The sequence below is a fragment of the Microcebus murinus genome, chromosome 3 (assembly GCF_040939455.1).
Source record: "Microcebus murinus isolate Inina chromosome 3, M.murinus_Inina_mat1.0, whole genome shotgun sequence".
NCBI lineage: Eukaryota > Metazoa > Chordata > Mammalia > Primates > Cheirogaleidae > Microcebus > Microcebus murinus.
Genome location: NC_134106.1, coordinates 36,638,460 through 36,709,238, shown reverse-complemented (window position 1 = coordinate 36,709,238; position 70,779 = coordinate 36,638,460). Strand labels below are relative to the sequence as shown.

General features: G+C 49.6%; 1 protein-coding gene, 1 long non-coding RNA gene and 1 pseudogene across 2 annotated transcripts; 1 reads left to right on the top strand and 2 right to left on the bottom strand.

Annotated features, from left to right (window-relative positions):
* Window positions 1–11,741: 11,741 nt before the first annotated feature.
* On the bottom strand, window positions 11,742–16,188 carry SIX3 (SIX homeobox 3). The gene is made up of 2 exons (XM_076000714.1): window positions 14,917–16,188; window positions 11,742–13,222 (listed from the first exon to the last, which is right to left on the bottom strand). Exons 1-2 carry the CDS (start codon window positions 15,726–15,728, stop codon window positions 13,030–13,032), a joined length of 1,005 nt encoding a protein of 334 aa, XP_075856829.1. The 5' UTR covers window positions 15,729–16,188; the 3' UTR covers window positions 11,742–13,029.
* Window positions 16,189–18,901: 2,713 nt separating this feature from the next.
* On the top strand, window positions 18,902–31,147 carry LOC142870032 (uncharacterized). The gene is made up of 3 exons (XR_012918550.1): window positions 18,902–18,985; window positions 26,773–26,942; window positions 30,496–31,147. It is a non-coding gene; the product is annotated as an uncharacterized LOC142870032 (long non-coding RNA).
* A 20,509-nt stretch (window positions 31,148–51,656) lies between these two features.
* Window positions 51,657–52,574, bottom strand: LOC105867033 (nudC domain-containing protein 2 pseudogene; annotated as a pseudogene).
* Between the last annotated feature and the right edge of the window lie 18,205 nt (window positions 52,575–70,779).

Genomic DNA, 70,779 nt, shown 5'->3' with positions numbered 1-70,779 from the left:
TACTAAATGCCACTCAATTGTATGCTTTAAAATGGTTTAAATGGTGAATTTTGCTATGTGTATTTTTACTGAAATTAAAATAAAACAAAAATAAAAGCTTCCCAAGCCTTGAGTATTTCCTCCTCCACTTCCATCCTTCTAACTCCTCCCCCATTGAAAAGGAAGAGTTCTAGAGCTCACTCAAGTGAAAAAAGAAATTTCATATTTCTGTTGCTGTGTAGGAGGTAGTGTCCATTGGCCAAAGCTCACTAAGGATGGCCCCAGAGGACCTTGACTGAGGCAGTAAACTGTCATCCTCAGACCTAAGGTGCCTGGACAAAAATAAGAGGAAGAAAGATTCAAACTCTTTCCAGGCCTTCATCACAACTTACCCCCCAACTTACCTCCTTGCCCAGCCTGCTCTATTTTTGCCATCACTGAGCTTCCCAATTGCTCTCTCAGAAAAAGAGGCTTATCCTTCTTGCCCCAAGATACTCCAGCTCCCAGGCACAGAAGGGCAGGCAAGATGGAGCTGATGCTCATGGGTTTGAGAACTGTTTGGAGGTTCACCCCTAAGGCCACATACACAGGGCAGGCAGCTCAGCAGGTCTGAACGTAGCCCAGCCCCCTCTGTGCTGACCAGGAGCATAGTCCTGCAGCTGGAGATAGGCGTGGATGACCACAGGAATCCTAGGCAAGCTCCCAGGATCGCCTCCCCTCTTGGAGATAACCTGGAACTTCATGAGATGCCATTCAGTTTGCGGTAGACTAAACTTGGCCTAGGAGTCAGCCAGCCCAACTGGCCATGAAATGTCCAGTAGAAAGCTACCCTGAGCTTGGAACTGTTGGGAAGGAAAAAAGGTGTTTGGAGACAGAGGTCTGGTTTGACGCAAGTCCTTCAACTACTTGGATGGCAGGAAGATATCCAAAAAGGTGTTTTCCCAGAGGGTGATGATTCCTTCTCTCACCCTAAATGCCAGGATTTATCTGCCTTCTCCAGCTTGTATAGAAATCAAGACCCTAACCCCTGAGGCTCTCCAGGATGCCACCAGCTTTTCTGGGCTAGCTCTGTGACCCTGTCCCACAGCCAGTTTGACCTACCTACCCTTCCTGTGGACTTTACCCTTCATGGTTTATCCAGTTACATTATTTAAATTCCCACTCTCTCCCAACTCCCTCTGCCACCATGAACTTTATCTCCAGACAATACAGGCTGGACCCAATGGACCACAATCCCTTTCCCAAAACCTTTGGGAATTCAGAAGTTCAGAGATTTCAGAAAAGTATATATAGCAGTGCATATATTATATATTACATAATACCACCCTAGTGGGTCTGGAGCAGTACCTGTAACCAAACGCATTAGTATTGCTGCGATGAAACATCTGATAACCATGCCAAATAGGATAAATAAAGACTATAAATAGCTTCCATACAGTTTAGATTAGGTTTTGCTGCCAAATGGTTTTGGCAGCAAACATATCCAAACAAACAAAAACCAAAGCTTTTTGAATTTTGGATTTGTAGAGAAGAGTGAGGATCAGTATTTACGCTGCATAAGAGAACCAGACAAGCAAAATTGTAGTTGAGAAAAGGAAAAGAGCCTGTGATGACTCCTCTTGCCCCCCTCCCCCCCCCTCCAGGCAGCCTGGTGTGGGCGTTGGAACACAGCCTCCCTTAGAAGCCTGTACAGAGCTATGCATGGGGCCACCTGACTCCTGTGTACTTAGGGCCAGAGACTTAGCCATTCTGAGACTCAGTTTCCTTATCTATCTAATGATAATGGAGAAAGAAGGGACTCCAAAGTTCCCTTTTACTGATAACATTTTATGATCCTCCTCAATACATCAGCCAAAGCGGGCTACACTGTGCAGAGCTGCGCTGTCTTCACCAACAGACCATGGAGCACCCCCAAATGCCTTTGCGTACATGAGAGTTTTTGGACATGCCCTTCCCAGTCCCTGATTGTCCTTCCCCAGCCTAGAAAACTCATCCTCAGCCATCAAGATCTGCTTCAAGCCTTCCTGTGGGCCCCCTCTTTGTTCACACTTCCACGTAGCAGCCTCAATTATAATTTGTGTCTTGCACTTCTCGGCTTGCACTGCACTCTGATGGCAGGGGCAGGGTCTGGGTTGCCATTCGCCGTCCGCAATGTGTCACACAGCACCTCAGCAGACGGCTGTGGAGAGCGCGAGTGGGTGCTGGGTCGGCTGGCTTCCGCCCAGACTAGCACGGTGGAAGAGAGTCCCACCACTGCATCTGTCCGAGCCCGGGAGGCACCTGCAGGAGAGGGAGTTGACAGTGCGAGAGAAAGGAAGCCTGACCATGAGACACATATTGCAAGTCCAGCGTGGGCAGCTACGGAATCAAGTAGTGAAGCAAGGGGAAGGAGCTAGAAAGGTGACCCCAAATCCCAGAGGCCAGGGTGGACGGTCCTACAGACACAAAACTGTGGACTTGGGTATAAGACAGGGCATGGCCCATCACAGAACTCTTTAAGAGTAGAAATAAGCTATCTTGGTGGAAGAGGTGCTGCGAAAAAACCAGCAGGAAAGGACGAGGCAGCACCGCAAGGCCCCCCACGCAACCCGTGTGCACAGCCAAAGGCTGCGGCGCAGAGGGCTCGGCTGCTACGCGCCACCGCCGCGTGGTGGCAGCAAAAACCCGCCAATGGCCCCACAGCGCGCCTGCCGCCTACCTCCGACCTGGTTTTGCTTTTCGCCTGGGCGCGCACAGCCGTAGTCCGGGAGCGTCCGGGCCGCGAAACCTCGGGGTTGAAGGCTGAGGTCTCCGACAAGGCTGTCAGGGTCCCCAGAGGCGAAAGAGGGGTCTTTCCTGGGTCTCCAGTTCATGAAAGTTCCCCAACTGATGTCTGGAAACTTCTCGAGGAAGTCATGGAATCCGGCTGCCCGGACGCGCTCCCCTCCCTGGAGGTCCCCCCTACCCCCTCATACCCTAACCTTGGGAAACGGTCTATTTCTCCTGCCTCCCCTCTCGCTCGGCACGCGGGGTCGCGTCCTGGGCTCTCCCGTGGGAACAGAGCCATGGGCAGCCCCATCCTCGCCCACCACCTCCTCCCGCTCCCACTCACCGCTCAGCCAGGACCCGAGAGCGTTTGGAAGCTGCGGCTTCCCCCCGGGCCCTGCTCCCTGGTACCTGTCACCCCCACACACAGATGCGTGAGGGCGCGGAGTCACACGCAGGCCACTCACGCAGACACCCCAGGCACGGACGCGGCCCGGTCGCGCGTACACTGCAGGCTCGCAAGGAGCAGGTGTGAGGGGCCGCGAGGTGCAATGGAAGGATCGCAGGACCAGGGGCTGAGAAACTTGAGTTTGACTTATACTCACTCCATTTCTCTGGGTCTCTAACCCTTGCTTGTCCAGTAACGACGTCGCCAAGCTGCCTGGCGCTCCGAAGCAGACGCCGCCTCCGCGTGGAAGCGCTGCTGCAGCCTGAGTGTCCTAAAGGCTGGGACCAAAGATGCTCGCGCTTGGCTCTCTTGACCCCCGGTGCCCGCGGCGAGGAGGCCGCGCCAGGACGGTTTGCAGGGGACTGCGCGCACTCAAGACGCGCAGAGCCCCCGGCGACCGAAGGCTCATCAGCAGAGCTGAGGGGCCGCGCGTCTGTGGTGCCTGGATCCACCCGGGACACTTCGCGCGGGCCATACTCCTACTCACCACTCAGTGTGCTGGCCTCCTCGGGTCACCCCAACTACTCCCGAGGTACCCGCCAGGACTCTGGGCCTGGGACTCAAGCTTTTGCCATCCTCCTTCACCCCAGCGACCCGGGCAGAAATGGGTGGGTACAGGAGGAGACCCGGCCATTCCGGACTCTCATTCTGGGTAAGGGATGGGTTTTGGAACAAGGGACACGAGTTTGACTGGTTCACCGAGTCCACCGATGGACCCCTCTAAAGCACACGTATGAGCATGTGAGTTGTGAGCCGTGTGTGAAGCTGAAGGTCACCACGCTTCTGGAGAAGCTGGGGTCCAAGGGTGGGATCTAGGGCCAAGTCACAGATCCATGAAAAGGGACAAACACTGAAATTAGGTCGTCAGGGAGCCCATAGGTCTCCAAGGAGTCATCAAGCCCTTGCCATCCCTCCTTGGAAATGTCTTTAACCAGGTCTGTCGCCTCAGCTCAGGCACTCTTCCCTTCTCCCTGCCTATTGGAATAGCCTCCTAAGGGCCTTCCTGTCTACAGCCTCGCCCCCTCCAACCACAGTCCTTATGCAGAGCGCTGGATGTGCCTACTTAAGCTTTCATAAAGTCTTATTTGGCTCCCTAGTGCCCACGGGATCAAGGCCACACAATTTATCTGAACTTGTGACTAACCCCACGCCCCCTTCTCTCAGACCCAATTTCAGCAACTTCTCAACTGCCCATGGGCCCCACACGGCACAGCCACTGCACAGGCAGCAACCGCCACGCCTTTGCCCCTGCCTGGCCTGCCTGGAATCCCTCCCACTCAATCCAATTCATCTTTCTGGGTCAACGCCATTTCCTCAGAGAAGCCTTTTCTGTTCCCACCGCCAAAGTTGTAGTAATGAATAGCTAAGTTGCCACTCCTAGAAACGCTGCAGGCAACTTCATGGGGTTTGTTTTTAAGTGATGATCTTGACTGTCCCTCCCGCTGGACCATGTGAAACTCGAGGGCAGGCTAAATTGTGTTTGTCCCTCTTCCCTTAGTTCTTACAGAGCTTAGTTGGTATTTTTGGAGGAAGTTGGCTGCATCATAACCACAAGGACACTTCACACTCCCCAAGGCCCCAGGCTCATCCAAACGCAGGCATGTCACCTGCAAGAAGTAAATATTTCTCTTGCGCCTCACTTAGCAGCGCCACCGCACACGACGTTCACATGTATCCACACTTCGCACTCACACACCGCTGAGTCCCAGCCCACCGGGAAGTGCTGCTGGTGCAAGCGAGGCCCTTCTACTCTGAGGGGAGCTGCTGAGCCCACGCATTCTCTGGGCTTCCTAGAAACTCCTGCAGGTAGCCCCTTGCTGGGCGCTTCTCTCTGGTCTGCTCCCTGAAGATGGCGCGTGGGAGGCGCGTTCCTGCAAGGTCCCAGTGCGGGAGGCGGGAGGCGTGAGAGACGGCACGCCCCGACAGGCAGAGCCTGGGGCCGCCGCCCTACCCGACTCCCTTCTCTCGCTTTTGCCTCGTCTTGCTCGCCCAGCCAAGGATCTCAGAAAAGTATTTACCCGGCTACCGGGAGCGCACGGAGAGGGAGATCGAAGGGGGCCACCGAATGCACAGGTGCAGCGGTGTGAAGGTAGAGGCTGGCTGTGTGACAGTGGCCAAGTGATGGCCCTCTCTGAGCTTAGGCTCCCCCTTCGCGTGTAATCCGAGCCGCTTCAGCTCAGATACCGGGCCGGCCGGGCCTACATTCCATACGCCCGCGCAAGTTCACGCGCCCGTCCGTCCTCTGTCCGTCCTCCCAGTGCGGCCGCGCCAGGGCGTCCCGGGCCAGGTGCGGGCAGGCGGGAGGCGGCGGCGCGCGTCGGGAGTTGCAGAGCCAGAGGCGCGCACGCCGGTAATTAGCAGCGCACTCAGTCATTAAGGGGCCTTGCTAAGAATTTCTGTTTAATAATGGTCGCAAATTAATTATGATGGTAAATATCTCAAAACCCAATAACCTAAAGCCAGTGTCGGCCTGGAAGGGCTCCAGGTCGGCCCCAGCCGCAGGCCCTGCCCTCGCCGGGGGCGGCCCAGCACTGCGGGGACCCCGCGCGGTCACTGGCGGCACGGCGGCAGGACCAGAGCGTTGGGCCCGGAGAGGCCAGGGCTTCGGCCACAGCGCCTCCCAGCGGCCTGAAAGAAGAAAGACAGAGTCCGGGCAGAGAACGGGGGGACAAAGGCCCAGGACACAGAGCGCCGCGAAGGCCGGGAGGCAGAGCCCAGGTCGAGGGGCGCGACCTCCACAGGGCCGCGTCCGCATCCTCGCAGACCCCTGCCCCGGAGACAGCCTCCCAGACACACCGCCGCGCTCCCCCTTTCCTCTAGACCCTGCCTCGCCCCTCTCCGACCTTCCGTTTGGGCTCCTGGGCCGCACACACTCTTCCTGCTGTCACCTCCAGGGATCTGAGAAGCCCCCATGGAACTCACCCCTCGTCCCAAGCCCCATCTTTGCCAAGAGGAAGATAACAGCCTGTTCTTGCCTGTTCTGGAGGTCCTCCAGCCGCACGGCCTTTCCCATCACCCTGAGCCCACCGTGATGCTGGGGTGCAGGCACAGCCTGAGGAGATGCATGCTCGTGTATATGACTTGCCTGTGCTTTCCTTCCCTGGCAGCACATTCTGTAAAATCTGCAGTGTCTTGAAGGGTTAGACCCCTGCAGGTGAAGGCCCTTTCCTTTTCCAGAGTGTGTATAGGCCGGTTTGAGTCATGGGTTTATTTGTTAGAAGTGAGGAGTCATTGCTAGGAGTGGAGATGTGCTTCTGTCCCCGTTCTGTTGTGGAGCTCATCCTTGTGCAGAAGGGGGTGGCTGCCAGGGCCCACTGTAGGAGGCACAGGGGTGTGTGTGTGTGTGTGTACCGGTGTGCAGGAGGGTGGCTGAGTGTCCTGTGAACGCAGCCATACGGTGAGTGTGCATCTCTGAGTGTGGGGCGTGACGGGAGCGGCTGCTGCTGGATCCAGGGAGGGGTGGCATGTGAAAGTGGGAGCTTTCTTGGGTGGGACTCTTCTGGGCAGGAGCTTTCTTGGGTGGGACTCTTCAGGCAGAGGAAGCTGCCAGAACTCCCAGCCCACAAGGGAAATGTGCAGTTCTGGGCCCCAAGCTGCCTCGAACACTTGCAGCACTTGGTTCATTTCCCAAGTCCAGCGGGCCACAGGCCTGTGTGCTCCCGTAGACACTTTCCTGGAGACTGACTTGTTCTCACCTTACAGTGTCCCCTTCTCCCCAACCAGGCTTGGCCCTCCCCCAGCCTAAGCCTGGGAAGCTGCTCCCCATTTTTTTCAAATCCTTCTGGCTCCTGTCCCCATTCCCTCCTCTCTATCTCTTTCTCTCTTTGCCTCACTTTTTGTTTCAACTCCTTCCTCCTTTCTTTCTCTTCTTTCTCCTTTTGCCTTTCTCCCCACTCTATAATTTCTCTTTCTCTTCTTCACTCTCTTCTTCTTGCTCTGTAAAATAGCATGCCCTGGGCATTTAGGGGTGGATTCTAAAATGGAAGCCTCTGTTCACCTGCTCACTCCTAAGAGTAGGCATGTTTCTCTGAAGGTGCTTATCTAGTTCCCTGCCTGTGTTCTTTGAGGCCCTAGTCTGCACTGTGAGTGTGCGTGCGTGTGTGTGTGTGTGTGTGTGTGTGAGAGAGAGAGAGAGAGAGAGAGAGATGCCTCTGCCAACCTAGGAGTGGGTGAGGTTGGGCAAATGGGTGGCCCCTGAGCCCCTAGAGTCAGGCTATGTGGTTTGGAGGTCAAGGTGCCTCTGAGTGGTATTTCTTTTGTCTTTGGATTGGCTCACAGGTATGTATGTGTGTCTGAAGGTTTCCTCCCCATATCCTCTATGTGTTTGTCTTGGTGAATGTCTAGCGGCTGTGTTCTCTTACTGCATTTATTGCTTATCTGCTCCCTTTCTTGTGTGTGAACTTTTGGTGAGCCCCAGCACACAGTGTACATATAGCAAGCTGTGCACTGAATGTCTATTTGCACTAATGCTGTTTTATGCAGATGTGTATTTCAATTGTGTGGATCTGAGTAGCTCTGTAGCAGAGCGTGATTGTGAGATTAGGCATGTTTGTGTGCAGGTTTGGAGTGCACGCATCCTGGAGAGCGTGCCTGCAGGGGAGGAGGATGAAGGATTCTTGCGTTTGTGTCTGAGGACTGGTATAGAATCTGTAAAGGGAAAATCAGAAAGGCAGGGCTTATGCTGTGTAGCAGAGCAGGTCTATGGGTGCTGGGAGACTGCTCTGGGGGCAGGTGGGTGTGTGAGGGAAAGGGCTCTGCTGTGTTTATATGACATGGCTGGGCGTGAGGTGTGCATATAACATGAGGGGCATTATTCATGTAGATAGATTCAGTGTGTGGGTGGGTGGGTGAGTGGGTGGTGTGTAGCCTCTGTCAGCCTGGCCATGCCTGCCCCCTCCCGCCGAGCTGCTCGGCACAGTGGAGCTCAATCAGCCGCTGCATGAATACACTCGAATGGAAAGTTGTGCTCAGCTGACCGAAGAAATTGGAGCTGGGCTAGTACTGCTCCCCTCCTCCATGGCTCCCTCTCACCCTCCCCCGCCTCCCTTGGGGGCCAGACGGCCACTGTGGCCCAAACACCAGGGCAGGGGAGGCTCAGCTCAGCTGGGGCTGGAAAGGGCCCGGGTGGTGGGCAGCTGTGGGGGCCTATGCACAAGTACCTGGGTACTCCAGCCCCACAGCCCACATGGCATGCCTATGCCCAGGCCTGATCTTCCTAGCACCTCACTGAAGCCAGCCCCATGCCCAGGTCTAGCCACTCCTGGCAGGTCCACTGTCTTCAACCCCAATCCCAGCCTGGACAGGTTCATGTGACTCCAGCCCCTCATCTGTGTCTTGTGCTGTGCAGCTTCCAGGTTACTTCATTTTAATCAGTTGTAGGTTCCACAAGGGGGAATGAACTGCACTGGCATTGGGCAGTCAACTGTAGCATTGGAGGGGGACAAGAAGAGGGGCTGGGTGGGGGCTCAGGGCTGGATCTGGGGGTAGTGATGGAAGAGGGTGAGCAGGCCTGAAGGAGCTGGCTTTTGGCAGGCAGCTTCTAAGGGTCAAAGACTTTGATATAGATTTGCCCACTTTCAGACATCATTCTGCCTATTCAGGTTTTGATGCAAATCCTGGATTGCCTTGTTTTATTTTGAGGGATGCAGGATCAGGAATGAAGAAAAAAATAGCCAAATTCGCTGTTATTCCTCAAGCCTCTCACACCCTAGAAAAGGCAGCCCCAGGTAAGCACATAGGGAGGGCTGCTGGCCCGAGCACAACGACTGGGATGCCAGGTGGAGGTGGGCTGGGCACAGGGCAGTGGCCGTGAACACTCTGGTACACCAGGAGAGGGGCCAGCCCACCAGGTGCAGCACTGCCTGGACAGAGGGGGCTGACAGTTAACACTTAGGCCCACTTGTCCAGCCGGACCCAGGCCCAGGAGGCCCACGAGAGAGCACACACCAATGCACACACTCTCCTGGCCTAGGCGCAACCTGCAACATTCCCAGGAGGTGGGGGCTGTGTACAGCAGCTGAGATGGCTTTTCTGCAAGCAGGGCTTCAGCCAGCCCTGCCCTTGAGCTCTGCCTGAGCAGCCTGTAGGATGTTAACTGCTTTGGCCATGGCTTTGAGGCACCCAGAAAGAGAATCTTGAGGTAAGAGATAACCCAGAAAGAGACCTCTTTCCCCTCACTCCAATGTTTAAAGGGGCCAAAGCCAAATCGACAAATATCCCCAGTTTATTAGATTAAAGGATGGACTGGGAAAGCCAAGGGCCCCACAGCCTCTGCCCTCTAGTCAATGAATCCCCATTGTGACCCCTTATTTCCTAAAGGGACAGGAAGACCTGTTAGGGGTGGCAGTATGGCAGTTATATCTGTGGAGCGACTCAAACAAGGGAACCCACACATGTCCACACCAGAGCCAAGATCCACAAGTCACATGTCTACTACACAGAAAGGCTCTGTACACACAGCATCCTATAGGTGTATTGGAGCCACCCTCATATTCATTCCTTGAGGAATTAGGTACATATATACTGTCCAAGCCACATACAAATACCTATGCCATGCAATATACATGGAAACACATACTGGGCACACACTGATGCACTGTACACACATATTATACCAAACGTCACACACATGTCCTTCTGCATGCGGACTCTGATTGAGTGGTGGAGGCCTAGCATCCAGAAATGCACACATATACACCACCACAACAAGCACACATGTCCCTCCTGCAGGGACCCTGTAAGTAAGGTCAGAAAGTACAAAGAGTGGAGTATTGGTATTTGTGCAGACCTCGGTATAAACATAGGAGATGAGAGAGAGAGAGAGAGTGCTAGATGATAGACAGCAAGGTAGACAACAGGCAGGTGACACCCAGTAGGGCGAGGCCCGTCAAAGCTGAAGGCTGCTGTGGGTTTGATAGCCTGTTCTCTGCAATGCAGAAGGAGTGGGCAGCAGATGTCCCAAACTGCTTTCTTTGTTGGGTATGTTGACAGAAGGAATCATTTTAACTTCCAGGTTTGTCTCCTATCCCCAGACAAACAGGTACCTACTCCCTGGTGTCACTGCCTCGGCCCCTCCTGGAGTCACTCTCCAGCAGTGCCACCTCTCTCCTTTTGCCCATCCATTCTACTTTGTCAGCTGGGCAGGGTCCATCCAGACTCTCCACTCTGAGGCAGGCACTTCTATGGGCTTCCAGGCCCAAGCTCTGGGTCAAGTATGTGACTGGCTATCTAAAAAAAAGAAATGAGGGTAGGTGACAGAGTCCCTCATCCCAGAACAGAGGCTGCAGCTGGGTAGAATCCAAGCAGCTCTTTCCCAAATTCCTACCACCTGGGCCAATATTGCTTGAAAGGTGGCAGCATGAGGAACATTTTCCTGAGCAGTGAACACATGCAGAGACTCTGACAATGTATGCCAGGCCACAGAGCTTGGACGCTTGGGAGGTCGGCTGGGTATCCTGGTTCTAACTAGGGGTGCAAGAGGGAACCTTCCACACAAGGCAAAGGTGCACCCTGGGGGTGCAAGGCCCTACTTACACACCCAGGGCACCTCCAGGCCAGCCCGTCTCTCTGGCCAGCTCAGCCCACATAAACCCCCTGGCGCTGCTGTGGATGGGGAACAAAAGGAAATCGGAAGTCAAAATTAGTTTATAGACTCCCGCGAAATTCCAGGCACGTTTCTCCCTAATCCTCCTCGCTTTGGAAATTGGACTTTCAAGTAAAGGCAAGTTTTCTGAAATTACCTCTTTGGCTCCTCCTTGGGCACAGGCCGCCCTGGCCTAGAGTGGCAGAGGCAAGGCCAGCCACGCCATCCCAGGGAACTGTGGGGGCCCGAGCAGGGCGGCGAGGCCTGGGGCCAGAGGGAACATGGTTAGCAAGAGGCGGTGATTTTTTTGGTTTTCATTTTAAGTGTAAACCAACTCTGAAATACCTTAGGGGCACAAGACACTCAGGCATCCCCAAGGACGGGAAGAAATTTGAGGGAGAAAGATCGAGAGCCATGAGGCAAGTCCCACAGACACCCGCACGGGCGGCGAGGAGGGAAACCCTTCCTGATTCTAGGCCCTAAACTCCGCAAACTACCTCCGCCCTCGCTCCCCCGCCTCCTCCACCCGGGCCACAGTTCCCCCAATTCCCCCAAAAAGAACGAAGACAAAGCCTGTTAGCTCCGCTTGAGATGGATGCTTGGGCTTGGTGACCTTGTGTGTTTCCTCTTTCAAAAACCAAAGCAACAACCCCCGAAAGGCGCCCTACACACCCCAAAGACCCCGATGGCTGCGCCAGGCTACAATTCCAGATGCTCGCGCGCCGCGGTTACGTGGGTCTGGCATCTCGCGGAGAAGAAACCGGCGGTAGCCCTCTCCCCCCCGCGCCCTGTCGGCCTTTTCGCTCAGGGTTCGGCTTCGGTTCTTTTCCGAAGGGCCTGTTCCCATCTTCCCAAAGCCCCCAAAAAGCTCAGACCGGCCACTGAAATCCTGAACTCAGGCGGCCGAGAGTAAGTGGAAGCGAAGGCCCGGCCGCTGCACCCTGGGGCTTCGGGCCAGGGGCGGACAAAAACGCCAGTCTATAGGAGTGATAAGAAAATGGAGAATACTGTATTTGCTTTAGAAAGTTTTTACATATAGATAAACACGCAGTTTAAGATAACAGTAAAAGCGCCCTACGGGGAGTGAGAGATACCTCCAAAGCAGCTAAGAAATACTTGAAATAGCTTTTGCATAAGAATACTACAGTCTCACTCTCCGCTTTCGCTAGCGATGGGTCCCTCTTCCTAACCCGGGCCACCACGCCACGCCTTGACTGCCAAGTCGACGCCAGGAACACCGGGTGGGAGGAGAACCCCAAAAAAGGAAAGAGACAGGTGAGCAGGGGGGAGGAAGAAAGAGGGAGAAGAGAGAAAGAGAGAGGAGAAAAAGCAATATCATATACAGGCAATTTCTACACATATATTACAAACTGGGAAAATGACCGATCATTAAGATATACATAATTCATATAAAATTTTGAAATAAAAATAAAAATCTGTTACAGTCATAACTATTCTTTTTCCACATTTATAACCAGTACCCACACAGGCAGTGACAGAGTGGAGAGAAAAAGGTGCTTACGAAGAAAATGATTGTCTGCTGAACAAAAAACAGAAGATTGCATCTTGTTTGACCAATACTTGGACTTAAAAACAGAGAGAAGAAAGAGAAAGAAAGAGAGCAAGAGAGAAAAAAAAGAGAGAAAGAGCAACAAAAGGCGAGAAACATTTGCTATTTCCCTCTCGAGGAGTTCTTTTTTTTTCCTTTCTTTCTTTTTTTTTTTCTTAACAAATTCGGAACGGAGATCGCGATTTTATTTTTTTCTTTTTGTTTGTTTTGCTTTTGTCGTCTTGTCCTCGTGGTGGTGATTGGTTTTTGTATAGCCGACTCTTTTTAAATCATTTTTAACTAGAGAGAATATTTTCCCAGATACAAATAAATCGTCATGCAGGTGGGGTGCCGGTCCGTGGGAACCGAAAGGAGAAGCCGTGCTTGTCCTAGAAAGTATACAATTGTCACCTCCTTTATGTTTTCTGCCCGCAACATCAGCGTTTGACTGTCTGTTGGCGTCGCGGTCCTTTGGGGTGGCCTTGGTGGTAGATGGTGGTTGGGGTTGTTGATAGTTTGCGGTTAATTTGTTATTTTTCTTGGTTTTTATATATTTTTGGCTGGGGTGGGAGTGTGTGTGGACTTGTGTGTGTATGGTGTGTATCCTGATTTCGGTTTGTTCTGGGGATGGAGGAGGAGGAAGAGGAGTAAGAGGAGGAGGTCTGGGAGGAGGAGGGAAAGGAGGAGGTAGGAGGGGAAGGAGGGGGAGGAGGGCAGCCTTGGCTATCATACATCACATTCCGAGTCGCTGGAGGTTACCGAGAGGATGGAGGTGCCGGTGTCCGCGCGCTCCGTCAGGCTGGACACGCTGGTGGTCGGGCTGGCCGCCGTGGACGGCGACTCTGCCGAGCCGTGCGTGGGGCAGCCGGGCTCGGCCAGCGAGCGCATGCCGCTCGGTCCAATGGCCTGGTGCTGGAGCCTACGGGAGAAAGAGAGCCGCGCCCGCCCTGACACAGCGGCCCGCCACCAGGCTCCCTCGCGCCGCCGCCCCCGACTCAGCTCTGCACTCATCCCCTGCTTCAGGCACCCGGCCGCTCGCTCCTTGAGCGCCACAGAGCCTCCCCAGCCCGAGTCTAGGCTCTCGGCTCTCTTCCCCAGGGCTTTCAGGAGCTTTCCCAGGCTTCCCAGATAAGGGCCGGCCTCGGAGGAATGGTAGAAGCCGAGGCCTCCCGCCTAGGGAAGCCTGGGCGCACGCAGTAAAGGACGCCTAGCCCTGGAAAAGCAGAAGTCAGAGAGGGACAGGACTGCTCAGACTGAGACGGCGGTCCAGGACCTGTCCGGTCCACTCAGTACCTTCTGCCCCTGCTCCCCCAAACACACATCCAAGGGCTGCGGTTTCTCACCCTCCCATCTCCCGTGCAGGACCGGCCAGCTTTGCTTTCCGATCCCTAAGCAGAGCGCAGGGTTGAGAAAAGAGAAAATAGGGAAGCTGAAGTGGAAAAGTGGGGAAAGAGGGAGAAAGAAAGGGAGGGAAGGGGAAAGCAAGGAAGGAGCACAGAGCAGTCTCCCTTTGCCTCCTCGCGGAACTGGCTGCCCGAACCTAGTGTTTCCGAGTTCTCCCCACAAGGAGGTCTTCGCCTGGTCCAGGGTGCTCCCCTCATGGGGGAAAGTGGACTGCACAGGCGGGGGCGAGAGGGCCGTAGGCTCAGACCTGGGCCTCTGAAACCCGAACACACTCCAGGAACTCACACCCAGCTCCCACCTACCGACAGCTGTCAGCAGCTGGGGGCCTGCTCCCTGAGGTATACCGGGGCCTTCGCCTCTCTAGCTGGCCAGAGACTCAGGCTGCTCATCAGGGCTTTCGCCCAACTTCCTCTCTTCCTTTTCCTTTCTCTCCCCACTCCTTTCCCCTTTCCCCTCTTTCCCTCTGGTTCTTTTTCTCCTTCCCTCAGGCCCGGCTATGAGGACAGTCAAGCCTAGTACAACTTTGTGACTTTGTGGCCAACTTGCCGGCAGCGGGGCTGCTCCTGCCCGCTTCCCAACTTAGCGGACCAAAGGGATGCTCCTAGGCCTGGGCAGGAGGGCGAGTACATGCCCGCGCGACACACACAGCCTCTCCGCTCCCAACCAGCTCTCCTGCTCCGGGTCAGGGCAGCCAATGTTGGGAGAAGGAGGCCCGCTGTGCGGTGGCCGCCAGCCTTTTCCCTTTGTGGCAGAGAACCAGGTTCACTTTCCTCTCCCTGACGTTCGTGGATTTCTCTCGGGATTTTGCAATGCATGGAAATAAGAACCAGATGACAAGGAGTGCTTTCCTTCCTTCCCCGTCTCCAGGCTCCAGAGGAGCGCCGCCGAGCTGGCGTCAGGGCTGAGGAGGCGGGCGCGGGTGCAGCGCGCCGCTATAGCTCCCCTGGCCGGGATCAGGGGCTGCGGGCACTCGGGCCGCACACTCACACTCTCGGCCCTGACGAAAGCACCTCTCGGGCAAAGCAATCATAAACCCACAGCCCACCCCCTCTTCCGCGCGCCAGGCAAGCGGGAACTTTCTCCAACTGGCCGGGGAGTCGCGGCTTCTCCTGCGCTCCGCGGCCGCCTCTACCAAGCCCGGCTCGTCCCCGTTTCCACCCCTTCCCCGGCCCCAGAGGCTGCAGCCCGGCTGCGGGCCCTGACACTAACCTGTTCTTGGCCGCTGCGGCGCGGTCACGCTGCCGCCGGTTCTTAAACCAGTTGCCTACTTGTGTGGGAGTGAGGCCGGTGGCCTGCGCCAGTTCGCGTTTCTTGCTGGGGTTGGGGTAGGGGTCCTGCAGGTACCACTCCCGCAGCAGGCTCCGAGTCCGCTCCTTGAAGCAATGCGTCTTCTGCTCGCCGTCCCAGATGGTGCGCGGCAGCGGGAACTTCTTGCGCACGCGGTACTTGTCCACCGGGCCTAGTGGGCGGCCGCGCAGCTTCTCGGCCTCCTGGTAGTGCGCCTCGAGCCACATGGCCTGCAGCTTGCCGTGAGACTCCTTAGTGAACTTGTGGTTCTCCAGAATGTGGTAGAGGTCGCGGAAGTTGCCCGTGTGGAAGGCGACCACGGCGCGCGCGCGCAGGATCGACTCGTGTTTGTTGATGGCCTCGCACGCCCCGGGGGCCACGGGCAGCGACCAGAGGAAGCGGCCCAGCCGCTCGATGTCGCCCGTCTCCTCCAGCGTCTCGCAGACGCTGGCCACCTGCTCCGGCGAGAAGTTGAGGGTGGGCAGCTGGAACATGGACAACTCTTCCGGGGGGGCCCTGGAGCCGCCGCCGCCGCCGCCGCCGCCGCCTGCTCCGCCAGCACCGCCGCCTCCCGCACCGTTCCCGCCGCCGCTGCCGCCTCCCGCGCCGCCGCCGCCTCCCGCACCGTTCCCGCCGCCGCTACTCGCCAGAAGTAGGGAGCGGTGGTGAGAATCGGAGAAGTTTGGCAACAAGAAGTGGGAGGAATAGAGGTCTAGGGGGGAGCGGAATACCATGGACTGACCTGAGAGGAGAGGAGAAAATTCAGGGAGAGGAAGAGAGAGGGGAGGAAGAGGAGGAGAGGGGCGATGAGGACCAGGAGGAGGGAGAGGAGAGGGGGGAGGAGGAGAAGGAAAGGAGGGGGGAGCAGGAGGAGGAGGAGGGGGAGGAGGAAGGGCGTAAGGGACACCCACACCCCACACACATCCACACACACACACACCCGCGCAGCCACATAGAGAGGGAGGAAGGAGAGCGGCCCGGTGCGCGCGCGCAGAGAACCCGAGACAGAGAGGGAGAGGGAGAGAAGAGAGCGAGAGCCAACCACCGCCGAGTCAAGATTCAGCGATTCCACAGCAATCGCCCTAATGACAACAGCCTCATAATATCTCCCCTAAATCCACAGTGAGTGCAGCATTGAAACATTTTGTTTCGCTTTTCTATTGGTCTGTGGCGTGTCGTTGTGGCGTTGCCACGGCAACCACTGCCAATCACTGTCAGCCCTGCCAATCAATACCGAGAACGTAAGGACGGTTTTACCACTTAGCCAGAGGGGGGAGGGGGAGAGCAGGGAAGGAGGGAAAAGGGGGAGAAGGAGAATTTTTTTAATCTTTGCAACTCTTAATCTCACCACTTCCCCCTCCTTTCTCTCTCCTCTCCTCTGCTCTCTTCTCTTCCCTTTTCTCTATTGCTGTCTCTGAGCCTCCTTCTTCCCTCTTCCCCAAAGAAGTTGATCCAGAAATTCGAAAAGCCATGGGCTCAGAGTAGTTGAATGGGATGAGCAATGAGAGGGGAGGATTTTGTTGGGAAGCAAGAGGCTCCCCCACACTTCAGGAAAGCTGGCGGGCCGGCCCGCAAGGAGAGGCGGCGGGCCAGCCGAGCGGGCATGGTTTGCACAGGGTGTGCACGTCGGGGGCCGCCTCTTTCTGCCTATGTGAGCACTAATAGTGGCAAGGAAGAAAAGAGGGATGAGATCATGGGGCCCACCAAGCATCGACCCTGGCCCGGCAGGCCTTGGCGCCCGCCAGGGATCCCAGATTCTGGGGGCATCTGGCGCCAGTAGCCCGAGCCCTGGACACACGGCGCTAGAGGCCGCTCTGGCCTCCCCCGTCTGTGCCCAGTGGCGCGTCATTCACCCCAACTCCCTCTGCATGGGTAGGGTTTCTCTTTACTCTTCCCCCAGCCAAAAAGCCTTTATTCCTCCCATCCTCGTGTATTTTAAAATAACAATCTAAACAACAGTACATTTTTTTCCATTTAAAAAGCAAACCAACTCTTTGTTTCCTCCCAGAATTCAGCCGCCTCCCTAAGTAAGGAGTTGTGGAGGAGCTGTGGCAGAAGAGAAGCCTGGGAGCCCTCCTGACCCCAGGAAGCCCTGAGGATGCCCACCTGCCCACACACACACTAGGAGCTCTGGGCCTGCCCACCAGCTCCAGAAGGGCACTCAAACTTTGGAGGCCAGCCACTTGGATGAAGTGGATAAGGCCTGAAAATTACTTGTTTGCTCATATTGGAAGATAATTATTTTAAAAACTATCTAATTTCTGGAGGGAAAGTATCCTTGCAAGCCTAAAACAGACTCCAAAAGTCCATAGAAAGCACAGGGTCCTCTCTCCCTCTGGCCACCACAGCCCCCAGGCCAGGCATGGGTATTTATTCTTAGGTATGTTGCTTTTAAGAAGATGTAATCAGCATCTTGAGCCAGGCCTCCCTTTGTGAGGCTTCTGTAACTATGGAAGTGTGATTTACGCAGATTTGTCGGGGTCAGAGACGTCGTTCCCCACGCACTGTGTATATTTAGACAGGACTTGGTTTGGTGTTAAAAAGTGTATATGTTGAATGGATTCACACACAGTAGCCAACAATGCCCACATTGTCGGCCCGTGTACAACGCGTATTGAAACGCAGCGCCCAGACTTCAACTAATCTGCCCTCAATAAAGCTGAAATAATTATCCTAAGCTGCCTTTCCAGAAGAAAAATCATTGAGGAATTCAAAACTTGTTTTTTAAAAAAAAGATCTTTTCTGCATTCCGATGCAGATCTGGGGGCGAGGCGCCGGGTCCACACCACTTTGGAGATCTCAATGAGGGAAGAGAGAAAGAGAGATTGGGAGAGAATTTAAATGGGAAACCTAACGTGACTGGGGCTGTGAGTGTCCCAGCCCCTAAACCCAGAGCTCGGGCCCTGCTCAGGCCTTGACTCCCGCAGCGCCAGGCCTCCGAGGGCGGGCCGAGAAGTGTAAGCCGCCTTGCAAGCTCCGGGCTGAAGGGAGGCTCTGGGTGGGGCGAGGGGCCCACACTGGCTCACTGGGCCGGAGGCTAGCGGGGTTGTTGGTGGGGGTGGAAGGGAGGGTAGCGCGTCCTAAATCTGATGACTGGGGCAGAAAAATATCCCCCCAAAGGTAAGACCTGCAAGCCCATTTCAGTGTTCTCTCCCCCCATACATCTTCCTCCCGGCAGTGAATCCTTTTCCGCTCAGCTGCGAAGCTCTGGGCGGTCGTTCACTGCGGGCCCAGAAAGGGCCCAAAGGTTGGGACACAAAAACAGACACTTCATCTTTTCTTCCCGATCCTTTTCTCTCGTAGGGGAAGGATTATAGGCTGAAGGGTGGGAGGGGGAAGGGGCAGGAGGAGGAAGCGGGGGAGGAAGGAATGAAAAAGGGGAGGGGAGTGGGTATTGTGCCGCGTGTGGGGGGAGAATTCCTACGGGTGGGTTTCCGAATATTGTGTTCAACTTTTTGAAAGCAGCTCGTGACCCCGAAACTGCATCCCCTGGAGCCGGGGACCCAGGCGCCGGGCGGGCGGATGAACCCGGCCAGTCCCCTCCCCGTCCCCGCAACCCCCGCCTCCTGGTGGGGGCGACCTGGCCTCTCCCCGCCGCTGCTGGGCCAGCCCCGGAGGGAGGCTGGGAAGGTGCCGCGAGCCTTGCCGAAAGCTGAAATCGAAAACCGTCCTCACTCAGGGAGAATTGAGGCAAGTGGGGCTGAGGCACCGCTCGGCGACACCCCCGCCACCCAGCCTCTGCCCTGGTGTCTGCCTACCCGCCGAACCCCGCCTGCTCCGGTGCCAGCCGCGGAAACCGGGCAGAGGGCTGCTGCAAGGCGCGCAGCTTTGTGCGCGGGGACCTGGCGGGGCGGACGGCAGCCCTGAGCTGTCCGCGCCTCCCTGCAAAGCGGAGCTCCATGCCGCCCGCCCACCCAGCCCACCTCGCGGTCCTGCCGTCGCCAGAGCCTCTTGTCTCTGGCCGAAGCACCACGCCCGCCGCCTGGAGCCGGTAAGTTGAGAGTCCCGGGAGCTAGGCAGGGAGGCGGGGCAGTTGGTCCTCAGCACGGATGGCCGGACTGGCTCCTGGCGGGGCTGGGGGCGCAGGCTCCTCAGGGTCTCAGTCTAGAGGTTTTGTGTGTGGGTGGGTGGGAAGGGGGGCTGTGGAGCACCAGAGCTTCCCCTCCCACATTCCCAGGCTCTAAGGCATTGGGGAGAGGGGGGATAGGAGAAGAGGGACCTTGGGTTCCAGGGCCCAAGCCGTCTTTCTCGCTGCTCTGGGGACCAAGCTTTCGAGCAGCGCGAAGGCTGGGACGTGAGCCTGGGGGACTCCTGGCGGGGGTGGGGCGGAGGGCATCTGCACCCTGGGTCACTCAGAGCGGCGAGCCCCGGGTGGATAGGTCAGCCCGCGGAGCGTCTAGGTCTCCCCTCTGCCCTCCGGCTGCTCAGACTGCGGGGTCTGGTACTTGCCGCCCATACAGGCCGAGTCACCTGTGCAGAACAAAATTGCCGCCATCATCCCCGCTTCAATCCTGGCCCGGGGAATCTGAAGGACAGCATCCAGGTGGTGCAGGGAGAAAAGAGGGCGTTTGGGCTGGAGAGTGTTCTCCTTGTACCAGGACCTACTGGGCATTTACTTACAAATAGCGCCAACCCCAGCACTGGGGAAGTCTCAACTCCATCAGGAGAATTGCCTGAGAGACATCCCACTCTCTCCTTGTTTCGGGTTACGGGGAGAGCCAGTGGGTCTTCCGGTCTCTGGGAAAGAAGGATCCGGAGAGCTGGGGCAGCTGCACCCAATCAGCCCAGCTCAGCTCTAAATCGCAGACCCAGTCGGCCCGGGAAGGTTTGTCCTGTGGGGGGGGAGCAACGCCCCTTCCGGCTCCCAGGATGTCTGTAGGCGAGACCTGGCCGGGTGGCCCGCAATCTGGGCCTCCCCGCAAGCTGCAAACTGAGGCGCTTGGCGCGGGCGGCCAGGGAGGGCGCAGGGGAGCGCAGCACGCAGGCGGGGAGGCGGCGAAGCCCTTCAAGGACCCCATTACTTTCCTTTGAAAAACAACAACAACAACAACAACTACACCCTCCCTGCGCCCCCGCCCCACCGCCCCCCTGTCTTAGCCTCCGGGGACCGGCGCTCCTAGCAATTGTCGCCCAGGACCGTAAACACAGCTCAGTTGCCTCAACTTTCTCCATGCATAAAAGTTCCTGGCGTGCGGGGGAAATTTGAATATTTGATCAGCCCCTTTGAGTGACCCTCATTAGCCCGGCGCCCTGCTAAGGCCCCAGCATTGCAAGAAAGCTGCTGGGCCTGGCATTTGTACGCCTTGTTAGCGCCGCTTAATGAAGCCTCCCCGGCCGCTCAAAGGCGGCCTCAGGGGCCGGCAGCGCGCACCTCTCGGCACCCCGCTCTGCCTAATGAGCTCCGCTGCCCGCTAAAGGCCCCTCCGCCCCCCACATCCTCTACAAGGGAAGTTTGGCTCTGTCTGGAACCACAGCACCTCCCACTGTCAGACCCAGGAGGGTGGGCACAAACCCAGCCTAGCCGGCTGTGGTGACCCAACCCCAAGAGAGAGGGCCCGGAAGCTTGGGGGATGTGAGACATATTGCGGCCTGGGGATCTAGCCCAGGGAGTACACTGCCTACCTCTCCTAAGAGAGCCAATTGCAAATCAATTAGTCACCCCAGTTCCTTAAAGGTGCATCTGGACTAAAATTGGGTGCCAGAGGACAGATGCCCAGGGGAGGGTCAGTCTTCCATCCTCCTCTCTCCTCAAATTATTTTGGCCTTCACAGCTATGCACTTCCCAAAGCTCTTTTTTGACACCCAGAACTGGTGTGCTAGGGCTTGAATTTGAGAATGGACAAGCAGCACAGCTCCATCATTGCCTCCTCCATGTGCAGAGCTCAGTCAAATGTTATAATACTTGCCAGTAGGGAAGGTGGGGTACCACGGCTTACCCTGCACCCCCTACTCAAGAGAACCATCCCTTCTCTGGTCTCTCTTTAATCATGTTTCTAGTCCTGGGGAGGCCGGGAAGAAAGTACCCTATGCATAGCCACCCTGGACAGGGGTCAGCTGGCTGCTAGGGTGAGAGTAGGCTGGATGCAGGCCTGGGAGAAAGGCAGAGAGGCACAGCTCTGGAAGGAAGGGGAACCAAAGCAATCATCTACTTCCTCTTTTCTTGATGGGACAGGTGACATGGTTGGCCAGTAAATATAAGAAACTCTATTAGGAATTTGTGCTTCAGTATTCAAAAAGTAGACTTCCTTCCCTTTCTGTCTGCTGTCTCCTCTGACACCCTTTTCCCTGGACAGCTGTACCTCAAGGTCCCCTCTCCTTCCTTGCATGTCCAGCTCTTGGGTCCTTAAAGATTACTTTTGGGTGAATTAATGCTCTGGGTTTGGGAAGCACTCTGCTCCCAGATCCATATGCAGGGCCTTCTGGAGTCCCCCACCCCCACCCCCATACCTACCCCACGACCCTCAGATATACAGTGGGCCTGGGCAGGTTGGTAACCTCAGGACCCCATTCCACTATAGCATCTCTAGGAAGGATTGGAAGGGGGCAGCCCTTACCCTCTGCCAAAAGACCAGGTAGGCCCTGGGATAGCAGAGTCCTCTAAACCCATCGTGTCCCTTCCTCTTTCTCCCTCCCTAGCTCCACTGGCATGCCCTGCCGCATTTCCCATCCCATAACCTCCCTAATTCAAGCCTAAACTGACAATCTTTAGGGATCATCTCTGAGCTAGGCAAAGGCGGTGTCCAGTCTTTGATCCACCCAAAGGGCAAAAGTAGGGGCGTGGAGGCGAGGGGTGGAAGCTGTTGGTGAGAAATGGGACCTGAGGCAGAGGGGAGAACTCAGCCCTGTGGCCTCGAGGCCAGGCCCACCGGCTGCTCAGGGGAGGAGGTGAGGGGAGGGGGCTGGGAGTCCGCAGGCATCTGTCGGGGCAGCAGGGACCTCAGGCGTCGGCGTGGGGGGCTAGATCAGGAGGAGAGGGGCGGGGAGGCGGGGGTCAAGGGAGCGCGCCGGGCGGAGGGGGGGGTGCGGCTCTTTAAGAGCCACACGGCTGGCAGGAGAGGCGCGCGCCCCGGTGCTGGTAGCTCACTGACCCCGAAGGGGATTTAGCCGGAAGGGAGCGGCCGGGCTCTGGGGGTTTTGTCCGAGGGCGCCCGGAGAGGCCGAGGCGCAAGAATAAGGAGAGTCGAAGGCATGAAAGGCCGCGCAGAGCGGCAGCGCTGCTGCTCTTGACTTCTGAGCAGGGCTTAGAAAGCCTGCCCGGGTTTAAGCCGAGCTTTCAGTGCCGGGCCCTGAGAACCGAGTCCGCGGACTCTTGAGTCTCTGGCCGCGGAGGCGTGGGATGAGTGGGCCGCTGGGGTGGCGGGACCTGGCAAAGACACTCTTGGCGCTACAGCCAGCCAACCCTAGCGCAGAGCCGGGAGCCTGACCAGCCGCGTCCAGCATGGTCAGAGAAAGAAATTTCTTTTTCCAACTTCGGCTTTTGGTTCTGTGTTGTCCACCTCGCGGCAGCTCCGGAGCCTGCCGACCCCAAATGGATTCTCAACAGGTGTCCGGGTAAGTCCGTTTAAAGAATTCTGGTTGTGCCGTCAGCCCCTCCCCAACCCCTTCCTTTTCCCCTCCCTCTTTACCCCAGGCAGGCCCGAGTTCCCGGTGCTTCTCTGGCCCCATGGCAGGGGTGGTAGTGGCGGGAGGGGGGGCCGGTGAGAAAGCGATGCCCTCCCCTTGGGGTCTTGGACTCCAGCCCAGGAAGCCTGTGGGGCGGCCCCCAAGGAGTTCCACCGCGTACCCGAAGTCCCGGGTCCTGATCCCTCTTAGCTCCTTGGTCTGGGCCCTGGAGCCCTGAGAGGGGGAGAGAGAAAGAGTGCGGCCCCAGCACCTCACCAGCGAAGCCTGCAGGAAGGGGGACCCGGACCCCGGGGGCCAGACGGCCTTTGTGTGGGGGTTTACTACGGAAACCAAACTATTCATGGTCTTTCTTGAGAGACCCGGGATCCGGCCTGGGGGAGCCCGCGCCAGTGGCATAATAGCCCACAGAAGAGCGTTTTAGCAGCCGGGGATGGGCCTGGGGTGGGGTGGGGTAGGGTGGAGTGGAGTGGGGTGAGGTGGGGGATGTGGAGAGGGTGAGACGAGGGGGAGGGGAAACAGGCAAGGGGAGAAATCCAGGGCACCCCAGTGAAAAGTCGGAAAATGTCCCTAGAGAGTGCCCGAAACAGGCGAGATTGTGGGCGCAGTCTCTGTCTCTCTCTGTCTCTCTGTCTCACACACACACTCATACACACGCACTCACACCCATTCCACACAGGTAGCCCACTCGCGGTTCTTGGTCGTGCGGGGTCTCACGCCCCGCCGCCCGAGCCCAGCACGAAGCAGAGCCGCCCTCCCACCCCCGTGTGCCAGGAGCCCTCCCGCCGGGCCACTGGCGCCCCGACGGAGAAGCTAAGAAGGCCCCCTGGGATGGGGCGCAGGGAGAATCTTACCTGCAGAAAGGTAAGGAAAGCCAGGAGCATGAAGCAGCGGCGGATAAATATTCATTAGTAAGTCTCTCCTCTTAAGCTGCGCGGTGCGCACTCTGGCTCCTATCTCTTTCCCTCGCTCGCTCTGTCCTCTTGTGAGGCTCTCTCCCCCTCTCGCTGTCTCCCCCCCTTCCTGCGAAATGCCGGGTGGATCTCAGTATAGCTAACCTGTTGGGAAGCCTGAGCCGCGGGCAGCGCCTCCACAGCAGTTTGCTTTCGCTCTTGGGGCGCACGTTCCCCCATCCTCTCCCCTCCCTCCTTTTGCCCAGCCCCTCACCCCCTCCTAAATTACTACATCATTAGCTTTATTTGGGGGAAGGCAACGGCGGCGCAGCCAGACGCACCTCCCCGTAGCAGGGTGAAAAGCCGCCTCTCTCTGAGGCAGCCCCAACTACATACCCACCCCATCCTCAGCCAACCTCACATCCCCACCCAGTATTGCTTGCTTTTCTTCCCTTCTTCCATCTCCACTTCCATTCTGTACCAACCGAACTTCCTTATCGTCCCTTCCTTCCCCGCCGCTGCCTGCCTGGATTCCAGACTGGGTCGGTAGAGAGATGCCAGGTCGGTAGGTCCAATACGCCGTGGTCGGGACTCCTCCCTGCAATGGATGTGGGGAAGCTCTCCGGGTCTCCCTTTCCCGTGTAAGTTTCCCAGCCTGACCCTAAGTGGGTACCAGGGCATCTTAGGCCCTAGGATCAGAGCACCGGGATGCACCTGACGGCCTGGGGCCTGGGCCCTTTGACTTGGCCTGGGAGGCTGCATGAGGGAGGGGGAGAGGTGGCTTCACTTTGTCCTAATGCGCAGGAGAGACACAACGTCCAACCATTGGACTGACATTCGCCCTTTACGAACAAACTGACCTGAAGGTAGCTGCAAGTCCGCATCTTTCTCACAGGAAACACATCTACGAGATTTCGGGAACGCCTAGGGAACTGCTTCCAGTCGCACGTGAACACGTGCACACACACCACACCCACCCCTCACCTCCGTACACCCGAGGCCAGCGCTCCCGCTGGTCCCCGAGACTAGTAGAAGCGCTCCGGGGAAGGGCGGATTCTGGCAGAGGACTAGACGGGACTGCCAGCAGGAGAGTCGTGGCACCCTTGTTGGTCCCCTTTCTTCCCAATCCAGGCTCATAGGCTATCTCCAGGGCCCCCCAAGGTTGGAGCGGCCCCAGGGTGCTTGGGGGTGGCTGGGATGCGCTCTCTGGAAGCCAGTTGAGCGCGACGAAGCGGTGGGGGCTGGAGGAGGGGCCAAGGGGGCGGTCCTAGGCCAGTCCCGAGTTACAAATGCGGCTGCTCCAGGGAGAGTTTTGCCCCCAAGCGTGCACATCACCGTTCTGGAAGCGCCAGGGTTTCCACTATTGGGTTCCCATCCTCCCCAGAGCTCCAGGGCGCATTGGGCAGCGAAGTGGCTTGGAAGGGGGTGCGGGCGACCTCAGCCCCTCCCCTACCGCCCCGGTTCGGCCTGGCCCAGGTACAATGCCCCAGAAGAGGTCCTGGAGGCTGGAACCGCGCTTCTCCAAGGGTTACGGGGCGCGGGAACGTCGGAGCGTCTCCCTCTTCCTTAAATGCTAAGAAATTGGGGAGATGAAGGTATAAAAGATGCCTAGAGGGCCCCAGGGTCCAAAAGCCTTATCAACCTTACATCCCATCCAAGGCCACGCGTTTGCACTTACACACCTCCTCCTCCCCACGCAGACCCAGGGCTTCGAGCACATCCGAGCTCAAACTCAATCTGAGTCACCTGACCGTGCATGGAACGTACATGCAATTGTACCCGAATACACACGGGAGAATTAAACACTAACGGAAGAATCTGAGGACTAAAGAAGTGTCCACAGGCATAATTATTCGAATGCGCTGGTGCACACCCAGTTGTCCAGATGCTGATAAAAAAACAAAACAAAACAAAAAAAAACCACAGTGCAGCTCGCAGAGTGACCCCAGACGCGAGGGCAGGAAGCTGCACACAGGGAGAGTTGGCTGAGGATGTAGGCAGCAAGGCCAAGGGCTTCCTGTTAGAGGGACGTTGGCCCAGAGGGAGAAACTTTGTTGAGACGACTGGGTGAAAGGTTTCAGGTCAAGTCGTGGCAACTAGAAAGAACCAATGCCTTATCCACCCCAGAGCCAATCTTTTCACCTTCCTCCCAGATCTTTTGGAGACACTCAGAAGAGGGCAATCCAGGAAAGATTTGGGTTGAACAGGATTTAAAAAAGATTTGTTTGGTATTATGTTCGGCCTAGCAGATTGCATTCTGAATGACTTGGGTGGAGAGCATAAAAGTCCTCACTCACTTCCAGGAGATTCTTAATTCCTAATGGGAACTTTCCCCTCTAACCAGGATTCCAGAAGCTGAAAGGTCTTTATTTTGTCCCCTTTCATACCTCTTATCCTAAATTTAGTTATTAAAAAGGACATATTAGCTCAGACCCGTGCCTTACTGCCTCCATTTCCATCCCAATACCCTATATATCAAATAAATTTACAAAAGAACACGCCAAAGCAAATGCAAGTATTTGGCTTGTTAAAATTTTCCTTGTGAGAGACTGGGAAGTTCTCACCCACAGCTCCCCACCCCGGCCCAGCTGGGGGCTGCAGAGAGAGATTCCCAAGGTGGCTTCGGGGCAAATACTAAGCAACTGCTCAGGCTTGTTCTCAGTGCCGGCTCTGTTTGCCCACCCAGCCCTGGTGGCTAGCCTGGGGTTTCTTACCCAAGAGGCAGGCTCCCTCCGTTCAGTGGTGCCCTCCCTTCCACTTCTCCTCCCTTCCCAGCTTTCTCTTTTCTAAGCACATCTTCTGAGACTCCTTCTCTCACATGAAAGTAAAGGGTAAGTCCAGAAAGATTTGTTTAGACAAAAAAAGAGAGAGAGAGAAACAAAGAAAGAAAGAAGAAAAGAGAAAAGAAAGAAAAAAAAGGAAAAAGGGGACTTTCTGGGCCAAATAGTCAGATGACCGCCCTCCAAGGGGCAAAGGAGGGTCCGTTTTGTGAAGAAGAAATGAACCACCGAAAACACCAAAACACCACAGGAGGACATGTTTCTGCAGATATAGTTGCCCTAGAAACAGAGGGGGTGTAGGGGGTGTGAGTAAGGAAGAATTTCTTCTCTTTTGAGAGCAAACACTGTGTCCTTTTCTTTTTAGATACAGTTAATTGCTGGAAATGTTCTTGTGGATGTTTTAAACAATAAAGAGTGAAAATCACATTGGAGTCACAATCTTTGTTGGAAGGCAGTTTCTTCCAAGGCCATTTTTCTTTCCCTAGATTTGTTTTCCTCATTCCCAAATGAGAGTCTGCCTGCTGACTCACCTGGAAGAGAGATTGTAGCAGAAAAAGGGAGAAATGAATAAGGAGACTTCACTCTCAAAGTGTAAACTTTCATCCCCTGAAGCTAAGATTCAGAACACAAAGAAACAAACTCAGTTTACCTTTGGGTATGGTTATTTTCTTCCACCTTCTTTGAGTAAAAGTTTATTTAGAGCCCTCCTAATAATAAATAAAAGCATTTTGTAGTTGAAATATGTGCTATTGTAATGCTTCTAATCCTGCAAGGTTCTTCAAACTGTTTGTCTGATTTTAAAACCTGTTTGTGTGTATGTAGCTATGCCCATTGCAACGGTTTATCACTCAAGCAGAAAAGCAACTCGTTTTCTCATAGCCCCAAATGCCCCGTGTACAGTCACTGGAGCGAATTTATTTTTCTCTGGCTTTCCCAAACGCCCTAGTCACCTCTGTCAGGGCCACAGGGCTCAGGGCAAACCGAAGAGGTTTGTGACCTCTGGAGTGGGGATCTTTGTATTGTTAGGTGTTTTGTTGGGAGAAATCATTCTCTGATTATGTGGGTTCTCTCTCTCTAAGCCGACTTGAGTTACTGCGTCTTCCTCAACAAAACCTCATCTCCTGGACGAGCCTAACCATTTGCGCTGCCCAGGGCAAAGGGCTGAACATTGTTGTAGGGTCTAGGGCTGGGGTGGGAAAGTGAGGAGGGTATGTGGGTGGGGGAGGGGATAGTCCTCATCTTCCCCAATAAATTAAAATAACCTGACACTCCTTTAATCCCTTCCATCAACAGTGTCAAAGCACTAGGGCGGCCGTCTCACCTCCTAAGGTGTCTTCATTCCCAGAGGGCCCGGACTCCCAGCCGCAGCCCAACACTGGGCCCGCGCGCCGGAGAGGAGGTGCTCCGACGGCAAAAATCCCATACATTTTTAACTACAGTGATTACTAAATTAATAGCAGGCACTAAGACAGATGTCAAAACGTCTTGAAAATGTTTATCTGTGAATAATTGAGAAGGTGGTGGGACGCATTATCTGATTGTGTAATGAAATATGTATGAGGAACAGCTGTTTGCAACAGTCCCCTCCCGCCGCCTCCTCAGCCAGGGCCCTTCTCCGGGAAGCAGGAGTCGCGGCGAAGTTGGTCTCCCACTTCCAACCTCAGGGAGCCCGCCCGACCCCTCCTCGACTGCTGCCAGAGTTGTGGCTCCAGCGCGCCCCAGAGTCGCCCCGCTTCCTCACGGAGGACACCGGCGTGGACATCCCCTCAGCTTCGCTCTGTTGGCTCTCCAAGCGGGGTGAGGCTTAACCGCCGGCCGCGCTGTCCCTCGTGCCTTCGGGGCGGGCCGCGGGTTCGGCCTGCGGGGACGGAAGAGCGCCCAGGCCTGGGCAGCGGTGGCGCAGCGGCCTGCTCCGAGGCGAGGCCCGGGCGCCCCTGGGCTCAGCGGGGCGGGCCCGGGGTCACCGCGGGGTGATGGGGCTCCCGAGAGGGCTTTGTTTAGCGCTCTCGCCACACTGCGCACTTCCTTCCAGCCCCCAGCCGGCCCCCACCCCAAGCCGCCGTGCCCCGGCCTTGTTTGTTTTTCCAGCCCCTCGCCCTCCACCCCAACACGCAAACAGCTCTCCGGGCTGCGTCAGCTGCCCGAGGCCGTGGCCCAGGGCAGGCCCGAGTCCAGCTGGGGCCAGCGCGGCGAGCCATGGCCCGCAGGAAGCGGTGTGAAGGGAGAGGGAGCTCTGGGGCCTTCCTTGGAGCTGGAGGGGCAGGGATGGCCGGGCGGAAAGGTGGTCCAATGGGGTGCATGGCCTCTCGGGAGGAGAAGGCCCAAGTCCTGGGCTCAGAAGGGCACGGGCGGCCTGCGCCGATGCCCACCCCACTGCCGGCTGCCCAGCCCCAGCCCGCTGCCCCAGCCGGTGGTGTGGGGGTTTGCAGGGCGCCACGAGGGGCCCCATCAGGCCTGAGACTTGATGGCAGTATCAGCCACTTGGTTAAACTCAGTGACCTCCGTGTGGGCGTGCTGTCCTCGCCGCATTCCCAGCGCTTCACAAGGCGGTGGAACCGAGTCCCGGGCGCGCTGCTCCTGGCAGCCCCCAGCCCGGCTGTAGGCCTAGTCGCGCCCTCTGCCTCCGCGGCCGCTCGGCCCCTCACCTTCCCCAGCCCCGGACCCCGTCCCTAGTCCCTGGTGTCCGGGAAGCCTCTGGCCGTGTTGGTCCTTCTGACGACGCCGCCCCTGGCCACTCTGGGGCCAGGGCCCGGGAGCGGAGGAGCCGGGTCCAGCCCGGCGGCGCCGCGGCGCCCCACGCCCAGCGTCTTCGAGGATCCCCCGGCTGACTCGCAGTCGAGATCCGCTCGGGCGTTATTTCTCAAGCATCGCCCCTTTTACCTAATCCCTTATGCTTTTATTCTAATCCTGCACATTACAGTTAATCTGTAATGATACCGCTTCGGAGGAACCTGTTGCATAGGAGGCACGGTAATTTGTAACCTTGGAAACAGTTTTAAATAAAGATTTAACAGTGATGTCAACTGTTTATTCTCCGCGCGGGGGGTGGGCCGGGGCTAGGCAGCCCCTCGGCGGAGAGGACGGAGTCTCGGGAGAAGGGGGCGTGGGGCAGAGCCGAGCGGCCGGGGGTCCGCTGTGGAGGCTCCGGTCCCGCGCCTGGTGTGTTTTGAGTTTTTCCTTTTGGGAAATCGGGTGATATTAAACCTCAAGGCGTGGGAAGAGGGGAACGGTTTGCACAACTGCGGAAAACTCAGTGAACTTGAGACCCTGTGTATCCCGAATTAGCATTCAGCCTGGCCCTGCGCGCCAGGGACGCTGAAGCTGCGGAGAGCTGAGAAAGGGCAGCTTGCAGGACCCTTGGGCTGCAAGAAGGTTGAGCCGCTTCTGTGCCGATTACTCTGCGCTCTGAGCTTCCTCCTTTATTAAACACACCGGCAACAGCAGCAACAACCACCAAAAATTGCCGGCACGCCTAACGCAAAATTAAATATAATTGCTTTTATTTATCTATTGCTTTTATATCATTAAAATATTTTTAGTTACATTGTATAAAATAGCATCCGCTCTGATTATTACCTGCCATGTCTGTTGATCTGCTCCTTGTGTATTCAGCACAGCAATATTAACAATTAAGAAAAAAGCACATCTTATATATTGTATCTGTCAAGATATGTTACAATTTCCATTAACAAAAAAACATTATTCTTGTTGAAGAAGCTATGAAGCATATCTTTCACGAGCACTTTATTAATAATCATAGTTGTCAAAAAGAATTAGAGATGCATAGATTGTAGATGCAAAGGAAATATTAGATGCACAGAATAAAATATACAGTGGGATTGAGGCACAACTATTTTTCTTTTTTAAAATAAATTTTACCGAGGCGAAAAAAAAACGGAGCTATTAAGCTTACTTAAAAGATGGCTTTGTTGGTTTAATTATACTGTAGTTATTTTATAAATATGTTTCAAAGGAAGCTTGCCATATTGCATGTCAATGAGGACTGTAAAGAAAAGCTCACAAAAGCTAATGCATACCAAATACCAAATTTTAGTCATTAGCATTCCTATTTATTACAAACTAAAGAAACCTATTAACAGACAAGAATTTCTATTTAGCTAGCATTACAATGTTTGGCCATTAAAATAAAAAGGGCAAAGTATATATGTATTTCCCCCTCCTTGGACTATGTGTTCTTTTTTGCCTAGAAACTCGTGGAGAGATTGGGAGATGTTTCTGATTGAGGAACCACGATTCTACAGTGGGAACCGGCCAGAGGGCCCAGAACCCCTTGTTTTAGTTATGGAGCGCAATGCAATTCATGTGGAAGCGAGACCAGTTCGGCGCTGGGACCGAGCTGCCTGCTGAGGGCTGCGAAGTGCCCACAGCCCGTGAAGGGCCCTTTGTCTTTAATTTGTGTCGTGAGCATATGCAAATTAATAATTGTTTTCCTTCTGGGGGAGGGAGTGGGTAGCGATGGTAATACAGCTTTTGTTTGGATATTAAAATTTCCTTAAATGCTCCCTAAACCGAGTTACTTCTCCCAATGCGGATTCCCCTAGCAGGAAATCTCACCGATACAGTGAATACATGCGTATTAATTCTACAAACACGCAGGTATCGATTTGTGTCATTTCATTTCAAAAACCTTTCCTTTGAGCAAAGATGGCAATTCTGCTCTCACACCAGAAGTAAATAAAAATATCCATATATTTTTTTCCGAATGCCTATTAGAGAAAGGAAAAAACTTTCTAGCCATTCTTACTTTTAGAAACTTTAAAGGTCTTTTTCTTCTTAAAATTGAGGTAGATTTTTTTCCCCCAATTGGGTAGAGAAACAAATTTTATAGGAACTGGAATGAAACATTTGAAATAATAAGCCAGGGTTATTTTGAATTGTGTTAGATGGGGTGTTTTTTTTTTTTTTGGAAAAATTAATAATTATAGGAGCTTGTTAAACTCTGCCATTTTTCAAGCAATTCAAACGTGGTTTCTTGGCACCTAACGTTTGGCTAGGATATGATGTATTCTGTCTGCTTGGGAGACTCTGCATTAAAAAGATTGAAAATTTCTAAGAAAAATGCTTTTCTGGAAGACCCACATGAAAATAACAAGTATCACAAGGAAGGAAAGGAATTTCTGAATCCTTGATTAAAAAAAAAACCAAAACACTGTGAAAAGTCAACATTAACATGTGCAAACTTCATGCAAAATTTTATTTTTCAGCAGCAAAATTAGCTGTGTGGTGGTGATGGGGTTGGATATTCTTTCCCCTGTGACTACCTGGGCAGAGATAAAAGAGGGAAGATGTAATGATTCCTGCACCAAACTTTTCCCGTGAGGAAATAGCAAGTCACTGTATTAAGAAAAGAAGCTTGGGGGCCTCAATGCTGGCAGCTCTAGAACAAAATGTGAACTTTCTCCATTTCTATCCCACCATATCTGGATGAGGTATCAACTCACAACTCTCTAAAGCATATTTGATACAGAGATGGGGAAAATGGGTTTAAATACCTAAGTGTATCATAGAGGGTGATATTTGCCAGCAAAGGAAGGAACTACATAATTATTTGGATAATTCAGCTCCTGTTACCCCAAATTAACCAGTCTGATTTTGCATGTAATTAGCCCAAATAATCCAGAGGTGCCACCCATTTACCCTTTCCCCACCTGCAGCTCCCCCTTCATTTTTTGCTGAATCCAGACATTGCCAATAGCCAAGGAGGAGAAGGCTGCTTCCTGTATATTTAAACCAAGTGGTTTAAATCTCAATATGGGTGAGAGAGAACCCAGTTTTTAGTGCCTTAAATCTCATTTCAAAGGGCTGATTAGGAAAGACCATCTCAGTGATGCAGACGTGAGCTAGAAACCCTTTCTTCAGGGAGCTGACACTTGTTGGGGAGAGGGAATATACACAGTTCAGGACAGCACAAAACAGTGCTATTTTATTAGTGTCCTGGCTGGGAGCACACAGGAGGGAAGAACAGGCGAAATCTTCGGTGGCTTCCTGGAAGAGGTGGGGTTTGAGCTGAGCCCAAAACATTGAGTATGATTCTAGATGATGAGAGGTATGACATGTAAGCAAAATTGGTGTCTAGCTGAGATACAGTGTCCTGTCTCACATAAGGTAAGCATTTAAAAGTGCCTATTTAAACAAATGAATAGGCTGAGTGCAGTGGCCTGGGCCTGTAATCCCAGCACTTTGAGAGGATCACTGGAGGCCAGAAGTTCAAGATCAGCCAGGGCAAGACTCTGTCTCTATAAAAAATTATTTTAAAAATAAAAAAGGAACAAAATTATTTAGAAGCCTGAGAATAAATTCCTATGAGTGTTTCTCCTTAGGATGGTCTGCCTGCTGTGTTAACTCGAAATTTGCTATTTCTCTCCCACTTCAATGATTTATCTCCCCCTCCCTCAAGGCTGAGCAAGCAAGGTCAGTTTGAGGTTGCTGATAATGTCTAGGGCTGACAAAATGATGCCCATTGCTACCACGAAGTGGGTGAAGTTTCTTGCTTAGAGGAGACTTTTCCATGAGCAAATGTCCCTTACTGATGTCCTGTTTACATTCTTGCAAGAATGAGGGGATTAGTGCAATTCTAAGGAGTTTTGTATTTTTAACAAATCTTCCTCTTATGGTACCAATTTAACATTTTGTTTGAAACATCTCAGAATCAAAATGGCTAAAGGGGGCTTGTTAGATTTTTATTCACAGAGTAGACAGAGTCCACTGAAAACAGCCTCTGGATTAGAAAAAAGAAAAATCTGGTACTGCCACTAATTAGTGGGTAAAGTATCTCACCCAAAAGAGCTTTGCTTTTTCTCATCTGAGAACAGACAATACTGGATACCCTTGTATATATGACAAAGCTTTTGTTTTTATTCTTTAAAGACAAAACAATAGGAAAGTAGTTTTTTTCATAGCACAGGCCTTCAGCAATTGCAGCATTCATGTGATATTAATCACTTATAAACAGTTTTTTTTTTCTCTCCTGGGAGCAGATGCTTATTATTTTGAGCTTTAAGATCCAAATTTAAAAATTACAACCAAAATAATAAAGAATACTGGTTCAGTGAGAAATCTTCATCTATATTATCTTTTCTTTAGGTTGCATTTTTATGCTTTAGCAGGTCTTTGGGTCTGGAACATGCAGTCCACATTGAGGCACAGCAGAGAAAATTTACTCTTCAGGAAGTGCCTTCGCTGAGTAAGGTGGTGCCCAGCTGCATCATGGATCCTGCCCCAGGCAGGACATTTCCCATCTCACTTCTCCCCTCGGGATCTCTTCCGCTTTGCCTTTACCTCCACCTCTGATCCAGAGATCCGGCTTTCATGTTTTTCTTCCTTTTTCCCCCTAAATAAGCCACTGTTTCTTCTTAAACTAAGCATGAAAGTCAACAAGCTGAGGGCAATTCGATTTCAATAATAAACAGCTGTCTTTTGAGTTCCCAAGACCCAAGTAAAGGCCCTTCCACGGGAAGCACCTAATTCAAAAGGAGGAAACGCCAAGTACTATGAGGGACTCTGCGATGAGCACAGCTGACAAGGGGCCAGATTCCAACCCCTCCTCAGTGGACCATTCCTCTGAGTTCATCTGAGGGAAGTTCGCTTTCCCAAGAGCCCATCTTTTCCTGGTTGTAAGCTGTGTTCAGTTCCGACGTGCACAAGCTAAACATATGGCGGAACAGTGTGAAGAGGGATGTCTGTCCATTAGCACATTCGGGGACAGAGTCTGGGATGTATGTTCAACAAAGGGCTTCTTGTATCTGAGCCCTATACTGTAGTACTGCTCCAATGAAAGCTCAACTGACCTCAATTTGTGTGAGCAATGTGAATGTGTGTGTGTGTGTGTGTGTGGTGTATTTACAAGGCCAGATAAATTCAGGCTACTCCATAAGTCTCTTGGTATAAAGAAGGAAAAAAGTATTGGATGACCTTGTCTGTAATGTGTTGAAGAAGAGGAGGAGCCCCCAGAGATAAAAAAATTAAGAGAGGCTGGAATTTTTTTTTTTTTTTAAATTAGTCTCACATTTCCCTTGGAGAGGTTTTCTGAGAATATGATCTTCTTTCCCGTTTACTTCTCAGCAACAAAGTATAGAGACTCACCAAGCTGAGGGGGAAGAGAGGAACATCTTGACCCAAGCTGAATTCTGAAGAAAACTTGACACCAGTTTCCAAAAATCCTAAATCACATATTGGGAAAGTTTCAGCCACGTCACCAAGAACGAAACAGAAGCTGAGCACGTTACTTAAATTTTCAAAAGAACCAGGGGCCACACTGAAAATCCTTTTCTTGAGTGAGGGACTGAAAACCTGGGTCAAGAGTGGTTATGTTGGGTCTTCTCTTGATGTGGCGTGTGAGGGCTGCATCTTCCAGTCCTGGTACACAGGTCACATCTGCAGCCACTCTTGGATTACACTGCGAGGGAGGATAGATTAGGAAGGGTGGGGAGGAGAGGGGTCTGCAGAAACAGTGAAAACAGCAAACAGCAGAAAAAACCCAGCCATGTACAAAAGCAGGGCACCTACCTGGGATAAAAGGGGTTATTAAGACCAGTCCTGAGTCACGGCGCTGTCCTCTGTAGCAATCTATAGTATGCGTCAGTGTGGTTGAAAAAGCTTCTTCTATCAAGTTTAACAACTTTCTGGTGTAACTTCTGAGAGGGCTGATTGCTTATTCATGTGGAAGCAAGACGCCCAGTTCATTTTGCCTGTTTTTGCTACTCTTTGTTGGGTTTGGGAGGCTGTTATGGTAGCTGCAAATGGCTTCTCAAGTGACATTTGCTGACATTCAGTGAAGTACATTTATCAGTATTCGCCAGCTCACCTCTACACATGCAATCCATTTTGTTTTGTTCTTCATAGCAACCTCCTTTCCGACACCCGTGCCCTGAAAATGATAAATGGCAAGGTGGCATATTTCTCAAGCTGCACTCAAATGTCACTGTGAAAAATCTTTAATGGACTAAGTGTAGCTTTTCACGTTACAACTTGTCAGGTACTGAGAAATTCTAGAGTTTCTCCTTAATCCACAAGTCTTTGGAACCACACATCTGCAAGCAGAGACTAATTATAAGCTACACCAGTCAGACCTGGGCAAGCAGAAACCAAGAAGAAAACATCTGATATCAATTAATTATTATTATTATTATTCTCATTCCATTTTGCTACTTCCTTTCCTACTCAGAATATGCCAGGTATGAGCAATCTGTTACTCTAATTAAGTGGGTGACAGCCCCCACCAGCCTGCTGTGTTAGCTTCGAATCCACTCATACACTCAGCCTTCTCCATGATGGTTTCACTCTTTTTCCTCCAAGCCTCAAAATCACCTGGACTTCTCTCCCCGCCCCCCAAACCTGATTCTGATCAAAAATCCTAACCCCTAAATGTTGGCCATAATGGGGAAGTTGAGAGCACCCGAGCTCTCTGGCTGGACGAGTCCTTCTCTGGTCTTCCTGGTTACGGCTTTTCAAAATGGCTAAGAGTTTCACATCACCATCTGAAAGACCTACCAGTTTCTTCCCCTATCTGCGTGCCTGCACCACCATCATGCCTCTCTCAAGGGAGTGGCCTCCAGGCACCCACTGACCTTTGACATGGCTTGTTCATGCAGGTTCTACCTTTTCAAGTGGTCTCCATTCCCCTGGAGTGTGCCCCAAGGGGGAATTAGCCACTGCCCACCTGCCATGGTCTGAATGTTTGTGTCCCCCAAAATTTCATGTTGAAATTTAATCAGCAATCTGATAGTGTTGAGAGGTGGAGCCTTTGGGAAGTGATTAGGTGATGAGGGTGGAGCCTCAACAGGGGCCCCAGAGAGTTGCCTTGCCCTTTCCCCCACGTGAGGCCCCATCTATGAAACAGGACCCTCACCAGACACTGAATCTGCTGGTGCTTTGATCTTGGACTTCCCAGTCTCCAAAACTGTATGAAATAAATTTCTGTTGGTTTATAAGCCATCCAGTTTATGGTATTTTGTTATAGCAGCCCAAAGGGACTGAGTCATCCCCATAGTCAGGGGAGAACTTGCTGATTTATGTGCCTGTGATGTGTCTCAATGAAAGCACCATAATCAACTAACATTGATTCTGCAATCAATGTTTGAAGGTCATAGGAGTTGGGAAAGCCAAGGAAAATAATTGTACTATCAAAAACTGTGCCAGCCAGGTTCATCTTTGGCCAGATGCTAAAGATTGGAATGTTTTGGTTTTACTTCTGGCCCTTTAAGTCCCACCTAAGCTCTAATTTTTATATCCGCTTCTAGACTCCTTGGTTTGGGAGCCCCCAGGCTCTTCTTCCAGTTTTTTCTTAACATCGTCCTTGGCTTTTCTTCTGCCTTAGGTTTGGCCTCCTGTCTCTTGGGTTGCATGACTGTCCCCTCTGGCTCCTGGATCTCTGGGACCCACCCCCATACCCCCACCGTGCCTGCTATATAGGTCTTTGGCTATACACAGTCTCAACAATCTAAAATCTGTAAATTCCACATTCTTTGTGTGTGTTTATAGTATCTCAGTTATGAGTTCTTTTTAAAATCTAGTTATGCCAGAAGGGGTAGGAAATCAGTGATGACCCCAGTGGGCAGGCATGATAGGATAGAAGGACTGTTGATGGCTTGTTAACTCTCCAAGGGCAGAGGGCAGAGGGCAGAGGATCCCAGGTTAATACCTGGGGATGAGATGGATACCAGACTGATTCAAGCCCTGGTATGCCTGGACCAATTGCTCTTAGCAGGCCAAGACATCACAGAAGAAGAGAAGACAGGTCACTTGTCCATGTAACTTGGACAGGGTAGACAATGGGTAGACAAACCAGATGGATGGCAGGTGGGGGGATATTGGGAGGGTGGAAATGTGTCGAAGTTTTGGAACCCACTAAAAAAACCAAATACAAGGTCTGAGGTGGTTTTTGAAGGAAATGGTTATATCTTTATTTGCATGGATATTTTGTGCACATCTGTAAGCTATTTTGGCTATAGAGGGCAAAAGATATGAGATAGCCACATCGTACTTACATTATTGTCTATTCAAGTTTTCTATTATTTCTTTAAAAAAATGCTTGCGTAGTTCTTTCCAAAATCAGTGGAGATTCCATCATCTCTCACCTGATGATCACAACATCTGGATTAGGGGCTGGACCCCAGATGAGATCTTACAGCTGCAGGAAGTGCCCAGGAAGGGTGGGAAGTTGACAAAGGAAGCACTTTTTAGAAACCAAGAAACCATAAGTGTGCCTGGCATCCAGCTTTCTTACCTGACAAATAAAACAGCCTTCATTTTAGTACATAATTACAGTCTGCTAGTGATAATTAATGCAAGATTGCTTTTTAAGTCATTCTCATGTATTCTAGATATCTTCCTTTTATTTAACCATTTCAGAGCACAGATTAGAAAGAGTTCCGTGGAAGGCCTTCTGGTACGTGCTCTGCTTGGTGAAACCTTGGTCACTGTGAACAGAACCTGGTTTGCTGCCTCTTGTCACCCTCCACTGGCATCTCCAGGGCTAACACACTGTTGCAGAGAGAAGCTGTAAAATACCTTCTGTGGCCATCTGCACACCTCCTGGCTTTTGATTGTGCTGGTCTCTATGTAGAAACTTCTATGTATGCATTTCCCTCCAACTGCTCCTTCAGCACCTTTGCCCTGCAAATTCCCTTAGGCATAATCTCTGGGACTTCCTTTTCCCCACATCCTGCAACCTCTCCCTCTATCAAGCACTTCACCAATGTTCTTCAACCTCTTTGTCACCAGATGGTAAGATCCTTATGACCAAGGGCCATGGCTTAGCTGTAGTTGTACAGTTAGCTCATCAGTATTTACTGAGCAGGTCTGGGACACTCCTTTGGGGAAAAGGGAGTTAAAAGTGCAGAGGAATGACTTGGAAATGACAGAGACAGAGAAGATAGGAAGAGCCCAGGTGTGTTCAGTACTGGGGGTATGCAGTTTAGCCTGGAACAATTTATCCTAATTCCAGGCCCTTCCTGGTCAGTTCTTCTCTTCTGAGCTCTCTAGGAAATTTTCCTTTTCTTCCATTTCTTCAATTTCCTCCATACCACACTTCTTCTACCACTGAGCAGCTGGATCCCAAGTGTGATTCAGATCACATAGCACCTCACACACTCTCCAGCTGTCACTGTCTCGCGGCTGTGTCCTCAAGGCTCTTCTTCACTCTGACTATTCCCCTTGGTTCATGTTTAACTTTCTCTTTTCTGGCCCCTACCTACCACCATGACTCTGTCTCATCCCTGAAGTTCCATCATCATTTTATTGACCAAACAGACCACTGCTTAAGGCAGTAAAAGGCTACATGTTATTATTGATTAGGCAAACTATGGTTCATGAGCCAAATCCACATGCCACCTGTATGTGTAAATAAAGTCTAATGGAGCAGAGCCACACCCATTCGCTTCCATATTATCTATGACTGCTTTCCTGCGACATCAGCAAAGATGAGTGGCCGACAGAGACCATATGGCCCATAAAGCCTAAAATATTTACTATCTGGCCCTTTACAGACATAGTTTGCTAACCCCTGTCTTAGATGATAGAGGATACTTGTGTACTGATGAGAATGATCCAGTAAAGATGAGGAACTGATGATATCAGAGCTAGAGGGGGCAGGGCAGGGACTGCAGGAGCAAATCCCATGAGGAGGAAATAGGCAATAGGTTCAAAAGCCCAAGAGTAGGAATGGATTTTGATAGGAGGGGGGACACTTCAATCCCTAAAACAGGCGGGACGGCAGATTGTGAGTGCAGATGCAGGCGGGCAGGGAAGGAGGGCAGTCCTACCAGTTTTTTTCTGGTAGCTCTGTCTTGACGAAGTGTGGAGCAAGGCCACTGGCTGAAAGTTTGGGAAGGGTGATGGAGATTTAAGGCAAAGGAGAAATTGTAGAGAGTAAGGAAACGAGCACATGAGGATATTTTGTTAGGATATGTGGGCAGTGCATGGTCATGCATTTAAAGTGAAGGCAGTGAGCACAGTGGTGTGATATTCTCCATCAGTGTTCATTGGCTTAGGGGCAACCACTGAGTAAGTGGATGGTTGGGCTTAGTCAGGGCTGGGGTTTTGCCAAGCAAGTATGATGGATGGAGAGGGGGCAATGGACTTACATGCACAAGGAATGACTCCTGATAACGGTAGGCCATGCCATCTGTACTGGTGAGAAGGGTGGCAAGGCACAGGAAGATAAAGGACAGTGGAGAAGGTGGTGGGGCCAGTAAAGGGATTGGTAGGCTCCAAGAGGACCAAGTACTTTCAGAGAGTAAGAGAGCTGGAAGCACAAGGGGTCGGAGAGGGGAATGCCTTATGCCCAGATTCCAGAGGTGGGCACTGCCTGGCAATGGCAATGTCTGGGGTAGGGTCATGGAAGTGGGAGGCTGAGACACTGGGAGGCCACTCATATGTGACAGGCGACAATGTGGTGAGGAGGTGAGTGAGTCAGGCCTAGGTCCTCAATGAGTCATGGGAGGGAGTGACTAAGAAATAGCACCAAGGGAGGGGAAATGGGGTATAGCATAATGGCAATGCTGTGAAAGCAGCTGGGGACTTCGGATAAGGAGAGAGGAGAGTGATCTGGAAGTGACAACCAGGATAAGACGGTTCCATCTCACCTGCAGACCCATTGGCTCAGGGCATGTGGGAGGGTGGCCAGGCAGGTCCTCAGGGCTTTGGTTAATGCAGGAAGAAGAGAAAATCATTCAGGGAGGTTATGGAAGAGATGGAAGCTGTGCTAATTTCCATTGTGCTGAAATGGAAGGGTTTGGTGGTGGGGACAGGTGGGTAGCAGCCCAAGTCAGATTAGGAGGACAGAGCTGTATCAGGCAAGGTCTGGGAAAGGCACTGGGCAGCCAGAGCTCCTGGGAATGGCCATTAAAATACACTGTTGCCTGGGTCCCTCCCGTGCTGGTTGAATCAGAATCTCTAGGAGTATGGTCCTGCCTCTGGAAGTTTTAATAAGCTCCCCCAGGGGATTCTGATGCATAGGGAGGCTTCAATCCCCAGAGCAGATCCCTGGCTTGGACTTCTTAAGTCAGATGCTCAGCTCATTACCTGTTAGCCTTTTGTTTTGTTTTGTTTTGAGACAGAGTCTCACTCTTTGCCTGGGGTAGAGTGCCGTGGCATCAGCCTAGCTCACAGCAACCTCAAACTCCTGGGCTCAAGCGATCCTCCTGCCTCAGCCTCTCGAGTAGCTGGGACTACAGGCATACACCACCATGCCCGGCTCATTTTTCCTATATATTTTTAGTTGGTTAATTAATTTCTTTCTATTTATAGTAGATGGGGTCTCGCTCTTGCTCAGGCTGGTTTTGAACTCCTGACCTTGAGCAATCCTCCCACCTCGGCCTACCAGAGTGCTAGGATTACAGGTGTGAGCCACTGCGCCTGGCCACCTGTTAGCCTTTATTCCCTCATTTCTAATATGATCATTTAAGGTTAAAATTCTCCTTCTAAGAACTGCCTTAGCTTTGTCCCACAGTTTTTGAAATGGAGAATCTTCTACGGATGGAGGGAAGGGGCAGCTCTTACGGGGCTACCTGTAAGTGAGTGAGTTTATCAGGCTCTCTCATGAGGATGGTCTCAGGGAAGTGTGGAAATAACTAGGAAGGCAGTGAGTGCCCAAGGAAAATAGGGAGGATGCAATGAGCATTGATAAGATCACTTTCTTCTTCCGCGGCCCTATGGGCTGCAGACAAGCAGCGAGAACAAGCGGCCTGGGCAGCTGTGTGGCATGGGGGCCATTTAAACCCGAGGTTAGAAGAACATAAGCTCCATGGCTGTCTGAATCCACATGGATTGGTACTTGTAGTTTCTTAGTTAGTTCCTAGAAAAATTTAACTTGATGGAGGACCCAGGGAACATTTCTGGAAGGCTGTTCCTCATGCCCTAGGAGAGTCTCTTGTTTGTTTGAAAACTCAGGAGGCTTCCCTTTCTTCTCATTTCCAAGAAGGTTGCAGGGCAGGCCTGGGGGATCAAGGGAGCCAAGGTGCTTCATTCAGATCCGGGCAACATGGCTCCACAGGTCTGCAACTGAAAGCTTTGAGGACCATCTCTCTCTCTCTCTCTCTCTCTCTCTCTCTCTCTCTCTCCCTCCCTCCCTCCTTCCCTCCCTCCCTCCCTTCTCCTGCCCCCTCCATCTTCATAGGACCCAGCAATTTACCATGAAGACCCACACTTCTAGCATCCTTTCCTTACAAACCCCCATTTTCATGAATAAGGTCTCACTTCATTTCTCATTCACTAGCTGAGCTGAGTTTATTGGTCAGGGAATGAAACACCCGGACAGGGGGCCTGGTTCTGCCTCAGACAACATTAGGGTCTATGGAAGAGACAGACACAAATCCTAGTGGGACGTGGACTTGGCCAGTCCATGGGACCAGGGACAGTGAACCCATGGCTTGGGAGCAAGGCTGTGGGAGTAGGCTGCCTGAAGGCTGGACCACAGGACATAGGCTTCAAGCCCCAATCATTTCCCCCCTCACAAAGCAAGAACCAAGACGCAGCTCTTTCCTCATTCCTCTACCCTTCCCCAGAGCAAGAAAAAGCAAGAGTAAAATAGAATTAAGAGACTGTTTCCAGTTCTGCCTCATTCATTCCGTCATTCAGTTGTTCAGCAGGCAAAGATTCGCTGAGCACTTGTCACAAGCCAGGCACTGTACTGAACTTGGGGGATGCACAGGGAGAGACACAGGCACAGTCCCAGCTGTGACCAGAAGCATAGGCTCTGTCCAGGCCTCAGTTTCCTCATTTGTAAAATGAGATGGTTGGACGGGATCAGTGGTTCTCAAAGTGTAGCCTGTATCGGAATCACCTGGAGGGCTTGTTAAAACAGCTTGCTGCCCCCCAACTCCCCCGCCCCCAGTGTTTCTGAGTCAGTGCGCCTGAGAATGTGTCTGACAGGTTCCCGCGTGTCGCTGACGCTGCAGGTCCAGGGACACACTTTGAGAACTACAGGACTAGATGATCCCTCAGGCCCCTCTCAGCTATGACAATCTGTGATGCAGATTGGTTGGCTGCAGCTGCCCAAGCAGAAAGAGAGTGTGGGGAGCCCCTCCCCCCCCCAGAAATGGAAAAGTCCTGAGAGTTTCCAAGCTTAGGGGTAAATGGATCAGAGATAAACCCCAACGGAACCACTAAAGCATTTGCCTCATTATTTTTTTAAAAAATGATTAAAAAGTAATTCCCTAACATGAAAGTTCAATCAGATGCTGGAGAAATGACTGCAACTTTTCATAGGGGAAAAAAGGGCTCCACTAAAAAGCTACAAGGGTATTGATGTCTATTAAATATTTGCTTTTCTCCCTAGCCCACACTAGACTGAGTAATTTGTATTTGGCAGAAACCAGCTGCAATTACATTAGTCAATCCAAAAGCCCAACTTGCTCATACAAAATGCAAACAAATTAGTTAAAATGGCCTAATTAGTGGACTGTAAAAATACAAACTGAGGCTGGCAGCCTGATGTGTATCAGTTAAGAGCACTGTCCCCCCACACAGGGGGGCCTGGAGCTGAGCGGACCACAGGACTCAGCTCCCACCTGATCGAGGGTCTTCTCTTGGAACCTCCAACAGCCAATGTGCCAGCTGAACCCCAGAGATTTTTGCCCTGGGCAACCCCGACTTCTCCTGCCCAAGGCATGGTCCCAGCTTTGGTCAAGGGGGTACAATGGAAAGAATGTTCGGTTTGAATCCAGACCCTGAGCTTGACTCTCAGCCCCACCAGCTCACCAGCTACCATGTTAGTGAAGTGCTTAACCCTCCTGAGCCTCTCACTTCCTTTTTAAAATGGAAATGGGCGGGGGGTGGGGGTGGCTCACACCTGTAATCCCAGCACTTCAGCCCGGGAGTTTGAGACCAGCCTAGGCAATGTAGCGAGACCCCATCTCCACAAAAAATTTTTAAAAATTAGCTGGATATGGTGATGTGTACCTGTAGTCCTAGCTACCATACTTCTTCTTCTTCTTTTTTTTTTTTTTGAGATAGAGTCTCACTTTGTTCTCTCAGCTAGAGTGCCTAGCTCAGCCTAGCTCACAGCAACCTCAAACTCCTGGGCTCAAGTAATCCTCCTGCCTCAGTCTCCCATGTAGCTGGGATGATGTCTGCAGTCCATTCCAGTTCTCTGATTCTGTGACTCATGTGTCTACTTGGGAGGCTGAGGCAGAAGGATCACTTGAGCCCAGGAGTTTGAGGCTACAGTGAGCTATGACTGAGTCACTGCACTCCAGCCTGGGTGACAAGAACAAGAGACCCTGTCTCTTAAAATAAAATAAAACAGAAATAATACAACCTGTCTCGAAAGGTGGTTGTAAGGATTAGCAATTATATATGTATGAGTCTGGTGCACAGTATTTGGTTATCAGTTTAGGTCTTGATTTCCTCTGTGTTAAACACATCAGAATTGTACTACAGGTCAGAATTTTGACTCTGATTTGGGGCACCAGAGGACAGTTTTGTAGAGATGGGGGAGTCTGGGCTGATGATCCTCAGAGTGTTGGCCAAGGTCAGTAGATTGTGTTCAGGGTATATGTGGTGTGACTCATACAACTCACTGGTGTGGCCTTATAGACACATGGGTCACAGGATCAGAGAACTGGACAGGACTGCAGACAGCATCTGGTCTGGGGGGTTCAAGCCTCACTGTGCATCAGAATCCCCTGGCGAGCTTATTAAAAATGCCAGAGCCAGGACCACACTCCCAGAGGTTCTGATTCAACCAGCCTGGGAGGGACCCAGGCAACAGTGCATTTAATGTCTCCCAGGTGATTCTAGATGAAGTCAAGTTTAAGAATCATTACTGTAATCCAAGCACTATTTTATGGAAGAAAAAAAAGCAAACACTCAACAAAACTATAACAAACAAACAAAGCACAGAGACTCGGAGATGCAAATTATTTCAGGTCTCAAGAAAAATCACTTTTTCAAATCACTGGATCAGACCATTGGCCCTCACAGGAAGGAATATTCACGGGATACCAGCAGAGAATTGAGGCTTTCTAGCAGGCTTCCCAAAGAGGCTAGGCTTTGGTGGCAATCAACATCTTGTATTTCATAACATCTTCCCACATTTCCAGCTCGGTGATAGTCACAACATCAGCCAGATGGAGACTAGAAGTCCCAGGGAGATGTTGCAATTTGTTTCAAGATCACATAACCAATCAGTGTCAAGTGTGATACTTATGTGCCCAGGAGATGGGTGTTAGGCATATAGTGCGTCCCCGTCAACCCTGGCTGCCAGACTTTGTGGATGATGTCAGGATGGTTCCCCCATCCAAAGGCAGACAGCAAGGTTGCACACTTATTTAGAGAGAACCAGATACATACGTTTTCTGGTGTGTAGTGGAGAGAGAGAGATTTTGTTTCCTTACTGTGCAACCCTTACCTCCAAAAGGAAATCTAACCCTTGAGGGATTGTGGTTCATTTATTTTTGTGTCCTGCATTTAATAAGTGCTCTTCTGGATCATTCTGCCTCCATTCTCATGGGCTTTCATGACTCCAGTAGAGTGAAACACCTGGGTCCAAAGTGGCCAGGACACAGGCAGAATCTAAGGGCTCTGAGGGAAAGAGCAAGTTGGTTCTGCTTCTTCGCCTATTTTCCAGCTCCAGGTTCTTGCCATTCCAGCTCCCAGAACCAAAACCGCAGGGAACATGACAACACAGTATCATTTCTTACTGTGTGGTCTTCAATAATTTCATTGCCACTTACATTTCAATCCCTCTGAGTGCTTGTAGATGCCACTCACTCTGACATAGTTATCTCACATGTGGCAAGGAGTCAGGCTGGGGTTAAACTCCTGGCTTGGACTTCTTAAGTCAGATGCTTAGCTCATTAGTTGTTAGTCTTTATTTTCTCATTTCTAATATGGTCAGTTAAGGTTAAAATTTTCCTTCTAAGAACTGCCTTAGCTTTGTCCCACAAATTCTGAAATGTAGAATTTTATCTTTTAGAATTTTCTAATTTTCCTTTGTGAGAATCTGTTGGTAGAAAAATCAATTTGCCTGAAAATGCATTGAAATGTATTTTTTTCCAAGTATAGACTTTCAGCTAGCTAAGTATTTTCTTTGGGCACATGGAAGATATTTTTCTGAAGATATCTTCTGGCTTCTATTGTTGGTACTGGGATGTCAGTTGCTATTCTAATTATGATTCCTTTGAAAATAATGTTTTTCTCTCTGGCTCATTTTGAGATTTCTCTTTGTCTTTTGTGTTCTGCAATTGCCATGTGACATGTATGAGTGTGTGAACGGTCTCTACATTGATAAACATCAGTAGTAAGTTCAGATTGATAGAAAAACCAGACATGGACACCACCTGGCTAATTCAGTTGTGGTTTGTTTATCTGAACAACACAGATGAAAGTCAGCATGCTGAGCATACACACCAGAGAAAGACAGAGGTATAGGCTTCTGAAAACCAAATTTCACACAGGAGCACCTTGTTGTAGATGTCACTTTCTAAGTGCACGAGGGCCACATCAGACTTTCTAGAAGAACATTTCCCCGTTCTAAGCCCAATCTTATGTACAGTCTTGGTGTTGTACATTATATAGTATGACTACAAAATTCAATACAGTATAACGTGGTATTCCTGTGGATGAACACAATTCGTATTAATCACTCCCAGCTGGATCTTAAACTTGTGATGTAGGACAAAAGTCAGAAACCAAATATCTCTGTAAGTCATATTAGCTATGGGGCCTGCTCTACCATCTAATTTTCTCTTTTATTTACCCTTCTTGGGATTTGAGGGACTTTCAGAATCTGTGGAAAATTCTTATTTTTCAAAAATTGTCCCTGTCCTGTTCTTCTTCTCTTCTCCTCTGTAGTTTTCTTGAGATGCATGAAAGACATGTTCACTCTGCTGGTCCAAGTGCAGTGATGTTTGCAACTAACTGATTACAGCCAGTTATAGATTCCTTTGTTCCTTCTCCAGTCTCACTGCTTCACTTGACCAGCCAAAGAGGGATGAGGGGGTGGGGGGTACATGTTCACTCTATCTTTCATGTTTCTTAACATTTCTTTTACATTTTCCTTTCCTTTGTCTTTCTGAGCTTCATTTTGAATATTTTTTTCAGATCTATATTCTAGTTTATTCTCCTTTCAATTATGTCTAATCTTCTGTTGAAGCCATCTATTGAGTTTTTAATTTTAATGATTATTTTTTTTATTAGTGAATGTTCTGTTTGAATCCTTTTCTAATATGCTCAGGCATTTCTATAGCCTCTTACTTCTTAGTCATACTTTTAATCCTTTTCTTTATTTCTTTAAGTGTATTTTAGACATATTTTATATTATCTAATAATTTCAATATCTGATATTATTGTGGATCCAATTCTACTGTCTGCAGGCTCTTGCTCATGGTGCTTTGCTTCCTTGAATGCTTTATGATTTTTGACTGTGAGTTTATATCTTTGAAATTTTATCTATAGGAATTCTTTGAGGCTTGGATTAAAGTTCCTTCAGAGAGATAGCATGTTATTCCCTAGGTGCCTGGAGCCACTATTAACTCAGATTCACTTTCTCAAATTCCTAATTTGAGGCCCTCTCAGAACACCCACAGAGTGTGAATCTGAGGTGCAAAACCATAGTAGGGCTAGTTTATGGTTACAAATTCTCAGAATAATTCTCCTCCTCTATTTAAGGTCAAATTTGCATATATGCAATCTTCCTTGTAGTCCCTGTGGTGAGAGTAGAGTCTGGCTTATTTCTCATTCATCTTTACACTGATGGTGCAGTAATTTTGGGTGCCAGCTTTATGCATAGGGGATCTCTACTATATTTTCCACCTTGGGTAAGCACTAGGCTTTTTCTCCTTTTCCTCTGGCCTTGTGAATTTATGAAAACTAAAACCAAAGTTTACCTGAGTTGGCAAATGCCTTCAAACCCAAAGCCAACTTTAGCACTGTATTTATTTATCTGGATTTTCAGTAGTTTAACTAGTTTTTGCATTCTGAATCTTCCTTAGTTTTTTTCCACTTCATTAGTACATTAAAAAAATGTTATCTTGTCTACTATCTTTCTGACCCTCTGGCAAACAACCTCAGTCTTTTCACCTATATAATTGTCTATTTCCAAGGGTCATTTGAGGATCAATTGAGATACTGCACAAGAAAGATCTTTTAAACTAAAAAACAAAGCAGTGTACCAACATTAAAGCATTTTGTGAATGTGCATCTGATTTAAAATATTTTCTTTTTCATTAAGATGAGTGAAGAAAGCTAGCACAGGCTATTTATAATCCAAGTTAGTATTTATCTATTCATGTAACAACCACTTGCCAAGCACCTTCTATGTGGTGCTTCCCCAGCCCGGGGGTTACCTGATTCGATCATTTCCTGAGGTACTGAATCCAAGACAAAATTATGATTTGTTTAAAAATTTTAGAAAACATCCTGTGCAGTTTCTTTCCTTTTCTTTCTTCTAAATGATGGACATAAAACAAATCATAACATGTATTTTCTAGCACATCCTCCTTTCCTTCGCTGGCCAAAAAAAGTATATGTTCCTTTAAGAGTGCTTTCAAAGTCCTGACACCTTTTGAGAATTTCCCTCAAGGACTGTTTTCCATCCACAGCCAGCCCTGTGGGCTGCAAGGCTGTAAATCTAGACTGAGTTAGAAACCTGTGCTCTCTTTCCCCTCTCTTTCACTTTGGCATTTGAACTTGGGAAAGTCACACTCCCCAGTTCTAAAGACCATGTATCCCATTTCTATAAAAAAAGGAATACTCGTCACAGGAGTGTTGTGAGGGTCGAGTGAGGTAATGCAGATGAAAATGCCCTGGAAATCTTGAAACTTTCTACAATTTGAGGGGAAGGAATTATTATTAGAAATTATTTATTATCAATCCTTTTCCCCCATGCTAATAATTTTCCAGGCCAGAAAAAATTTGCAGGGATTATTCTCTTAGAAGCCATGGACTGAGAATGCTCAAAACTGTGTATCATGGTGGGACACTTCCCTGTCTGGAGGCAGGTCCCTGGCTCCAGGGAGGAATCGCGTTCCCTGCTGCCTTTGGCGGCTGCAGCACCTGTGTCCCTGCGTCTCCCCAGCTGGGCTGCCTGCCTAGCTGCGCGTCAGCTCCCGGAGAGGAGAGCAGCCCTCCCATGGCCAAGAAGACCTGCCCCTTCTGCACTGGGCACAGAGTGCCAGGGCTGGCTGCTCTGTAAAGGGCTGTGGCATCAGGGGTCAGTGTCAGGACATGCTGACTGCAGAGGACACAGTGACAGGCTGAGCTGGGCAGTAATTAGACAGTGAGAGCTTCCTCCAGCAAGCTACAATCAATAGGTCCGCTTACGAGGAAAAAAGATTAAAGTAAAGCAGATGGCAGAAGATAATAACATCTCTCACTTAACTCCCATTTTCGCTTGTCAAAGTACTTTCACCACCATTTTCTCATTTGGTCCTCAGCACCTCTTTTCTCAGATCCTCTCGTGGGTGTAGCTGTCCGATTTTACAGGCAAGAAAGCTGAGGCACAGTGCCAGCAGCTGGCTTGCCTTGCTGTAAGAGCTGGGGCACACATTTCCATTCTCTTGATGCTGGCCTTCCTGGCATCGGTAGTTTAGACAGTACAAATATATTAATTAATGTAACACATTTTTGTTGAGCATGTACTATGTACCAGTCACTGTTGAAGGCTTAGTGGATACAGCAGTAATGAGACCAAGTTCTATTCTCATGGAGGTTCCATTTTCATAGAAGAAGAAGACAATACACAAATAAATAAGATAACTTTGGACACAGGATGTGCTATAGAGATAACAGAACAGAATGATTTCATAGAGAGGAACCAGAGAGCCTAACTGTGCCTAGAAAGAGCACTCTGAGCAGGTGATATCTGGGCTGAGACCTGAATATCAAGAAATTACTTGAATGTCAAGAAGAGGCAGAATATTAAAGGAAGACCAAGGCATAGACGCAAAATGCTAGCAAATTCATAGTGCTAGGGATCTTTTTGGTCTCTGTGGATTGACAAGGAAGTGGAGGAAGAGGATGTTCTCTTGTGAAGCATAGAGATGCTGGCCTTGAAAGTGACAGCTTTCTTCTGGAGTTCCCTTCCCTACCTTTTCTTTACTCCTGGCCTCAGACTGCTCATCTGTGAAATGGGCACCATGGTGTCAGTCACTGTTCTAGACACTTTCAACTTCAGTGAAGAGTTGTGAAGTAGTAGAGATATGCTAGCCAACCACACCAACAAGGGGTTGCAGATTCTTTAGACAAGTAGTGAATAGTAAATATTTTTTATTTTAAATGATGCTACCAAGACAACTAAAGGGTATGCCACTATAATCTATTCACCTGGATTGATCTAGTTGACACATGACAACATCAGCTTCCTAAGACCTTCTTTCGATGACACCACTATCTCTTAATATCACTTAACAGGCACACTCCACGGTGCAGAGTCCTTTTATAGCTTTTGCTAGACATCTATTAAACTGTAAGCCCCCTGAAGGCAGGGACCATTTCTTACTCATGTTTGCCTGCAAACTAAGGGTGCAGTAAATGTTTGTAGAATTCATATATGAAAGACACAGCTTCATCCCCATCACAGCCCTTCTCCCCACATCCCTCTTCCACGTGGGCAGGTTCATGATTAGCATCCTAATATATCAGGTGAATAAATTGAGGCACAGAGAATTTAAGAGACTTGCCGTTTCTACCCAGACTCACCAAATTTGCTCGGAAATGTCTCTGGGAACCTATATCAACAGCAGCAGCAGAAGCATCAATCAAGTTTTCAGAGACAGATGAAAAAGTAGATGTTTCTCTCTGTTTACAAAGTCAGAGCAGGGATCCCAAATCTTAGGATCTAAGTGGGATTTCCTAAAGAGAACTTACAGACCCAGAACTCAGAAGTTCTATGCAGGAAGGGACTCCCTGGATTTGTCATAGACATCCAGGTAGCTCAATAGTTATTTTCAGGGGAGCCATCACCTACCGCCCCTGACAAAAGGTCCCTTGTGGCAGGGCCTTAGGGTTTCATGTCATTTGCATTTTGATTGCCTAAGATGTTGATCATTTCTAACCACCTGCCAAGAAAGTTGGAAGCCTAAGCCTTTTTCTTTAAGGAGGGAGAAAAGGAGCCATAAAACCAGTTTAGCTGTTTTAATGAGGCTGGAAAAAAAATGTAGTCAATAGATTTAGGAACACAACACATTTGGACATCATTCATTTTACCAAAACCCAGACTCCTTTTGTGGCTTCTAAAATAGTTCAGGCTGCTCAATAGACACAGCCAAAAGGAGCCCAACCGTAAGAGCTTCTTGAAATCTCTTCTCCTGTGCATTGGTCCTCAAGCTCAGCTGCACACTGGAATCATCCGGGGAACTGTATGAAGTGCTACTGCCTAGGCCTGTGCACACAGAGCCTGATTGAATTGTTCCCGGATGAGGCCTGGGCACTGAGATGTTTTAATCTCCGCAGATGATTCTAAGGTACAGCTAAGATTGAGAGCAATGATCTCTAAGGGGCTGTTCCAGGTGAGCAGGGGAGGACGACATGACTTTAGCAAGGAGAGGTCAAGGTCATTTCTGGATAGCTTGCACTATCTGTGCTGGGACAATCACCTCTCAGGTGACCCATCATCCAATGTGTTGTCCCAGTTTAGCAAGGGACGTCCCATGCCCCAAGAAACGCCTCAGGCCCAGCCAAATTGAATCTCCTTATTATCCCCCACCCCAACCCAGGTTAGCTCAGTTCTTCTGCATCACGGAAGGAGGGGAGGTCAGAGCTCCCCAGGCATCTCAGGAGAGGGAAGAGAAGGAGGGAAGGGTGTGAAAAGACGAGCTAGTGGAGGGATGGGGTCTGTGATCCCTCCAGACTATAATGCACTATTTCATGACCCCCTAATTTCATGAAAGTCCACCCATTCAGAAAACACTTGATATGAATAACCCTTTTCTTTGGAAAACTGGAAAGGTGGCTGAGTTTAATTCCAGGGTTGAAATAGTGTGGGATTCTGGCAAGTCCCCTGAGGCTGAAGTGGCTTTGAGATGACAAGCCCCTGAAGAATTTGCAGATATCTTGTAAGAGGGTTTAGACTTGGTGGAACTGGTGTGGTTTGATGCTATTTTTATCTGGACCTTGGAGCAAGGCTGAATCCCACGGGCATCCATCACATGCACAGTCTTTTCTTGGACACCTTTTATTGGGCAGACTCTGTGCCTGCACCCATTTCCCAGGGGAGGATGGAGATGGTGCGTGTGGTGGAAAGAGAGCACGAAGTTACTACAGAGAAGGGGTTCATTGGGGGTGGGCAAGGTGGGGGCTGAGGGTGGCCAGGCTGGCACAGATGGGGCCCCTGGAGAAGGGAAACAGGCTTAACTGGTTTCACGGGGGGGGGGGGGGGGAGAGGGGAGGGGGGCTGTTTTACAGTATGTTTTTTTTTTTTTTCTATTTAGAAAATTTTATTGAACATCACACTTAAGAAAAACTTAATATTACCTGAAGGCACCCTTTCATTTCACATGATCTACCCTAATGTTTTTTATATTAAAAATATGGTTAAATATGAAATTAGTAAAATGCAGCATATAAAACTTCATGCTGAGCAAAAACAAGTCCAAAAAAGTTCCCATACATCCATAGAATAATTCCAACAGGACATGTTTCCTATGTAAATCATACCTGAATGCAATTTTTAGAACCATTTTAAAATATATTTTGCAATTTGTTAACTGTAGGCATCCACATTTTTCTTCCACCACATAAATCTGTTCCTTTGATTAAGTTGGCAATATCTGCTAGGATCCACAGAATGCAGCAAAAAAAAACAACAAAAAAAACCCCCAGTGGTTATTTCTCAAGATTTGAGAAATCTGGTCCACCTTTAGTGTAGTTTCCTGAGATTTCTGCTCCACTGAAGTCAAAACCAGGATTTTCTTTCTGGAATCTCTCTAATGTAAGCTTTCTCTGCATTTGGTCTTGGACCCAAGGATCAGCTGCATATTCAGATTCTAGAAGAGAAGTCCAACAATTTGCTGCATCTCTCTTTGTCTTTGTAAGAACAATACGAACCATTTTTCTATCCTCCAAAGTCCATGTTCCCTCATCAGCTATTGTAGAATCAAAGAGTTTGCCCTGCCGCTACCTTGAGGATCTCACGGCCACCCACCGCCAGCGCCACATGCCTGCTCTGCAGGCCACACTGGATATCCTGGGCGCGAGTGCCTGGTGGCACCTGAACTTCAATGAACACCTCCTCCAGGGTCTGGTACCACTGGCCCCACGGGGTCCCGCACAGAACCACCCCACTGCACTCCTCAAATGGGGCAGACATGATCCAATCGCCTCCCGGCTGCAGCCGCACCAAGCGAGCCGAGCCTACAGCATGTTTTAAATAATAAATCATGCCAGCTTGAAAAGTGGCCATTGGCCAGGCATCTGACATAATTAAATGTGCAGAAATCACTTACAAAATGACCTTGAAGGCCCCCAGTCATCCCTGAAGTTGACCAGACTTGTGGTTGGAAACAGTTTCTTTTCTTTTTTTTTTTTGTTTTTCAAGCCTCCATTTCCACACTGGCCTTGCCATCCCTGAGAAACCAAATTTGAAAAGTTTCCGACTGGCCTTCGGTGCTCTGATTTTTTTAGAGGGAAGGAAAACACCTATTAAAAATGTTCGTTCCGGGCGGATGGCTGCTTCCAGCAGCCTTGGTGCCAGAGTAATGAATCCAGAATCCCCAGCCCTTGCCCAAATCTCAATGGCTAGCAATTAAATTTCCACTAACAGTTTGTTTTATCACCTCGGTTAGCTTGTTGACATATAATAGGTGCTGCTGAGAGGTACATCTAGTTAATGATTTTCTTTTACATATTGATATTAGTACCTGGAGTGGGAACATCTCCTCTTCAGAATATGATTACTATTTTGAAATCTTAAGCACAGGAGGGAAATCCGCTTCTATAAATTAAACAAGAAGTTCTGAGAACTTCTATCTTCAGTTCCCATCCAGACACTAATGCATCTCATTTACTTTGTGCTGTTCCCCTGAGTTATCTGTGTCACGCAGACGATTCTTGCATGTCACGTTAACTATCTATTGAAAAAAAGCTCGAAGTGTGCTCGTAACAGTGCCCTGAGCCAGGATGCAAGGTAGAGAGCAGAACATGAAAAATTCATCACTGTTACATTTCAAATTGCTTGGATATTTTAATTCGAAGAGGAAAGAACCCATGTCAGCTAAAGATGGAGCTATAATTAAACTGATATATGGCGTTCGCAATTGCCTCCAAACCTGCTCCAGTTGTCATGTGTTTCTTTTTCCCCATCTTTAAACTATACGAAATCAATTATCTCCACAACCAGTGGCGAGGATGGCATGCCAACTGCTTACTCCTGAAGTGGATAAATTATTTGAAATTCGTTATTGATGTGAACCACCCTGCAGACGAAAGCCCTGTCCTCGGATCTGGGTGTGGGCTCAGGAAGGCACACCCCTGGCCTCTGTCCCCAAGCGCGGGGCAAGGTCCTTCTGTTCCAGATGCTGGGGCAGGGGAGCAAGGCAGCACAAAGCAGGCTTCACTTCTAGAGTGACCGCCCCTTAACCCGGTGGCTTTACACATAGTGACAAACATGTTCCCAGTATACCCCTGAGTGACAGCTACAGGGTAAAGGGGGGACAGACGTCCTGGACTGAAAATACCTCTGTGTGTGGAGGATGCCAGCCACCTGGAGCGGTGATAGGCACTGTAGCATACAGGATCTGAAACGGAGTTGATGTGGTGTCATTTTGGCTCTCCTATAACCTGTTATCTCTCGCCAAGACTTCACGTCTGATTAGTCCGCTTGGAGGGGACGGGGGACTTTATCAGCCTCACTTCCCTGCACTCCCGTCAACTTCAGAAATGCAGCGAAGGAATTTAAGATGAGGTGTCACATCTTCCTATCAAATTCCTTTGTGAGCACCCCACCCCACCAGCCAGGTGCCTCCTTAGGAAAACATTCATAAAGGGGGGCGTCTCAGCGGGCTTCACCCAGGCGATGTGTTCTGCAGTTACATCTTCCTGGGTCAGCGTCTCCCAGTTGGCGCTGGACTGGCCCTGCTGAGTTCTCTTTGTCACCCACACGGGCAAGGCCTGCTGGAGATGGGCAAGGCTGCCCCCTTTGGGACCCTTGCCTGAGCATGGGGAAGTCTTGGAACAAACTGCTGACAAGTCCATCCTCCCTAGCTGTCACCTCATAACTGCATCTGATCATTTTTCTGCTCTAGCTCCAGGGTCCCTGGCAGGGCCTGGAGTCCACAGGGTTTTCTAGAGCCAGGTCCTGCTGCACTTCCTGGCAAAGGAAGGGGCCAGGCTCCTGTGCCAGTTCACAGTCTCAAATCCACCCCACCCTCAGTTAATCTGTGACGTTCTCCCATGCTAAAGAAGAGAGATGAGGGACAGCAGGATTGGCCCTTAGAAGAGTTACAATGTCCCAGAAATATCCCCCTGGCATTGCTTGGCAGGTGCCTTCCCTTGGCAGGTGCCTTCTCAAACTTACCCCACCCCAGCTATAGGCAAGTGCTTCTGTGACACATCCTTTTATAAGGAACAAGAGCATAAACTCATTTGCAGGGGCCAATTAGGAACTCAGTGTGTGGTTTGATTCTAGAAAACTGATTTGGAAGATGAGTGCTTCAACCAGAGACAGGAGTCTGTAACAGTGAAATTGCAGACACTGAAAGATGGGGCACTTTGGAACCCTGGCAAGATAGTGTTGGGTCCCTTGAATCATATTCTATGAACATGGGTGTCTTAATTGCTAAAACGGGATGATAATAGCAAGCTTGTGTCTTACTTCTGTCGGAGTTACAGGATGTGATGGCTGACTGAGGACATGCCAGTGAAGTGCCACACGAAGGGAAAAGTGCGTAGAATAATGTCATTCTTTTCTGTAAGAGGATGTGGTTTTTAGTGAACAAAGCTCCCCTGGATTCAGTCCAGGCAGGAGAATCTGCCAGCTGACCTCGCAAGGCTAATTCTGTCCGCTGAATTCCAGGTAGGCTCCGAGGAACGCTCCTGGGGTTGATCCTGGAGTCCAGGCTAGAGCCGGTTGGTTCCTGAAGCCCTTCTGAGAGCTCCATAAGCACCTTGTGTTACATGCCCTGCTTCAAATAGATAAAATGTCTTATTCCTCCTGTCGCTCGGCTCCGTCGGATAGAGGACACTAAGGCGAACGCATCGTTCCTGCTGAGGACAGCATGGAAGGGCAGAAGCACTCCTGCCACCACAGAACCGACCCACCAGGGGGCTGCTGCCTCCGCCACCATTTGAGAGGTGCAGGAACACATCACGCAGGTGTGGTCTGGGGACCAGGGAGCCGCCTCCCACTCCCAGGAATGGACTGTGTTTGCCAGGAGCAACGGCCAAAGCAAGGAAGATGCCTCTCTTTCCACTTCTTCTGTAACTCACGAGAGTGCACATAATGGGCAGAGAGTAACTGATACCCAGAACCACAACTGCAAACAAACCTATAGTTTTTGGTTTTCCAGCTTCCCCCGTTAGGGAAGAAAGAAACAGGAATGGATGCTGAGTGCAATTCACCGTCTAGCTTCTTGCTCTATGCCGTCCTAAGTGCCCTAAAGACTTCAGTAATTTCGAAAAGGGAACAAGGGAGGAATAAACAAAGAAAGTGCAAGGCATTAAAACAACCAACATAGCTTTCTCATTCACATTTCCAATTAGGGCCCATCTCCCCATTCTCCCATAGCATAGCTATGTTTCTTCCTCAGGGACTGCCCACCAGAAATGATTCGTCCTTCAGATGAAACCCAGAGGTGAGTGCATAGGATGGTAAGGGTATATCAGCTAGGATGCTTTTTGGTTGCAAATGGAAAAATAAGCCAATAAAACTAACTTACAAATGACTTGGATTTATTGTCTCATATAAAGCCCAAAAAGTGTGGACCTTAGGTGTTGTCTGATTAGGGCTTCAACCCTCTTTCTCTAGATTTCTTTGTGTGTTGGCATGGTTCACAGGCTGGCTTCCCTCATGGCCACAAGATGGCTGCAGAAGCAATGAAGGCAATATATCCCTTATTTACTCCAGGGAAGAGAAACAGTAGCTTTTACCACTCAAAGATCCTGAATTTCTCTGATCGAATTGCGTCTACACCAATAATCAGGCAGGCCTAGGCCTGCTGTTCTCTGAACTCATTGTGCTACAGATAGACTCCATTTCACCCAATTTGTTTGTCTGCTACCCACTGGGGCAGGGTAGAATTGTGCTGGAAATGCAACTCAGTACACTCCACTTGGAGGGACAATGGCCAGCTTTAATCCCTTGCAGGCCTGGGAGCCAAGCTGCATCTTAACCACACATTGAGCCAAACATGAACGACTGGACAAGTGGAGACCTATGCATGGGAACTGGCACGGGACTGCCCATCCACTGCTCATGGGGGAGGCTGGTTCTGGGAGGCTTAAGTTGAGCCCAGACATCACGTCTCCTGGCTAGGCCACCATATTCCGGAAACACACGTGGCATCAGGACACAGGAACACGGGTTTCTACTTCCATGCAGCACTCCAACATTGGACTCGAGATTCCTTCCCTTCCCACCCGGGATTACCTGCAGGAAACAGCATAGACAAGGTCTGTTTTGGAGTGAGGTAGACTGAGGTTAAATATTAGCTATTCTATTAAGTTAATAGCTATGAAATAACTAGTTTCCTAAGCCTCGGTTTCCTTATCTGCAAATGAGGTTCATGCTACCTAGCTTATAGGACTGTTGTGAGGAATAAAAAAATAATGTCAGCAGATGACTTGGAACAGTGTCTGGCATATTGATATTTCTTAGCCATCTCTCCCCTCGACTCCCCAAGGGATCAAGATGAGCACCAACTTGGTTGGCATGATTATTTGGCTGCCTCTAATGCACCAGGTCCCTGCCTTAGAAATCCAGGACACCTGCTGTCATGTGGAGGAATATGCACATTGAACAACAGGTAAATATTGAAAACCTACTATCTCTGTGCCCAGTACTATTAAAGATGCTATGGGGATGGCAGAAGAAGGAGAAATTAATGGCATTTGCTTTGAAGGAATCCATCTTGGTTGGCACAATAAGATTTATGCTAATGAGGATCTAGGGAATCCTGTCTTTGGGCCTTGCTGGCCTTCTGTGATCTTCTGGGTCAATGTCAAGGTTAGAATTGTACTGTCCTTGTGACTCTATGAAGGACACTCATGTTAGGCAGGTGACAGTGTATCCTTTGAATACATCCTTCACTCTGGACAAAACCGTAAATCTGGCCAAGTGTGAATACATGGAGTCCAAGCTCACCTGTCTCGGATCCCGACCTTCCAGAGGCTTCTCTTTCCTCTCTTTTCTTCCAGCTTGGTTCCCAGTGAGCTGCTACCTAAGAACATTATCTAAGCATCAAATTCTTGGACTAAGGTATTAGAAATCAAAGTATAAGAAGACTTAAGGTGTTCTTCACCTGTGATATTTGGTTGAAAGGTTTGAACCCTTATTGATAAATCTATCTTTATAGCCTCTGATTGGAGAGACACTCTTGTGCATATTACCCAGATTTGGCCAAAAAAATGATCACGAGGATGATGAAAATGTTACTGAATGTAATAGCCAATATGTGTGGTATACTTGCTACATACTAGGCACTGTTCTAAGACTTTCACACATATTGATCCTTGAATTCTCATAATACCTCATGAGATAGGCACTATTATTATGATAATTTTATGGGCACTGAAATTGAGGCACAGAAAACTTTCTCAAGTTCACACAGTAGTAAGGAGAAGAGCCTGGATATGAGCCAGAGCCTAAGACCTTAGGCTCTCCTACATCTCTGTGGGAGGTGGAGGGAAATCTGCTTGGGCTCCTAGGGAACATTTTCCTCCATAATGAAAGAGCAGCACAAGGAGAAAACCTTTTACACAAGTAGAAAACCTTTTTTGTCCTTTTTCCTCCTTTCCTTGAATGTTCTTGTGTTAAGGAGTAGTGGCAGCCATCTTGTAACCATGAGACAATAAGCTTGAGGACAAAAGCCAAGAAATTCAAGGCAATGGAATAAAGAATGCAAAAAGTCTGGTCTTTGGTGACAGTACTGTGTTGCTAAACCAACCCGTGGACTGCCAACTTCTGGACTTCTTTTAAATAAACAATACACATCCTTATCATTAAGCCACTGCTAGATCTTCTGTTACTAGCAGAAAGCTTCCTAATTGATATGGTGGAAGCCGTCCACATTGTGCCTTCGCAAACCTCTTCACATGGGTATCCACATACCCTGCATCTTGCCAATAAAAATTCCAACCCTATTTTGTCATTAGGTTACTAATGCCAGGTAAGGTCCATTTATTTTAGTAAATTTGGGAACAAGAATATTATCTTCAGGAGTCAGAGTTGGAAAAATCTTTTGTGTTAACAATCAGTAATCCAACTGTCACTTTCCTTGATAAAATTGAACCCAGACCCTGCAGTGGATCAAGAGAGACTCACCACGGAGGTGGTGATGGTGGAGCAGCATCTAAGAGCATCCTCCGAACACCCTCGCTGGGAATCACCATCAGCACTTTCTCTAAGGTTCTGAGTCATTACTCAAGACAGTAAGGCCAGAGAGATTTCAGAAGAGCCCTTGAAAGATTCTTCTTTGAATTTCAGGATCCTTATCTGATCATAGTGAGCAACCTTACATAAAAAAAAAAACTTTAAGCTTTAGTTTATGAGAAAGAACTTTCTTTTTTTTTTCCTTCTTTCTTTCTTTTTTTTTGCTTGGCTAATTTTGAAATTTTTTGTACACATGGGGTCTTGCTATGTTGCTCAAGCTGGTCTAGAACTCCTGATCTCAAGTGATCCTCCCACCTTGGCCTCCCAGAGTGTGGAATTACAGGCATGAGCCACCACACCTAGCCCTAAGATTCTTGTTTGAAGATTCACCCCCATTGGTTGAAATTGGGAATATCTACCTGCTTTACACCTCTCTCCCCCCGGAGGACAACCACAAATTCAGCACAGTTGAGTGAAATCCAACGGAATTCACACAACTCAATATAACACAGTGTAATACAACAAAATGAACCCAGCAATCAACACTAGAGCAGTTGGATGTGTGTACACACAAATAACCCTTATCATGCTTGCATGCTCCTTAATGTCCTGGGTGATTTTCACTATTAGAAGATGGCCACCTTTCCCACACTTCTTTCCCTAAGCTACTAGGAAGAAGTTGCAGCTAACAGAAGAAAGGCGGGCTTTCTCCCAGTGGGCCCTGCCTGGGCTGGAGTCCAGGGGCCTCTCAGCCTGGATGTCACCCTGTTATAAGCTGATCACTCATCTTTCTATATAGACATTTTTGAAACGTTTGACATTTTACAATACAACACATCATTCAACCCCCTTTTTCCCATTAAGACATTATTCTGGGAACGTCTCTTTGCTATTTTTAGGACCATTGATTTCTTTTTGAATCATTCTGGCTGCGTTATTCGTGATGTCCTCAGACAATACTTTTGGTCTGACTCCTCTATCGACACCTAGCAGAGGCATCCTGCCGATCCGTTAGCACGCGCGGCAGGAGGGAGGGGGCTGGGGAAGGAACCTCAGCCCCCCTGGCCCTTCCTCTTCTTCCCCTGCAGAAATAATCATGATAACAATAATGACACCACCGCCCTGCATTTATATGGAACATTGTACTTTTCCAAGAGCGTGCACCTTTCAATGAGCAATACATAATATCTTTCAAAAGATGAGAACAGAACAGTATGCCAGAGGAATAATTTTTGATTGGGGTAAGGAGGGCGGGTAGCAGTACACGTACCCTGGGGGGGGGGGAGTTTCTTATCAGTTTCGTATCTCTCTTGAGGTAGGGAAATCTATTCTGTTGATCGCCTCATTTACTTCCAGGCCTGGTCCTTTTGATTATGCCACTACTCTGTTTTCCTTGGCCCAAGTGGGGACAACCTCCCACCAACATTCAACACAGCTAAGAGTCTAAAATTTTCTTAAGACACCAACCATACTCTTTAAGCAAGTAATTTCTGTCCTTACTTTCTAGGTAAATTGGGTTATCATCAAATGAAGAGTGTTGAAATGGGGTTTGTTTTAGGAACTTTAGGAGGAGATTTCCATTGGAGGGTAGCCATGGCTTAGTGGAAAGAGAGCTGGATGTAGTGCCAGGCACCCTGGGTTCAAAGCTTGGCTCTGCCAGTTCCTAGCTGTGTGACACTGAAATGGCAATACCAACCTCTGCTTGTAACGAAAATTAAATGACACAAATGTATGAAGAAGCACTTGGCACATTGGAAAGTAATGTATAAATGCAGCATGAGGTAGACGAGGGAGCTTGGGTTTTGTAGCAGGTACGTCTGGCTTGAAACCCGGCATGGCAGATTCCTAACAATTGTAACCTGGGCAAGTGACTTAAGCTTTCTGAGCCTGAGTTTCCACATGTGTAAGAAGGAGCTACAGGACTGGAGACAATGACCAGTGCTAGTAAATGATGGCAGCTGCCACTACTGCTGTCACTTGTCTCTCAAAACCCACTCCAAAGTCCCTCTTCTCACTAGTAGAGGAGAAAAACACAATGACATGTCTGTAATTAATAATTATTAATAAAGATTTTCCCCATTGAGTCATGCTAGGTACTACAGCCCAGATAATTACAGGTGTATTAAGTTGTCCCGAGGCCTCTGTCCTTGATAACTGCTTGGGACTGTGACCACAATGAGTTCCACCAATAATGGTAGAACATAAAAGAGAGCCTTGCTTCAGTGGGGTGGGAGGTCTACCACTCTTTCACCCTTGCTCCCTCGCCCTCCACCTGCACCATCTTAGTAAGGGCTTTGACCTCCTTTTATCTGCTCAGAATTTTTGAGGTCATATTCAAAAGTTGCTTTTAGCAGGCCAGTTTAATGTCAATGTAAAAAAAAAATGACTTTTTTCCTTCTGATTTTTAAATGGTTCAAATCTAAAGTCACATACACTCAGAATTCTGGATATGATGGTGTGATGCAGTGTACGCTTTTCCTGAGTATGGGCCGGGCAATATTCCCTCTAAGAAAATTTGGTTGTCGTTTCAGATACCTAGAATGGGTAGAAGACAACATGAACACTCTTTAAGCAGAATGGCTGCTAAGGTACTTGACTGGAAAACTAGTGGAATCCAAAGGTATTTGCCTTCAATTAGGAATATAGGCGTTGCGTGACTCATGTGACCACAAAGACCCATTTCTGCTTGGTGAAATTAAGATTGAGTATGTACATGACATAAGTGAGTTCTTACATTAACAAGAAGACATGTGCAAGAATATTCATAGTGATTTAACTTATAATGGTCTCAAATTGGAAACAACTCAAATGTCAACTAACAGCCGTAAATAAGATATGATACATTCACACAATGGACTATTACGTAGCAATAAAAAAGAACAGAGTACTGATGCATCCAATAGCTCATTGTTAAGTGAAGAAGCCAGACACAAAAGAGCACATACTGTGTGATTCCATTTATATGAAGGTCAAGAACAGCCAAAATGAATCTTCGCTGATAGAAGTCACATTTTGGTGAAAGGAAAGTACTGACTGGAAGGTCCATGAGGGAGCCCTTTGTGATGCTGAATTATAAATATTATTGCCTTTCTGAAAAGTGGTTTGAAAATGGAATAAATTTAATGTAGCCAAACAGTTTCTCTAGGTCTGTGGTTTCACATTTTAAGAAAAATTTCATGTGGCCACATGAGTATAGACTCAGAGAAGCCCAGCATTCTCATTAATAGCCATTCAATCATTAGCCTCTAAAATTCTATAGTATGGAACATTTATTAATATTAATAGACAGTTGTTGAATGAACAAATGAATATGTTTTTTCCAATTATTCATATAACTTTATATTGAAACAAGTCATTTGCTGGCCAGCCACTACTTTCTAATTTGATTTGACACCTGAGTTGACCAAAATATTAGTGGTCCATATTCAACAGGTGAGATGCTGTCACAGCCTTCTCAGAAGCAAAGATGTCTGGGGAGACCTGGAGGCCTCGAGCTAGACCACGCACACATTCTGGGCCTTGGTTCCTGCCTCCAGTTGAACTTACTCTGCTCTTTGGACTTGAGGCCTTTGAACTAAAGCATGCCCTTGCAAGATTTCCCGGCTTCCTTGTTTGGACTGGAGAGGAATGAGAAACACCATTCTTACGGTATTTCAGGATCTTGTCTTCCTGTCCAGTCCCTAAAGGAGGAAGTTCAGAGAGGGGCAAAGGTTCAATCTAGTCTCACCATTTACAGACCATCCGGCCACCCCCTGTGCCCTGAGCACGTCTCTCTTGAGAGTTTAGCCCCTCCACCGACCTGAGCCCCCTTCTCGTTGTTTTCCATACCAATCAGGGCCTTTATACACCTTCTTCCCAAAAAAAGCTCTCCAAAAGGGTTTGAAATTTTATCATCTTTTTGAGAATAATTATTGTAATAAAAATCTTTTATTTGAGTGGAGTTTGCTATTTGCAAAATCCTTCTTGTGATCCTATGAAATAGGTGACAGCAGGCATTACTTCCTCCACTTTAAAAAAAGTGCAAAACAGGGGCTCAAAGAGGTCAGCAGATTCTTCTCAAGGCCTCATGGTCTCACTGTGCAGGAGCAGAGGTCAGAATCTGGGTGTTCTCACTGTGAGCCTGTTTCTGCCCTGCTTCTTGGCTTCCCTCTTTCTGACAGTCAGTTCCCAGCCTCTGACCATAGTCTCCCACTTTGGAGACTTGCCCTGAGAGTGAGAAGGCCCAACATCCCCAGGGAGGTTGATGCTAGGAATGAGCTTCAGGACCTACCAAGGGCTCACAGTAGCCTCTGGTGCCTTCTCTGTATCCTCAGGGTCTGTCATAGAACTTGAAACAGAGGGATCCTCCGTAAAAGGGTGCTGCAGTGACATAACCTCTGATGCTGCAAGCTTAGTACCCCAGAGCTGCTACCAAGTGTTAAATCAGTAAAGCAAGGAGGATTAAAGGTCCTCCTGCCACCCCAGCATTTTCCAATAATAACAATTATTATTGTTATTATGTATTGAGAGCTTACAGTGTACCAACAACCTCGAGACAGGGTCTCACTCTGTTGCCTAGGCTGCAGTGCAGTAGCATCATCCTAGCTCAGTGCAACCTCAAAGTCCTGGGTTCAAGCAATCCTCCTGTCTCAGCCTCCCCAGCAGCTGAGATTATAGGCATGTGCCACCATGCTTGCCTAATGTTTTAAAAAATTCTTGTAGAGATGAGGTCTCACTATGTTGCCCAGGTGGGTCTGGAACTCCTGGCCTCAAGCAATCCTGCCTCAGCATCCCAAAGGGCTGGGATTATAGGTGTGAGTCACCATGCCCAGCCTAAGATAGGCACTTTTTAATTACAGTTTTATAGGTGAGGAAACCAAGGCTCAAATAAGGGGCTTGCCCAAGATTACTCAGGCGGTGCATGAAGGAGTCGGGACAGAGAGGAAGAGAAGGGGGGTGGGTGTGAAAACTCAGGCAATCTGAGTCCAGAAACCATGCCCTTAGTTCTAAGCAGGTCCCTCCACAGAGAACCTGTCCCAAGGTCAAGGTGATTCTTAGCTTGAGGCTTTGGCTGCCTGTTCTCTGGGCTGACACGCCACCTCTATCAGCAGGTTCACCTGCCTTCAGTGTTTGCGTTTAATTTTCTCATCCTTCTTATTTTCCACAGTATAAAAGGTGGTCTCCCTCTTTTCCTCCTTCCCTTCCTCTCTGTCCCTGGTTTTTTCCACTCACTTCTCAAGATCGTTCCTCCTCCTCCACCTCCCCACCCCATCTCTTGCCCTACAGTCTTTCTCTTGCAGCAATGTTGGCACAACCTGAAGTGAGAGCGGGAAACAATCTGGAGAAGAGCTGAGGGTGCCCCAGAGCCTCCGGTTCTTTCTCCCATGCAGGATGAGTCAACCAGCCCAGGAGGCCATCCGCTCACTCAACTCACACTCACTGGACACCACTGGGCACCAGGCACTGGGCATACGATGGTGAGTAGAAGCAACCAAATACCCACACTACAAATGTAAAAATACCACTGGATTAGTACAATTAAGGGGAGAGAACTCTGCCAACAGGACCATAGTGGCATCTGAGCTAGCCTGGAAATAGTACTAGCTAGCCAAACCTTAAGGAGGGCATATCTCTGTGTCTGGCTGTTGTAGGTGACATCAATGTCTCAACTTGTTCAATATTGACAGTCATCCTGTGGGGTGAGTACTATTACTAGTCCCATTTTACAGATGAGGAAAATGTAGCACAAAGAAGTTCAACGATTCGCTCAAAGCCAGAAAGCTGGTGAGTCGCAGGGTTGGAATTCAAGCACTGCTGGTGGGCCCCAGAGTCTGTGCTCTCTAGCCCCACGCTGTGTTGCTGACAAGGCAGGACAGGCTTTCCTGGGGAGGTGACAACTGGGCTGAGATCCAAGACAGCACCCCTTTTCTCAGAACAGGACTCGTCTTCAGATTACTCAAGAAGAGTGCTCCAAGAAGTCCTTCCGGATTGATTGATCAGAATTGGTCCAAGAGTCAAACTCTATTTGCCACCCCCGGTCAGTTTAGTCAACCTGAAACTACTCAGATGTGGCTTTGAAGTGCCTTCTCTGTGACAGGGAGGCAGCAACAGGTGGTTAGCCACTTAACATTTGGAGCAGTTGGGTTGTCCCAACATGGCAGTAGCTCGAGCAGCCTGGACTGGGTCTTCATTTCCTGGGACAGAGTGACAGGGAACCACAGCAGGACTGGAAGGTCTGAGAACTTCAAGGGGGGCTGTGTGGGGAGTGCGAATCAGCTGTGGACCACGCATCGAGCAGACGACACACACCGCTGACTCGCAGCCAGATAGAAACGATGCGAGAACGGCAGTCGCGGCTGGCCCTGAGCATCGGCTTCCAAGCAGGGAATTCAAAACATCTGCTCCAGCGCTGACCTCCACACCACTTCCCTCCTATAGTCCCGCCCTGCCCAGCTGTTCTCCAGCAAGCAGGGCCCAGCTCCCTGTGAAAGCCCAGAACAGACGGCACCGTGGGACGGGGAGGGAGGACTCAGCGTTGAAACAAGGCTCCTAAAATCACTTACACCTTAGTCACGTTCCTCTGTTTTACTTAAGTCCTGCCATTGTTTCAAGCACTCACATTACATATTGTCTTTTTAAAAAATATATATTGAATGTGGTTATACTTGTATGAATAGATCAGTATGATATAAGTGATATTTAGTAACCGATAATTACTACGTGTTAGCCATCTGCTATTCCTGAGGGTTTCACCAAACCCTTTCATAAAAGCAAAATGATACTCCCCAGCCAAATTATATAACATTAACAGAATATTTTATATGCGAAATGCTGTATTTCTTTACTTTTCATTCAACCGAAAATGTACACAGTCAGTAACAAGCCATTTCAGCTGCATATTTATCCAAAACATTTCATAGGCAAAAAAAGTCAAGTGAGAAAAATAACAGTTCAGCCACATGAGGGCTAGGAAAACACATTAGAAAAGGGATCCTCATTACAATAATAAACGAGGGTCCAATTAAGGCTGCCACATGCAGGGCGGGTCCATGCTTGGCAGGGAAAGCTGCGCTCAGGAGGTTTTGCCCTTGACTTGGAGAGGTCCCCAGCACCCTAACCAGCATTCCCTGGCGGGCGCTGCAGCTGCCATGGGGAGGCTCCGGCAGCTCCAGCCATTTTTCAGCCTCACGTTTTGGAAAGTTCTTCTGTGTAAGCAGACACCACTTTCCAGGCATGTCTGGGCTCCCACTTTGTCGCCCTGTAACCCTAGCTGTCCTGGACCTTGCTGAGAGCCCCCGAGTCTGCGGGGAGGTGGGGTGGAGACTCTGCAGCTCCTGGTTGGTAGCATTTGCCAAGTGACGGTGACGTGCAGAGCCCTGGGTGGGAGGCTAAGGAAGAAGGCTCACACCTTGCCCCCGCAGACACGATGGGACAAAGGTGTAGTGTAGTGCTAGGACAGTTATTTACCTTCTCTAAGCCTCAGTTTTCTCATCTGCAAAATGGGAACATCATACTTAACCTTCTGGATTGTTTGAGGACTAAGTGATATTATATATGCCAAGCACAGTGCCTGGCCCATAAGAGTCACTTAATAAACGCTCACTTATAATTGTTAAGCTTATGATCTAGTTGAGTAAAGAAATAAAACCACATGACATAGTAGGGAATAATCATGGAACAACATGGCAGAAAATGCAAAACACTCAAGAATGAACTAAATTCGAGATGTTGAAAGGTTCATGGAGAAAAATAGGGCTGAGCTATGAAGGCTGCCCGGAAGAGGCAAGTTTCCCCCAAGAACTTCTCTGTGTTTCAGATACTAAAGGACGCCTGGTCATTTCCAGTCACTGGCAAGGGTGGGGAGGCCTCTGGTGTGGAATAGCTCAGACCTGGTCTTGCTCCGTGGCTCCAAAACTCAGGGCAACAGAGGGGTCTGTTTATGGAAACTTGGGCCCAATAGAATGGGCTTTCTTCTAGAGTGGATGATTGAGAAGGGCAGGGAATTCACAGAGGCACTTAGTGTCCCTGTGTCAGCAGTTTACTTCTAATTAATCTTCTCAGAATTGTTCTATCTGTTCTCAGGCTTGCAAGAGCTTCCAACATTTACCTCCTGACTTCTTAAAGGGGCCAGGGCCTTTTTTTATATGAACATTGAAGAGCCTCCCAAGTAACAGAAAATCTGTGTTAAACAGTTCCATGGCTATTTCCTCCCCGCACCCCCATGCCCTCCATGGAGGGAGATGGAGAGGGGGCGGGGGAGAGAGAGTGACAGGCTGAGAATGGAGGGAAGAGGACGTCAGGAGAGTCCAGGATGGCCCACGGCAACAGGCAAGGAAGGCGGTGGGCAGCATTTGCGGCCTGAGCCTCTCTGGAGGAGGCAGCCATGTTGCTTTGGGCCCGGGAGAGCTGGTGGCCGACCCAGCTGTCTCCCTGCTTTCCACAGTTTTACCTGGAATCCGCAGAGCTTAGGATCCGCACACCCACCTCTGTCTGCCCATTCATTCAGCCAGCTGGCTTTGGTGGTGACTCATGACATACAGCTCAGTTTCAGAGACAAATTTTCTGGCCTCCTGGCTCCTGATGGGATCCGTGTCGTTTGGAGGGCAAGGGAGGAACGAGAGGACCTTACACGCAACCGTTTGATATGTGGCTGAGAAGTTGAGTTTAAATTCAAAGTGTTAACATCCAATCTTATTATAAATACAGTGCAGTAGTTATGTAAAGGAGCCCTGCTTTTTCAGAATGAATAATTCATTTCAGTTTACCTGCTTCAGGAAGTTGGCATACTCAGTCTTCTTAAAGTGAAATACCTGTGTGGTTGTGTTTATTGCTAAAGTGGTCAATTAAAACCGGTGCTTGCCAAAGGCTCGTATCACAGATTTCACAGTAAATGGGGCAATACTGGATCCAAACAGGTGGCCTTGGTCTTTAACACGCGTTCACTAAGTACCCACCCTATGCAGGAAGTCGTGGAGGTTACAAAAGGAAACATATTCCCCCTCTGCAGACTTCTGTTTCCTCGTCTATAAAGTGAGGTGTTGGGTGAGATGATGTGTCATCAGACTTCTAGGCCTAGCGGTCTATGATTCTGTAGTGTCATCTATGCGTTAAGGGGCTCAGACTCCTGCTGGAACAAAAGCAGGACACACACTCCCAGTGAAATGACAACATAGCAGTGAGCTGCGGTCAGGGTGGGTTGGAGAAGGTCCTCTGACTTTTGTCTAGTCCCTGAGACATGAAGCCACAGCCTTCAAAGATGGGGGAGATCTCCAAAGAGGACCAGCATACAGTAGAGTCAAGGTGGAGGGGACACGCTTGGTGACCGCTGGGGGCATGGTGAGGGCGGCGGGGCAGGGATGCTGGCAGGAAGTGGGGAGGAGCAAGATGTTGGGTGGAACGGCGCTGAGCCTGGCTGAGGGGTGAGGTCTTGGAGGGACAGTCAAGGAACCATGTGGGCTTCTAAACAAGGGAGGGACAAAATGGAAAGTGCTGTTTGGGAGCCTGGCAGCAGCACGCAGCAGGGGCTGCCGTGAGGAGGACAGACGGAGCCCCTAAGGGTTTCCACACTATTGCTAAGACCTTCCTTGTGGGACTTTCTCAAGGCCTGGGTGACATGAGGACTTTTCCCTTGAAAATTTAATTAAGCAAGTGTAGCATTCTGGTCAAGTGTCATCTTGAATGTATGTAATGTTATCTCTTTAACTAGGTTTTTCTGTTTTAATTTTTTACCCCTCCCATGTAGGCTTTGATTTAATAAACTGGTTTTGAACCTGCCTGTCAATTTGACTCCACCAATTACTAGCCCCATAACCCTGGGCAAATTACTTCATCTTCCTGAGTCTCAGTTTCCTTATCTGTAAAATGGGATAATAACAGTACCTACCTATCAGGTTGTTGGATGATTAAATGAGGTGAAGAGTCTAGCTAGCCTATTTGAAGACTCTAGAATAGTGCCTGGTAGAGAGGAAGCACTTATTACATGTCCAAACAGGACTGCTAGTGAGGGCCTGCCGCCCTGGATTACCTCCTGCTTAAATCTTGTGGGTGTGAGGAGGAGGAGGAGAGACTCGTAGAGGAGTAGTTGGAGAGGGATTCAGAAGCGGAGCCACCAGTGTGGCTGGACTGAAGGACGAGTGTCCCATGAAGATGGGGAATGGGGCAGGTCCGGCACTGGGACCCATCTTTATTTAGTTGCTTTTGCACAAAAATTGCTTGAGAGACTCATGTCAACAGCAGCCCCAAGATCTCAGAGAGCCTCATAGATGAGCTCTGAGTTAAACTGACTTCTTGGCATGATTGGGAACTTCATTTTAACAGACAAATTTTGCACTTTTTTGTCTTTATTACTACTAGCCAAGGTACAAGTTTGTTTATTGAACTGTCTGTGCTCTTCCTGCTATCCCCAAGAGGTCAGTGGGAGTTTCTGAAGATGTCCTCAAACCAAAACGCCCAGAGTCCTCTTTAAAGAACGTGCCTGCTCTTCTGTGATCAGCTCTCACAGATACTCTTTGACTCTGGGTAGAGTCCCAGCCCAGGACATTCACACTGACATCTCTTTTCTTTGAATTCTAAGGAATATTTTTATTAGCCATAGCTATCAGTTATTGAGTCTTTACTATGATTTAGGTACATAGATTATTAAATGAACTCATAAAATATGTTATTTCGGTCCTATGAGATAGGTCTTATTATTATGCCCATTTTACAGATAAAGGAACTGAGACCCAGAGAGGTTAAATAACTTGACCAAAGTCACACAGCAGACAAGTGGCATAACTTGGACTAAAATCCAGGTTTGCCTGATTCTGATTCTTAACAACTACACCCTCCTGCCTCCTAGATGATGAGGCAACTGAGTACTAGGAATAAAAAAGGCATGTAAGGCAGATGGATGAGTAAAGAATGGAAGTATTTTTAATGGCACCTGGGGAAAAGTAAAGGAAGATAAGGGGAACAAACCCAGCTGTACAATCACACTCCCCTGGCTTTTATGGGGAGGGCAGGCGGCACACGGGTCAGAGGAGTGGGTGCCATGTTCTTTGGCCAGACACCACTATGAACAGGGTCCACAATCACATCCGACAGTCCTGGGTATTTAGCGGTCAAGTGAGGTTGAGAAATCCTAAACACAGGGCACCCCCAGCCTTTGCTGTCTCAAGCATCTGGATTCACTGGGGCCTTGGGGGAGGAGGGAGAACTCCTGCCTCAGGGGAGTCAGGCCCTGGAGGTAAGAGCAGCTGCCAATGACTGGGGCATCATAGAATGGGAAGCACTGGACATTTGGAAGGACAGACAGAGAAAATAAAACCTCTCCTAGTTGTGCATTATCTGCAACAAAATAAAGCACATTTACAAGCATATTATGGGAACTGCAGGAGAGAGGGAAATCATAGAAAGCTGCTAGTGAACAAGGAAATTGGAAATGGAAATTGGAATATCCCAGTACAGTGCTGATTATTATTAGTTTGAATTGGGTAAAATGTTATTGATAGCGTCTTCGTTACTGTCTTCCTCTCTTTGCTTTTTCTTAGTGATTACACAAATATTCAAAAGGCTTCCAAGGGGCCGTCCTCAACCTCCTTGCCCCAATCCCATTTTTCCTATAACATCTTAAATTCCTGAAACGTCAATCCTCCTACATCGGAAGTTTCCTTCATGCCTGGAGAGAACCTACTGCCTACGTGATGTGCTCCTGGCCGGCCACAACTGTGCTTCCATCTCTGGAATCCCTACCTGGCTAAGCCTGGTAAAATAAATACCTGCTGTGTGATGAGCACCTCTCAGTTTTCCCTGCCCTTGGTTGTGTGACAATTCTACAACTCACATTGGAAGGCAGCAGGAGAAAGCGGTTGGTCCCAGTTCTGCCAAGATGAGGCTCTGAGCAAAAGCCTGTCCCAGTGTGGGGGTGTCTACAGGCCACGGAAGAGCCTGCCAGGATTCGCCTGAAATCTCTGCATTTTCCCTGGGCAGCGTGAATAGGGGGTGGCTGTAGGTGGGGGTGGAGGAAGCCCACTACGGCCAGGACAAT

Coding starts and splice junctions, on each gene's coding strand:
- SIX3 (XM_076000714.1), bottom strand. CDS start 15,728: ATGGTATTCCGCTCCCCCCTAGACCTCTATTCCTCCCACTTCTTGTTG. Junction 13,223..14,916: donor GCCGCAGCGGCCAAGAACAG/GTTAGTGTCAGG, acceptor TTTCTCCCGTAG/GCTCCAGCACCAGGCCATTG.